Genomic DNA, 72,089 nt, shown 5'->3' with positions numbered 1-72,089 from the left:
TGTATTTCTCAAGAACTCTGTGACTGAGGTTCAACAGCTCTCTCACTGCTGCTCTTCTCAGAGTGTTTATAAGAGATGACATGTGGCACTGGCACTTGCACAGCACAATCTGGTCTTCAGGTCAGGCTAGACCACTGACCGGACATCCTTTCCTTTCCTCTGGGGGTGGCTTGGACCAGACATAACTTGAGGCTGTGGAAATACCTGGTGCTATACAGATGTCATGTAGGGAACATTCATGCATTAAAGATCTGGGTATAAATGCTCCAGGTATTGTTAACCCCAAGAACTAAGAAAGCCAAGACTCTTCCCACAACTTTCATTCATCCTAGGAGCTTACACCTTTAGATGTCTCTTGACCACCAACATTTTTGTCAGTTTGGGTTGTCCATACTTAGCTAGGCATCAACTCATGCAGAGCTGAAAGCATCTGCTGATTTTTCATAAGGGATCTACATGTACCAAACAGCTTGGGCGCTTAATCCGGCCTCCAAAATCTGGGGAGGCCATGGAAAGGATTCACATTCTTCCTCATAAAATTTCTTACAGCTTCCTTCCTCCCTTCCCCGTTCGTTCCTCTCTTTGCCTACTCCACTGCCCCTGAGCTCCACCTTCTCTTCTCCCTCTGGCATTCTGAGCAATCCTGTTCTCCCATTCTTACTCATGAACCTGAATCCAACAAGAGATCCAAGCAGACCACAACTCTGAGAGAAAAAGTTGTCCAGTAAATGTCACTGACCCTCCTAATCTGGGTGATATAAAGTGACCTCTGGGTCATCCATATGAAGAACAAATAAAGAGCCTTGCACTCCTCTGTATACTTTCACCTCTGGGCAAGTGATTTTTGTTTAGGAAAGTGTAGCCAACCCTAGGCAGGCAGGGAGGACTGATCTCTGGTTAGCCTCTGGTGAGGAATAATGGAGTACAGAATATTCAATAGTGTCCATTTCTCCTGAAAGGCATGTTGGAGAATACTGAGATCAGAGGGAGCAAACCTGAAACCATCCATCCTTCATTGTCTGCAGACAAAGGGACAACATCCAGAGGCAGTGAAGTTCCAAAAATACCAACTCTGTAAAAATGGTGCTCCTTAAGTTGTACCTTACTAATGCTCTGCAGTCTCCAAGGCAGGAAAAATCAAATGACAGAGTTTTATTTCAGAGGTATTACTGTTACCAGGTCCAAGCTCTTAGTGCACACTGCGTGACAGGCCAGTAAATTGAGGGATGAGTTGTTGGAGCAAGGAATAGTGACTTTATTGAGAAAGCCAGCAAACTGAGAAATGGTGGGCTTGTGTGCCAAAGAACCATTTACCCCCATTGGAATTGAGGTTTCTTTTATACTAAAAAAGGAGGAGGTGTATTTGGTTGTTGCAAAGTTCTTGGTGTCAGAATTCTTTGTTCTTGCTGCTGACCATGTAGGTATAGTTACAATGTTGTTATAAACCTGTAACTAGACAAATGCTATTCTCTATTGTGCAACTTTTTATCTCTATTTGAGTGGCAAAATGTTATACCTTCAAATGTTAGAGCCTTGATAATGGGCTGTCCTGTATATCTCAGGCTATAGAAAACATTCTTTTACAAAAGGCGGAGAGCCAGCATGACCAAGCACAGGCAACAGAGCACAAAGGTTAGAGCTAAAGGAAAAGATTCAATATGGAGTTGGGTTTGTAATTTTCTGTTACATTACTTGTGGCCTAAAGGGTCTCATTCAGGACATCTGCAAAAGGCCCTTAATGTGCATGAGTCTGGATATCCTGCATCCCCTGTATTGGATTCCATTTTACAGATGCTTATGAAATCCTCTCCCATCCTCACTCCTTTTATTTAAGTCCCCATTAGACCCAGTGTCAGTATCCAGTTCCCCCTTTTTTGTTGTTGCATTGCTTTTATGCAGCCGTATTTTGTCTTTGTAATCTTTTTTCCTCCGATAGTACGAGAAGAAAATGAATGAACCTGTAATTGGCTCTATGTCTGTTTTCACTGCTGCCTCTGATTTCTATTGTTGTGCAACCCAGTTGTGGCCCCTAAAGGGGTTGGTAATTGTCATCTCTGGCAAGATCCCCAGAGATGGTGCATGGTACCTTCCTCAGAGGAGAGAAGAAGGGCAGGATGCCTGGCCGGGAGAGTGTAGCTATTAAATATGTTGTGCTCTTTCACTGCCAGAAAAGGGAGGCAATTAGCATGAAGGATATTTAGCATCAAAGAATAAATATCAGAGCATCATTTGTACACTTTTAAAGAACAAAACTGTCCTGACTTCAGGTAGCTCCATCTCAAGTCTTGGGTTCAGAGAAATGTCTGAAATCCCACTTTAGAAGCAACTGTCTGGGCCCAATTAAGTGTCTGTAAGGAAGTCACATCTTGGTTTTGGTTCATAAGCATCTGATTTTGGTATTTCCTGAGATTTGAAGCAGGAATAGCAAGTTAATATTGAAAATAAAATAAACGACACAAAATGATCATTTTAATTTTTATCACTGTTTCTAAAGGCAAGAGGTATGAAGCAGCATGATATGTTCTGGGAAAGAACAGCTGGCACAGTTAAAGGAGAGGTTTGCAGAGAGAAGAGAGAAGGAAGTATCAATTGATGACAAAAAAATCAGACCATGATGTCCTTGGAAACTGTGCTAAGAAACTTAGACATCAAAGATCAATTGGGATTCATACAGGTTTTCAATCAAGGATCAGATCTGTATTTTTAAAGGTGGATCTGGAGCAACATGGAGAATGCATTGCAATGTAGTAGGAAAAGGGGTAACTTAGAGATCAGATTGAGAAGGCTTTGGAGTGATTGAAGCAAAATATGATGAAGAAATCGACTAAGGGTTAAGGTTTGAGGCTGGTGAGAAGAGATTGTCTCTCTATAGGATGTCAAGTGAATGGGGTTTGATGAAATGTGGCTAAGAAGAGAAGAAGGGAAGAGGCTGCCTGAGACTTGGGAGGTTTGGGAATGTATTAGCTTGTAACAAAAAACAAAGTGCTGGACCACTAACAGCAAGCGTTTGGCTGAGCAAATGGCATACAGCCAAATGGGTACCACCAGCTGTCACTCTTTTGAAACCCGATAGAGTGAAGGGTCCCAAATTTTGAGCCACTTGTCCTTACTAGAAATATCACTCATTGACCAAAGAGGTAAACTACCAATCAGCTATCTGAGGGAAGGGTTTGACCATGAGTTGAAGAGTGTTCATTCCAGACTTGACAGTAGAAGATACGTCTATACCCTAAGTTTCCTGTAATTGTCTTCATGTGTTACTGAAATGCCCTTTCCAGTCTGTGTATTCACATGGACATTTTCCCTCCATTTCCATTCATTTATACTTTGGTGCATGTTTCCATTTTTGCTCCTCCTCTTCCTCTAATTTTAGGGCTAATTCCCATAAAAGGTACCAGAACTTTTTTTAATATACTAATGTTGTCAGAGCAGTGATCATGTGAGCTTCAGTTTTATTCACAGAACAATGTGAAGTCAGGGTAAAGTTACAGTGAGTGCATCCCTAAATGAATGGCACTGATACCTTAGAGTCTAATTCTTTCTTTCACTCACATTCCAGAGCCTGTCAAGTCAATGAAATTTATAATATCTCTCTTCTTAGTATGAACATGGGCTTTGGAACTAAAAGGATCTGTAAGTAATGCATTCCTCATTAGAGGTGACCTCTAGACTCAATGACCTGGGTTCACATTCTGCTTTACTGTGTAGTTATTAGGTGAGCTTAGGGAAATGCTGGAAAATGTAAAACCTCATTTTTCTCACTTGTTAAAAGAAGATGAAAATGCTAATCTGTTCTTAATAAGGTTTTTAGGAATATTAAATGGATATTTAATGTTAAATGAGATAAATAAAACACTTAGAAGAATGTCAATCACATACATAAATAGTTTCTTGGTATCTACCTGGAGTTAGTTCCAAGAGCCCCCATCTATACCAAAAAATCCGTGGATGCTCAAGTTGCATACTCAGTATGCATACCCCTGTATTTGCAGTTTTGCATCCACAGATTCAACCAACCACAGACCACGTGGCACCATAGAGATTTATTGAAAACAAAAAATCCATTGTAAGTGAATTCACACAATTAAAACCTGTGTTGTTCCAGGCTCAACTATATATAATACAGATATAATCATGCTTTATTACTTTAATATTATAGCTATTATATAGAGTTAGAATCTGTGGTAATTAATCTCATCTATGAATGAAAACTAATATACCCACTTCCCAGATTTGTTGTAAGAAGTACATAGACGTAGTGAATGAATTTAAAGTCTAGCTAGCTCATTCCATTAAAATGCAATATGTCTGAGGAAGAAGTTTTTTTTCATTGTTTTATAATTTGTCTAGAAAATTACCGACACATAGTATATATTCAATAAATATTCATTGAATGAATGTGTGATGGGCACAAAAGAACTTAATTTCCCTGTATTTCCCCTACCATTGGTCTAATTCAGATGTGAAACAACACAGTCTTCTCTCTTTAAATCAGTCAGTTGCTCTCACATACATTGTTAATATATATGCCTACCAGGTTTTACTGAAAATTTTAAAAAAGCAGAATAAAACCTGGTGTCAAGTGCCTTCATGGTTTGATTCTAGTCCCTCCTGCCCCGAAATTGCTTTCAGTCGTTTATCTTCATATCACTTGTATAAGATGCAATATTTACTCTTCTGCAGATATACTACCCAATATCTTATACTTGATTTTTTTTTCATGCTCTTGTACCTAAATCAGACCTGTTCAGTGGAACGTTCTGTGATAAAGAACATATTTTTTGTCTATATTTTGAAATAGGAGAGCCACAAGACACATACAGCAACTATCTGAGCACTAGACATGAGGCTAGTTCAGGTAAGGAACTGAATTTAAAATTTTCTATCATTTTAATTGTTTTAAATGCAAATATTTTCAAGTGGAAAAGGATATTGTATCAAACACTTTAGGAATAGACTGCCTCCCTTCATGTCCCAACCCTCCACAGCTCCATTCAAAGACACCATGTTCCCATGAGTTTGAATTCTATGAAATGGTCATAGGCCTTTACCTGTAAACAGCTTATGACAGAGACTTTTATATATTTAATTGCAGTTGCATACCTTATCTCCAATGTTAAATTATACATACTTGAAGAGGAGGGGACCCTGTGTTCTGTAGTTGAGTGCCTACTTCGTGCTCAGTATAGGGCACTTCCCCAGAGTTGGAGCTAATAAATATTGTTGATGGACTGACTCACTTATTGATTGACTAAATGAGTAGGTTATTCTGTTAATTAATTAATTCAGTGAAAGAGGCTTTGACTTCTAATACTGCTTCTGCAGGTTACCACTCTTTCAACTGTAAGGAAATTGACTCATCACTTAACAATCATTCATTTATCTTCATCAAGGTGGTGCCCATGTAATCTTCACTTTTTTAGTTTGTCAAAGTAAAAAGTGAAACCTCATTCTACCTTTACGAGATAATTCAAAAGTATGAGTAATACCTCAAAAAAATTCAGTGTTACTAAATTAAATTGGCGGAACAAAAAAAATCTTTGGAATTTATTTAATAAGAGATCATTTGAGTCTTTAAAAGCTACTTAATAAATAAACCATCTTGCTGATCATAAACTTTTTTTGAAAGAGAAGCTTATTATTTATCAACTACTCAATAGAATATGTATCCCCCAATACATATTTTAAAGATATATTTCCCACTAATAATTTTAGAGCTACGTAGCAGTCAAGGAAGTTCCTGATTTCCTTAATGATGAGTATTCTACCTGCAGAAGCACACTATAAAATATCAGTGATACTCAGTATCTCTAGGTGAGAGATTATAGGTTATTCAGAGGCCATAGTTCTTCACAGTTAGCCATTTCTTATCATACAATTTACTAATGTTCTTATAAACATATGTAAATAATTTATAAAATAACCCCTATTAATCCTTCAAAATTGGATGATCCTTAGAACATACTAGATATGCAAAAGTAAATTTTCACCTTAATGGTTTTTAAAATGAGAAGATATATTTCATATCCAAAATATGTTAGGAATGTTCCCCTACAAATCAGTAAGAAAATTTATATAACTCAATAGAAAACTGGGCAAAAGTCTTGAACAGACACTTCGCAAACAAGATACTCCAAGTGGCCAGTAGGCATGTAAAATGGAATTCAGAGACATCACTCATCAAGAAAATGAAAGTAAAAACCAAAACGAGATACCACTGTACACCCATTTCAATGGCTAACATTCAAAGATTAAACAATACATGGAACTAGAATTACAATGGTAAATAATAAAGTGCAATACCTGCACTCTTGATGCATAACGTACATAGGACGCTTCTGAAAATAAAAAGGCACTAAAATTACTGTGGGATCAGTTTTATGATAGGGAAGTAACAATTGCTTTGAAAGGCAGAGAGCAACATTATTTTTCTTCGCTACAAAACTGTGTAATAGACAATTAAGGACTGGGGTAGACAATTGCCAAAAGGGGATGGATCAAAGCAGAAAATTAAAAACTCTTTTTTTGCAAGAATGCCACCTTGGAATCCTCAAACCATGAAAATTCATATGCAATTCTCTAGTATTATTCCAGTAAGAGAGCCCTGGTAATTTTAGCCCTACACCATATTTTTTTTTTTTTTTTAACTCTGCTGCTGCAAAATGTGTTCAAGAAAAGTCAATGGTAGGCTAATTACAGCAGTCCCCATCATGGTAATTAGCTTGCATTCATGCTTCCCTGGTGCTTCCACCATATTCCTGGGGCTCCTTTGAATCCCAACTTGTTTTATATTCTTCTCAGAATCCTTCTTAGTATGAACTTTGATGTCATTTAGGTAATGAGCATTGTACAGAGAATGGAGAAAATTTCCTTTTGTACTTTTAGAATTTTTTAAATGAATTCTTTAATTGGATCAAGTTTGAATCCATTCTTTTTTGGGGGGTGGGGAGAGTGTCTGCATACCAAGAAATGTTTCTCAGAATTTATAAAAGCTAGAGGCCTAGCAAATGTCCTTCTCAGATCCAGGAATATTTGGTCATGAGACCTAGAAAGCAGCGTGCAAGTCACTCATCTGACCTGATCACCTGTATACCTTCCCACAGCCATTGGTCTCTTCTCCTATCCAACCTGGACAGATGGGGTTCTCCAAGTAAAGTTGCCACGTTAGAAATGAATCATTTTCCACCTTGCTCCTTTCTCCACAAGGTTCTAAAGGGAACTCCAAATTATTTATTGAGTGCCAGTCACCTGTGCTAGTTCATTTAATTGTCACATCCATCTTACAGTATGAGGGTATTAGCCTTAAGATGCAGATTAGCAAAAATGAAGCTCACAGGCTCAACTGCTGTGCCTAAGATCACAAGTGCTAGTTCATGGTAAAGCTGTCATTAGAAGCTGTCTGATCCCAGACTAATATAACCAGTACTACATGCCACTTCTAGAGAAAACACCCCTGGAAAATTGTTGGTCACTTTCTCCACAATTAGAAAGTCCCCTGAGATATTTTCCTCTAGCATAGATTTGAAGAACGTAACTAGGCAGAGATTGGACTTCAAGGCACACACAGGTGAGGTTATTTCTCTGTGAACTTTGACCCTAGATTATCATGGTATGCCACCCAAACCATACAGCTGGGATATTTAGGCTTCCTCAAAAAAGTATAAATGAATTATTGATTTATATCAGATTTGCATAGGGCATATCGAACATTACTTGATGAAGCATATTTTAGGCAATTAAATAATTACTTTTGAACAATGACCTCCATGCTCGGTTAAAAAAAAAAAAAGTAGCACAGCTTTGCTTTTCAAACAAAATGCTATGCAAATTCTCAATATTTAAAACAAATTAAAGCAGGGCCACTCTGAGGAACCAGGGTGCCCTCTCTGTCCCTAGCCATTCCCATCCTCAGCCCTAACTCTTTCTAATAGACTTTCTGAACCTTTAAGATCTCTTTGAACAGGGGTTTGAAAATGACCTGCTTCAATCAAGTATAGCCTAAATTAGAATGCCTTAGAGGGACCTTCAAAAAATATCCAGTGTATCAATGTGATTTTCAAAAACTCACTCTAAGGATTTATTGTTACATGAATATGATAGTAATCACAGAAACTTCTTTTATAACACCTCTCTTTCTCTCTCTGCATATGAGCATGTGTGTATGTGGGGAGGGCGGTTCATTTAAACTCGCTTTTCTCAGGCTCAGAACGCCAGAGTATGGAGAGGCTGATCGGTTGCTGAAATCTTTCACTCTCATATCGTCTTATTTCAGCTTTTAAGGCATTATGCAGTGAACATTCTCTTTTCTTGCACTCTGTATTTCTCTAACCTAAAACTAAGACTGAGAGAGTGTAACCCATACAGAGTCAGTCGACATTGCTCCCCGTAACTTCAGGCCAGTACCTTGGACATTCACCAGTGCTTGGTTGATGAATGCATGTTCTCACCCAAGCTGACAACCCAGACCCTCCAGCTCAGGATGAGGATATTCATAAACCAGGCTGCCCTTCTTTAAATCCTGCCAGACCTTTCTGATAAACTTTCTTTAACATGGTCATCTTAAGCAAATACAGCCAGCACATTTTTGATCAATCTGATAAATCTCATAAGAAAAGGCTGTAAAGAAACTACTCTTTTCCTAGGAAGAATACCTCTCAATATGCAGTTACTGAGTTTCTTAGGACAAGTCTTAATTGTTCTAGTCCTCAGTTTCCCTGTCATAATTGCACCTAGACTATCTTGTTTTTTTTTGTATATATATTTTTTTGTTTTTGTCTTTTTGTCTTTTTGTTGTTGTTGTAGTTGTTGTTGTTGTTGCTATTTCCTGGGCCGCTCCCGCGGCATATGGAGGTTCCCAGGCTAGGGGTCGAATCGGAGCTGTAGCCGCCGGCCTACGCCAGAGCCACAGCAACGGGGGATCCGAGCCGCGTCTGCAACCTACACCACAGCTCACGGCAACGCCAGATCGTCAACCCACTGAGCAAGGGCAGGGACCGAACCCGCAACCTCATGGTTCCTAGTCGGATTCGTTAACCACTGCGCCACGACGGGAACTCCTAGACTATCTTCTAAAGGCTGCAGGATGAGGGACTTTGTCCAGATGGAAAGTTGTTAATCTCATCTGCAGCCACCAAGGTATGCATAAATGGACTGTCGGAACTCTGAGTCCTCTGAAATGATATGTCAAGTTTAGATTTTATACATTCATGAGAGAGGATCCAAAACTTTCATCATTTTTCTAAAAAGTAATATGTATTGATAGAGAGTGGATCCTTAAATGAAACATGAGGATTGCCTATGAGGAAAAAAATAAAGTTCTGTGAGTCCCACTCCAGATTTAACTGATTCAAAATCTCTGGGAATAAATGTGGAACAGAAATCTGTAATTTTAATGCACTGCCCAAGAGATCCTGCTCTGTTTTCTCTAGTTCATAGACCAGTGATTTATGACCCATTGATCACAAACCACTGATTTCACACTTAACATACTAAGATTCAGAATCTGTGCTCAGCGGCTGAAGAAACTGGCATTGTATGTTTCTTGGTGAGTCTCAGATGAGGCAGTTTTTGATTCCTGAACACCAGGTGGAACAAAAGGGGGGAGGAGCACGAATCCTTAAAACACGTCTGAGTGTTCCATATCTTTATTCATGGTGTTTGAATCAAGTGCGTTAAATGTAATTGATGCTCAATAAATATTTATTCAATAAATGAATGAATGAGTGACATGTGAGGAGAAACAAAACCCAAATTATATTAATGCTGTGATTAAAATTAATAGTCTGTCCTTTAAAAGACCCTTCTAGAGGACAGATTTCCTATGCAGATGAATTAATGAATAAACAGCATAAGCATTTGTGGCTCACATCTGAGATAGTGAATGAATACTGGATATGAGATGTGGAACAGCAGTGATGAAAATCCTTTGTTGATGCCCCAAGCAAATAACAAATTCCTCAGTTTGGTCAAGATGTCCAGTCTTGGCTTCAGAAACTCAGTGGTATTTGTCTCCCTCTTATATCAAAAAGAAGCAGCATGTTGGCATAGGGTCACAATACTATAATTAAATCACATGTTTACCATTTGTTGCTATTTTTTTCTCCTCCTGTGGAGTTATTCTGTGCCATTGGTTAATATAACTTAGGTTATCACAGAGAAGGAAAATATCTTATCAACAAGTTTATGGCCTTGGGCAAGTTATTTAAACAACTCAAGCATCAGTTTCCTCAACGTCAAAGTGGGGAATGTTTCAACCACCTCTTCGTGTGGCACAGAGGATCATATATATAAATTAAGCAAGCTCAGTGCCCTGAGTAGGAATATTTATATTATCATTGTAGATAAATTTGTTACAAATGATAGTATTGTAGGTTAAAATATAAATATATACTTTCATAAAAAACACTGTTTACAGAGAGAAACATTTGTTACCGGTTTTGTCTTCACTAAAAAGCTATGATAATGAGCAGATATGCTGATCCACTTTATACTAATAAACCATAGCTCAGAGCATTAAACTGATTTCTCAAGTGGTTTTTACACACAGACAATAGACCTAACATGGTCTTTAACCTCGTTCAGGCCAGTATGTTTAATGTTCTGCCCAGTAACAGTCTAGGGGACCACATATCTGTCTGGGAACAAAATTGAAAATAATATAATGCAATTGTTATTCAGGAGGGATTCAGAAAAACAGAGAACCATGCTGAACTGAAGATAAGAAGGCAGGTGAACAGATTATTTTATGTTAAGATGACGGTATGGCCACTTAACCTAGATACAGGGGACAAAGAATACAAAGCATGTGCTTTGCCACTAGATAGACCTGTGTTCAAATGCAAGTTTACAGCATCCATTGTCTGATTTTAAGCAAATCTCTTCACTTTCTCAGGTTTAGTTTCTTTCATCAAAGGAAAAGCATTATTTACTTGATTGGCTTGTTAGGCAGTTTTAAATTAAGTAATATATGTAGCATATATTGGAGGACCAATAACTGTTAGCAATCGTTTTCATTATTTGACTGAATCATTAATTTCACTTAGAAGAAATAAACCTGAGTTTAAGATCATGCTGTACCTTTTTACACTTTTGTGATTTTGGATAATTAAAGTTTTTGACACCTTGAGTCCTGAAAAAAATAATAATAACAAGGCAACCATAATAATGCCTGCCCTAACTATACTAAATGATAATGGTATATTTAATGCAAGTTAATACATGTAAAATTGCTTTTGAACAGATAAATTATGGTACATACATAAGTAGTTATAAAATGCACCCTAGCATAGAAATCTTTTGCATTTTTATTTTTCAGTTCTTCCTGGCTCTGGGCATGTAGCCTGCTAAAAATCAGAGTGTGACTAATCTGACGTGTGTTAAATGGTAACCTCTTGCCTTTCACATAGATCCATGTAACATATAAATGAAAGTGTCCTTTGGAGAAACAATTATCCTTATCAAGCCTGAACACACCGGGCCACTGAAATGGGAGCACAAATCACCTGTGCTGGGAAAAGCTTCGCTAATTATTTTCACTAATACTTAGAGTTTCTTTATGATTGCAAAAATAATACATGTTCTGTTTAGAAAACTAGAGGAAAAAATGTATATAGTATAAAAACACCTGCCCCCCAAAACCTAGAGAATATCTGTTTTGCTCTAAATCTCACCAGTCATTATGAGAACAGTTGGGCTTAGATAATTTAAAAGATTTACCTTAGTTCCCAAGGGAAAATGAACAGTGAAGTTGCTTCTTGATGGAGTATATAGCATTTTGCAGTTTGCACACCACATGTCCCTAATAATCCCAGCTGTAGAGCAGTTGGGCCTCTCAACAACCCTAACATCATTGAGAAATCCTATATGTTACTTCCGTGGCACAGAAGAGAACAAATCTCAAACTGGTTCAGTGGCTTATCTGAAATCATACAGCCAGTAGTGGAATGATCTGAATACACATCTAGATCATTTGACTTCCACTTTCCAGGCCTCTCTACAAGGTCATCTTTTAGAACTAGCATGAGGGATCAAATACAGAAACAATTTTTTTTCTTTTATGTATTTATTATTTTTTTTGGATGTCCTGTGGCATATAGAGTTCCCAGACCAGGGATCAGATCTAAGCCACACTTGTCACCTATGCCACAACCACATCAATGCCAGATCCTTTAACCCACTGTGCCAGCCCAGGAGTTGAAACCACGACCTGGTGCTTCAGAGACACCACTGATCCTGTTGCACCACAGTGGAAACTCCTGGAAGTGATTTTAATTATGGCCAGGTTCAGAATTTGAGAGTCACATCTGAGGAAAACCTATTTCCGTTTATTCAGCTAGCGAACTCTACCTGATACTGAGCTAACGTATTTGTAGGCTTAATTCCAACTCTGTAACCTTAGGGATTTCCCAGAAAAGGGCCTCTTTAAACATCTGGAAGATGGACATAAACTAAATGAATCCCCTGTCATTTTGTATGTCTTTGGCTACACACACGAATAAACCATGACTGCAATAATTCAACCAGTAAAACCTTTGCTTGTCCCATTATCACATTAGGTTAGATGTAGGGTAGTTCCAAGGCTTAACCATGTCCTCCAAGACCCTCAGCTTTATGCTGTGTCCAACCAGGATAATGCTTCTCACAATCTCACAGTAGCTGCCTGGGAATCACTTCAAAACAGTCCAGACACTGTCAGATGTGCCAGTTGCCTCTCTGTAAGTCCCTTCTTAAATGGAATTATTTCTAGATCCTTTCCAACAGGTTTTTCTCTCAGGCCTTGTTGACTAGGATTCAATCTCATCCTATTCCAAAAGTAATCACTGGTATGGCAAATAGTTGTCTTGGAGTAAGTGCACATTCAATTTCCAAAAGTTGTGTGATTTTTCTCTCTAAAATGCCTGCATCTTTTCCTAGCAGATTGTACTTTTTCTCTCAGAATATAAGAGCATTTTTTCTCATATTTATATCATACAATTTTGTAATTCTTACCCACCTAATGACTTTATACTGGTAACTTTATAGTGGTAACTAGTAGTTCTGTTTTTATGCGTATGTGTTATATACATATGTGGGTCTATTTGTACATATTTGTAAATTTTCTGTATATATATTTTATACATATTTTCTAATGGCATCACAAAACTATTGAAATTAAAGCACCATGTGAGCAAAGTTATAAGGAAAGAACCGTCTAATAATTGCTGGTGGTAGTTAAGACAACCTACATGGAAGCAGTTGGGTAATAACCTTCAAAACTCCAGTTCTAGACCCAGCCATTCGAATTGCAGAATTCATTCTCCAGATAAACTTGTACATTGTGAATTGTGGTCAGTATAGGAATATTTATTTAAAAATATGTTTTAAAGAGTCTATCATTTCCATGTCATTGTGGAGATATTAAGAAAATGGAAAAATATTTATTCCCTATGGAGCTTATGGATCCTAGCCGTGTTTGCGACCTACACCACACCTCACAGCAATGCCAGATCCTTAACCCACTGCGTGACGCCAAGGATCAAACCCGCAACCTCATAGTTCCTAGTTGGATTCGTTTCTGCTGCAGCACGACAGGAACACCTAAAGTTTTACATTTTAAAATAAGCCAAAAAAAGGGGGGGGGGGTTCCAATTTGATTCTTCCTAACACATTATAACAAACAACTGATTATGAATTCACTAATGTGTAATGCCTGTTCTTGGTCTTGTGTGAGCCCCAGGATGGTGAATTCATGGCTAACCCATTACTGTCATCATTAAGCCCCAGAAAGGTCTAGTTTTCCTTGGTGGTTCTTTCCCAGCCTTCTGTAGTTTCCATATAGGCATTTTATCACCAAAACTCAGCTGAAAACTCCAGGGGACCCTCTGCAGATACCTACTGGAAGCTCTCTCCTTTCAGGGAGTGTGTACTGAAAGCTCTTTCACTTGGGTACCCCAGAATCTTAGCTTTGGCTTCTTGACTCAGGGATCCACCTGGGTTCTCCTTCCCAGTGCAGTGGTCTGCAAACTCTCTACAGGTGGAAGGAGGAGGCAAACACTGGACTAACTTTTTTTTTTTTTTTTTCCCAAACTGCCAGAGATCCTGGTTCTGTACTGCCTGATGGCCAAAGTCTGAAAACTCTCACCTGATATTTTCCGTTTCTCTTTGGTCACTGGTTTCACTCAGGATAATAAGGCCAATCCCTGATATTTTGTCTTGGTTGGAAGCATAAACATCCTATACTATTTCTTAATATGTGACCACTCCCCCGTTCTATCCTGTTTTTTAGTATCATCTTAAAATTTGCTGTACTTTTAAGACATTTTCCATGGCCCTTCAAAAAAAGCCCTGGTGTTTTGAACAAAATTGCCTTGAAATAATACATTAAATTGGTGAGGTTACATCTTCACAAGGTTAAGTATATCCTCACATACAGTAAAAATGTTTACTTACTTAGGTTTTATTTATTAGAAATAAATCATAAATATATGTTTGTTTTCTTCTTAAAGTGATTATCTATGCCATGCTACTTTAATCCTTAGATACTTTAACATATTTTTTTGTCGTATAAATTGTCTTATTGTCTTTTGCATTTTATGGTTGATTATGGATATAGAGGGTTACTATTGATTGCATGCACAATCATGCTTAGCAACATTGTAGGTTCGGTTACAGACCACCACAACCAAGTGAATACACAATCAAGACAGTGACACAATTTTTTTTTTGGTTTCCCATTGTATATTCATTTATGTTTATACTGTACTATAATCTATTAAGTATATGATAGTATTATATTAAAAAAACAATGCACATACCTTAATTATAAAACATTTTATTGATAAAAAGTGGTAACCATTTTCTGGGCCTTCAGTAAGTCATCATGTTTTGCTGGTAGAGGGTCCTCCCTCAATGCTGATGGCTGCTGACTGATCAAGTCAATGGTTGCTGAAGGTTGGGGTGGCTCTGGTAATTTCTAAATAAGACAATAATGAGGTTTGTAGCATCACTTGACTCTTTCATGAATGATTTGTCTGTAGTGTACAATGCTGTTGGATAGCATTTTACCCATTGTAGAACTTAAAAATTGAAGTCAGTCCTCTCAAATCCTGCCACCACTTAATCAACTAATTTTATGTTACCACATAAATCCTTTGTTTTCATTTTGACAATCTTCGCAGCATCTTTACCAGGAGTAGATTTCATATTAAGAAAGCATTTTCTTTTTTCGTCCATAAGAAGTAACTCTGCGTATTTAAAATTTGATCATGAAATTGCAGCAATTCAGTCACCTCTTCGGGCTCTACTTCTAATTCTACTTCTCTTGCTCTTTCCACCACAGTTGCAGTTCTTTCCTCCACTGATGTCAGCCCCCTCAAAGTCATCTGTAAGGGCTAGAATCAGCTTCTTCCAAATTTCTGTTTGTGTTGCTATTTTGACAATTTTCCCACTAATCGTTAATGTTTTTAGTGACATCTAGAATGGTGAATCCTTTCTAGAAGATTTTCAATTTACTTTGTCCAGATCCATCAGAGGAATCACTATCTATGGCAGCTATAGCTTTATGAAATATATTTCTTTTTTTTTTTTGTCTTTTTGCTATTTCTTTGGGCCGCTCCCAAGGCATATGGAGGTTCCCAGGCTAGGGGTCTAATCAGAGCTGTAGCCACCGGCCTACGCCAGAGCCACAGCAACGCGGGATCCGAGCCGCGTCTGCAACCTACACCACAGCTCAGGGCCACGCTGGATCCTTAACCCACTGAGCAAGGGCAGGGACCGAACCCGCAACCTCATGGTTCCTAGTCGGATTCGTTAACCACTGCGCCACGACGGGAACTCCTGAAATATATTTCTTAAATAATAAGACCGGAAAGCTGAAATTGTTCCTTTGTCCGTGGACTGCTGAATGGATGTTGTGTTAACAGGTGCGTAAACAACATTCATGTTATTGTACATCTCCGTCAGAGCCCTTGAGTGACCAGGTGCATTGTCGGTGAGCAGACGTGTTTTGAAATATTTTTTTTTCTTGGCAATAGTTCTCAGGAATGGGCTTAAACCATATTGTGATTTGTTGTCTGGGGTCTGCTGTTCCCCTTACAAAGGATGAGCAGAGTAGATTTAGCATAATCCTTCAGGGCCCTAGTATTTTTGGAATGGTAAATGAGAGCATTGGCTTCAACTTCAAGTCACCAGCTGCATTAGCCCCTAATAAGAGAGTCAGCCTGTCCTTTGATATTTTGAAGCCAAACATTAACTTCTTACTTGCTGTGAAAGTCTTATATGCTAACCACTAATGGTTATATGCTAAACATTGGCATCTTTTATCAATATAAGTCTGTTTGATATACATTAAAAATCTGTTGTTTAGTGTAGCCACCTTAATTGATTATCTCAGCTAGATCTTCTGGAAAACTTGCTGCACATTCTCCATCAGCACTTGCTGTTTCATCTTGCACTTTTATGTTATGGAGATGGCTTCTTTCCTTAAACCTTATGGGGCAGCCTCTGCTAACTTCCAACTTTTCTTCTACAACTTCCTCACCTCTCTCAGTCCTCATAGAATTAAAGAAAGCTAGAGTATAGCTCTAGATTAGGCTTTGGCTTAAGGATGTGTTGTAGCTGGTCTGATCTTCTATTCAGAGTGCTCAAACTTTCTCCCTAACAACAGTAGACTGTTTCCTCTTCTTACCAAGTGTATGTCCACTAAGTAGCACTTTCCTTTTCCTTCAATAAATTTTTCTTTGCTTTCTAACTTAGTTATCTCTTTAGCACAAGAAGGCTCCCTTTTTATCTAACTTGGCTTTCAACATGGCTTTCTTACTAAATGTAATCATTTCTAGCTTTTGATTTCAAGTGAGAGATGTGCAACTTTTCATTTGAATGCTTACTGGTCACTGTAGGGTTATTGATTAGCCTAATTTAAATATTGATTAGCTTAATTTCAATATCATTGTATCTCTGGGAATAGGAAGTCCCAAGAAAAGGGATATATATATATGGGGAGGGGGAGTGAATATCTGGTTGGTAGAGCAGTCAGAGCACCACAATCTTTATTATTAAGTTTGGTGTCTTACACTGTTGAAAGAAATCAAAGATGATACAAATTGAAAGATATACCATGTTATTGGATTGGAAGAATCAATACTGTCAAAATGACTCTACTATCCAAGGCAATGTACAGATTCATTACAATCTATATCAAATCACCAATGGCATTTTTCACAGAATTAGAACAATTTTTTTTTTAATTTTATGGAAACACAGAAGACCCCAAATAGCCAAAGCAATCTTGAGAAAGGAAAATGGAGCTGGAAGAATCAGGCTTCCTGACTTCAGGCTATACCACAAAGCTACATTCATCAAAAGAGTATGTTACTGATACAAAAAAAAAAGACATATAGATCAGTCGAACAGGATAGAAAGCCCAGAAATAAATCCATGAACTTATGGTCAATTAATATATGAAAAAGGAAGCAAGGCTATACAATGGAGAAAAGACAGTCTCATCAGTAAATGGTTCTAAGAATATTGGACAGCTACACATAAAAGAATGAAATTAGAACACTCATTAACACCATGAACAAAAATAAACTTAAAATGGATTTAAAGACCTAAATGTTAAACCAGTTAGTATAAAACTCCTAGAAGAAAACATAGAACACTCTTTAACATAAATCACACATCTTTTTTGATTCATATCCTAGCATAATGACAATAAAAAATAAACAAATGGAACTTAATTTAAACTTTAAAAGCTTTTGCATTGCAAAAGAAACCATTATAAACTAATACAAACCACAGAATTGGAAAAAAAATCTTTCCAAATGAAGAAACTGACAAGGGATTAATTTCTAAAACATATAAACATCTCATACAGCTTTATATATATATAAAGAGGCAATGCAATTAAAACATGGTCAGAAGATCTAAATAGTCATTTCTCTAAAGAATACAGATGGCCAAAAAACACATGAAAGATGCTCAAAATCACTAATTATTATAGAAATGCAGATCACACCCACAATGTGAAACTGCCTCACACAAGTCAGAATGGCCATCTTCAGAAAGTCTACTAATAATAAGCACTGGAGAGGGTGGGAGGAGAGGAAATCCTCCCACACTGTTCATGGGAATGTAAGCTGCTACAACCACTGTGGAGAACGGTGGAGGTTCCTCAGAAAACTAAATGCAGAACCACAGTATGATCCAGCAGTCCCACTCTTGGGCATATATCCAGACAAAACTTGCATTCAAAAAGATACATACACCCCATGTTCATTGCAACACCATTCAAAACAGTTAAGACATGGAAACAACCTAAATGTCCATTGACAGATGAATGGATTCAGAAAATTTTGTGCATATATGCAATTGTAATACTACTCTTCCATAAAAAGAACAAGTCAATGCCATTTGCAGCAACATGGATGGAACTAGAGATTCTCATACTAAGTGAAGTAAGTCAAAGAAAGAAAAATATCCTATGAGATCACTAATATGTGGAATCTAATAGAGACACTACAGTAGAACTTACAAAAGAGAAACAGACTCAAAGATTTTGAAACCAAACTTATGTTTACCAATGGGAAAATGTAGGGGAGCGGAGGGATAAAGTAGGGGTTTGGGGTTGATATATATACATTACGCATATGATATGGGTAGGTAAAGTGGACCTACTGTATAGCACAGGCAAATTTATTCAGTACTGTGTGGTAAGCCACACCGGAAAAAAAATCTGAAAAGGAATGGATATATGTGTACATATAGCTGATTTACTTTGCTGTTCGCCTGAGATTAACACAAAATTGTAAATCAACCATATTCTGATATATTTTTTTTAATTTGCTGTCTTGTATGAATATGATTCATGGTTCCCCAAAACCATTGTAATATTAACAAGATGACTAATCACAGAACACCATAACAAACATCATAATAATGAAAAGTTTTAATATTCCCAAAATTATCGAAATGTGACACAGAGACAGGGAGTGGACATATGCTGTTGAAAAAATTATGCCAGTAGACTTACTTTATGCAGGGTTGCCACAAACCTTCAGGTTGTAAATAATATAATATCTGCACAACACAATAAAGCAAAATGCCATAAATAGGGATAGGCCTGTATTAAATATGTAGCCAGAAATTTTGTTTCCATTTTCAAATTGGCTTCAATAGTTGTTCTGATGCTTCTTTTTTGATATCCTGCATACATCATTCAATCATTCGCATCTAATTATACTTTTGACTCTTTTTCAATCTTTAATTTTCTCATTTATTTTGTGTTTGTTAATGCATCGTGCATTGTTCAAAGAACACTGAACAATATTAGTGACAGAATATGTATCATGTTTCTAACTTTATATTAAATGTCCTACATCTTCATATTTAAGTACAATGTTTTATTTTCATTATTAGTAGGTATCTGTCAGAAAGTAAAGGAAGTTCCCTACTTTACTTTTCTGGAGATGTTTTATTATTTAATCAGAGGGGGATGTTGAATGTTGTCATTTTTTAAAAATCTACTGAGGTACTCATTCTTTAATGTAGTGAATTACAGTCACACATTTTTGACTTTAAATAGTCTTACTAAACATTGTGTGGTCATTTTATTTTTTATTTTATTAGTATTTACAACATGTAATTTGAGAAGCCATATATATTTTTCTTTTTAATTTCCATCAAAAGGGGAAGAAGGATATCATGATAGAGTGGATTTAATCATCTGTCACTCAAATGTATGCTGCTCATCCTCAGCAACAGCAACCACACACCTGAGTGAGTGGTTTAAGATCTTTGGACATTTTCCACTCTATAAAAATTAAGATAGTGATGAGAGGAATAAAATTCTTTGATGTCTTGTCAGCTCTTGAGAAGGTTACATAAGATATTCAATCAGAATTTTTCTTCTGGTCTTTCCATCTTTTTTTCCCAGTAAATTCTCTTCCTACGTCCTCACCTCCTTTCTCAAACCTCATCCTCCAGATACACTTTGAGGTTCTTTCATGCCTCCAGGGTTTTGCATGTATGTACCTTCTGTGTTGTACAACCTTCATGTTTCAGTTAGTTATTTGACTAACAGTGACTGATTTTACTTCTTGCTAGCTTGAAAATAATTGAAATTTATTGGAAAGGTATTGCAATAGCTATACCTCATAGTATAGATAAAACTGGAGCAGTGCTGTAAGTATGGACAGAAAGAAACTCTTGACTATCTTTCTGTCTTATCTAGTTTACACATAAAAAATCTACCCCAGGGCCCACTTCAGCATCACATATATTAAAGTTGAAACAATACAAATAATATTAACATGATCCCTGGCAAAGATGATATACAAAGATGTGGTGTCCCCTATTTTTCTGTACTGTATATTTCAAAATGTCTAAGAAACTAGATCTTTAATATTCTCACCACAAAAGAAAGTAATTATTTGATATGATAGATGTGTTAGCTAACATTTTGTGGTAGTACTCATATTGCAATATATAAATGTATCAGATCAGCACATTGTACACTTTAAATTTATATAATGCTATGTATCAATTATGTCTCAGTATAATTTTTTAGTTAAAAAAAATCTACCCCAAATGATTCATCCATCACTTTGTTACTCTGCATATGATTCAAATTCCCTACAGAGGGATTGCAGTTGGCCTTGCTTATATCAGGTCCTTCACTACCCCTTAGGAGCATCTGGTCACCGTGACGTGTCATCCCACCAAGATTATTCCATTTTCTAAAGAACAACGTTTCATTGTCACAGAAGGAATGAGTTCTGGCAACTCTCCTCACCTGTTAGTAATTTCCACTGCATTTTCCCTCATCGTTGTTTGATTAAGCCATATTTTTGGGGAAACGAGTAGGTATAGCCTCACAGAAGAATGGATTGAATGTCCTATTTCTGTATTCCCACAGCATCTTGTTTCTTCTCTGTGTCAACAGGTACACATTCCAGTATTGTATTTTCTGTTATCACCACAAAAGGTAAGATACTTGAGAGCAGAAACTTAAACCTGAATCCTGATCTTAAGGATGACTACCTAGACTTTAGTACATGACACTGGGCATACTTATTAATTTTGTAAATAAAGATAGGACAACAAGGAAGGACAGAGGAGGGAAGGAGAATAAAATGGAAAGGAGATAAAGAAAAGAGATGATGAAGGAAGAGAGGAGAAAGGAGTCTAGAAGTGAACAAATGACAAATCTGTATGATAGAGAATGCTCTGAGTGACCTCCTGCAGAACTGGGCTTCCCTGAAGGTGATAAATTCCTAATCATGGAAGGTTCTTAGTGACCAGCTAGATGAACATATGACCCAAAGTCTATAGAAGGAATTGAAGCTCTGAAAGAAGATTATATGACTTTTAGGTCCTCTTTCAGCCATGAGTCTCTATGATGCCTTGATACAAGATTCTAAAGGATGAGTACTTGGGGGGCGGGGGCTCAGGGATTCCCAGAACAAGATGCAAGAGAGCAACGAGATCCTTATATAGTTGAGAACTGTGGCTAAAGCAAATGTATCCCCAGGCTTTTTTGAGCCCTACCTGATTTGGTCAATACCTCTGAGGGAACAACCATACTTCCTTCCAGTGATTGTCTTGAAAGCAATTTTTCTCTTATTTCTATTCATCAATGTACTAAAGACATTAGGAAACTTCTGCAATAATATAGCCTTGTGGTTTTTGCTGGTGTAGCTCAAGCCTTAAGAAGATAAGAGAATATGTATGTCTAACTCAAAGTCCCTCAGACCTCCTGGGATCTTTGTTTTCAACATCATCAAAGCTTTAATATTTCAGTTTGTTTTGCCATTGGCAAAACATAACTTTTATTTCTAAAGGGAGACTGGGAACTTCAGATGGCCTTTCTCAAAGCAAGATTTTTAAAACATTTTTTTGTTTATTTTTTAATGTAAATAACTTAAGACTTTGCAGATTTGTTATTTTCTTTTGAAGCAGACATGAATACAATACTCACTGGATAGATCTATTTCAAATAGCATTTTAGTTTGCTTTAAACGCAAAACTTTTAAAATCAAGAATTGAAGTCTTTCTTCAAATACCAAATTGCTGGAACTTGCCATCCTTTGGCTTGTTCTTATATATAAAAATCTTGTCGTATATGACAGACATATTATCAAGTATTTTATTTAAAAAAGCTGTTCACCCATTGTAAAGTAAGAGAATTACTACAAAATGACTGTGTGAATTTGCAAAGATTAAGAACAAAATCCCACAGGATGCCAGGATACAAATTATAATTTTAACCATTTCTCTTTGTTAGGTAATACATCTTAGTTAACATTCACACTTACTTGGAATGTAATCAGTGTTCTAAGCGTGAGTATTTCAGTTGTGTCTATATTTCCAAAAGACAGGCAAATAGTCAAAAATTGAGATGTAGAGATGTGAAGCCACAGCTTAGAGCAGGGATGGAGAATGGAATTTCTAATTAGGAAGAACATTGAAAGGCACAGAGCTTTAAATTAACACTTTCTTTGGTGTGGCTTGAAGAGGGAATGGCAGGATTCTGGCAAAGGCTAAAGCCATGGTCCCCACTCCCAGATCACTTCTTGGTTAGCTATTGTCAGAAATACTAAATACATTTCTCCAAGTTACAAAGTGAGTTAGTGTTCAAGTGTCTGTGTGCGTAGTATAGGAATGATTATATCTACTTAGCATTCTTACAAAGTCATTCCGTGCTTATTCTCTTATCTCATCGTGAAAGTTACCCTGGGAAGTCGGGAGGACCTATTTGATAGATAAAAAGAAATATTTTGGATGTGGTGAAGAGACATATCCAAGGTTGATCTACCTAGTTTTTAGCACAGATCAAACTGAAAACCACATTCTCTGTCCACAAACTTATTACTGAACCTCATGTCTATATTAATTTACAGAACTGCTAAAAGATTAAATGAGAACACATATAAATACATGACACTTTAAAAAAATTATTTTATTGAAGTACAGTTGATTTACAATGTTGTATTTCTTCCGTACAGCAAAATGAATCAATTATATATTTACATATATTTTTTCATATCCTTTTCCATTATGGTTTATCACAATATATTGAATATGGTTCCCTGTGCTATAGAGTAGGACCTTGTTGTTTACCCATGCCATGTACAATAGTTTACATCCGCTAATCCCAAATTATAAAGCTATCCATCCCCCTCTGCTTCCCCCTTGGCAACCACAAGACTGTTTTCTATGCCTGTGAGTCTCTTTCTGGTTCAGTAGATAAGTTCATTTGTGCCATATTTTAGATTCTACCTCTAAGTGATATCATATGGTATTTGTCTGTTTCTGACTTCACTTAGTGTGATGATCTTTAGGTCCACCCATGTTGCTACGAATGGCATTATTTCATTCTTTTCATAGTTGAGTAACATTCTTGTGTGTGTGCGTGTACGTGTACCACATCTTCACATCTTCTTTATCCACTCATTGGTTGGTGGACATTTAGGTTTTTTCTAAGTCTTGGCTATTGTAAATACTGTTGCAATGGATATTGGGTTGCACATATATTTTTGAATTCGTTTTCTCTGGCTATATGCCCAGGATGTGGATTGCCGGATCATATGGGTACAATCTACGTGCTCATAGAGACTCTCCAATATTCCAGGTTACATTTTCTAGAATGAATGAGGTTCTTGGGTTTTGTCATTTATTGGATCCCTGTAGACAGTTACTTTGAATGAAATAAACCTACTTTGTGCTTGACGAACTGGGTACCACATGCATTAAATCTTTGTCTAGGGTTGCCTTGTCCTGTTGCTACCATTGCCATAGTACACTGCTGAGACCAGCTCAGCAGGTGAGGGATGAAAAGCAGGTGCTGTGAAACTTAAGAAAAAGTTAACATAAGACAAGACACAGAGACATTTATCTTAATTAAAGGTGGGAACCGGGGGACTCAAGGTCACAGGGACCAAGAGCACTGCCTCAAGAAACCACAAGGTTTCTGCTCTTCAGGATGACATTAATTGAGGAGGGGGTTGTAGGTGCTGGATATAGTTCTTTTATTATTTTAAACAGTTCTTTTATTATTTTAAAAGTCACATAGCTGGTGGATGGTTAAGCTCTTATTCTGACCTTTAGGCATTTAACAGTCATTAGCATTGAGGAAGCTTGGCTTTAGCTACCAATGCATTGTATCTAGAGAATCATCTTCGTGCTTCTGCAGAGGGCATGCCTATCTGCAGCCACCCAGCATGCCTAGGTTTGCACCTAGTTCTGCTTGCTGATGCATATTGACCACTCATAAACCCCCTGGGGCCATGAGGTTCCTCTTTCTCTTATTTTAACAGGACATATTATGCTGTGCAAATGGCATGCCTATCTGCACAGATCAGCATTCCTAAACCAAGGAGTCTTGTCCTCATCAGCTGACCACATGAATAACTTAAGACTTTTGGTCTTAGGTCTTAAGCTTAAGTTGTTTACCAGCACTGCGACTGTTTTTTAAGCAGGAATGTGAGGTAAAGCAGGACAAGATGGAGTTTTCAGCATAGAAAATAGAGACAGAGAGGCTAAGAAAAGAGTGTAGAGACATGTCTCTCTATAGTACAGTTCACCCATTCTGTTTGCAGAGGGAAAAATACGACCACAAATACATTCTGCCTATGAACAAACTATGGAGAAGGAGTGAGGAAGGAAGAGCACCCAAAGGTGAACAATCACTGTCCTTTTGTCATTTTTCACTGACCAGGGTGGGATAGGTTTGACCACTGAGTGATTGTGGCTAGTTCTTTTAGAAGTGAACAAAGGCACAAGGTTGGGAAGGAGAGTCAAATGTCTACTGCAGATTTGCATGATTAGTTAGGTTTGGTATTTCACCTGCTGCTGAATCTACTTCTCACCAGAATGACCACACATCCTGGTTTTTCAGTGCTGAGGGGGTTCCATGGATATGATATTTTCAATGATAAAAATAGAAAAGTCCCAGACACACTGAGACCAGTGGTCGTCCTATGCCTATCCCAGTGTGTTGAATCCTAAAACCTGATGCTTCAGGCCCCATTAGGAAGCTCTTCATCTGTATCTACTGGCCAGCCTCAGGCCAGCCTTCCAGAAGCGCCACACAGGGCTCATCTACATAAGATGATTGGCTCCCCAAGTTATAGTCTTCTTACACCCCCACATAATTTGCAAGAAAAAAAGGAGTTAATGAGTAGATATTTATAATCCCGCTTAAATTTTTCTCCCATATTTTCCCTTAAACTTTGGCACCTGCTACCACTTGTCTTCTAGCAGAAAACAAAAGGAATCAAAAGGAGCAAACAAATGTTAATGAGAAAACTCAGAAACAGCTGAGATGCTTAGTTTTCAATAGCTTTCTTTTCCACAAGTATGTGGACAGAGAGTTTTGATTTTCTCCTGCATATTTATAACATGGTTTTCTTTTTCTGATAGTAAACCTGTTCACACTCCTTAAGGTAGACTGAAAAGTAAAAGCTGAAGATAATGCTAAGAGTGCTAAGATTGATTGAGGACCTACTATGTGCTAGGCATTAGCCTGTGTATTTTAATCAGATTAATTTGTTTATTCTTTCACAGGAACTTTATGAAGTAGATATTACATTTTATTACTTGAGCAAAATGAAGCCCAGAGAGGTGATATAACTTACTCAAGGTTAATCAAATAGCTGGTAAAAAAGAAAGAGCTGTGCTTGATCCTAGGGACCTCTGTGGTCTACCTTGAGAGCCCAGGCTGCAGTATATTTCCTAGATGGTCACTTTAGCTTCCTCATCTTCATGGCCTTAGCATCCTGCACAATCATGGGGACTCATGGCTTGGAAAACACTGTCTCTAACCTTTCCAGATCTTCAGCTTTCGAAAACTGTGAGCATTTTTCCCTGTGTGCCTAAAAACTCTCAAAAGAGATGTCATATGAAAAAGATAAAGGTCCTCTATCATTTTAGTCTGCATATTTCTTGGAAAAATAAAAGTCTTAAGGAAGCCTAAAATATGCAATGAGGGTCAAATTATAAAATATATCTCTTCTGGGACATTGCCTGTACCCCTGCTGAAGGGTCCAATATAAAAGGAATATAGTCATCAGAATACACAGCGCTAGGCTTAAATCTTCAATGATGACTGTTTTCAGGCCATCTCAACCTAGAACCTAGAACTTTCTCTCTCTCTCTCTCTCTCTTTTTTTTTTTTTTTAATAGAGGACACAATATGTACCTCTGCCTCTCTCCTGATGATGGGGCCTCCATTTTTCATCTCCTGGTTTTGCACCCTAATTTATTACCACTCTGTTTATAATCAGGATTGGTGCAGATTATACCCTACTCCTGAACAAGGCTTCTGTTCTGAGTCTTTGTGTATGCACTCTATCCTTTGAAGAAAACGGAAGAGGGCCTGATATTTAGTGAGAGTATGATATACATATAATTTATACATATATATGTATATGTGTGTATGTTTGTATATATCAGATGCTACAACAACTCTATTATTTCATAAAGTCCTTCTGTCACAGCATGTGCTTGGTTTTATGTAACAGAGGTCCAACTACAGTGGTTTAACAGGTAGCAATTTTAATTGTCTCTTGTAATAGGGAGTATTCAGGGCTGGTATGTTGGCTTCATGCCTCACTGGAGTTGTGGTCCCTCAGTCTTCCTCACTGCCTCCGTGTTCCAGACAAGACGACAGAGAAGATCAAGGACAGAGGGTGAATGCTCATGAAGTCTATGTGCATTTGAAACGTTTCCTCCTGAGCTCCAAGGAGTGACTTTCATTTATATCTTATCATTAAAAATTGTGTCACAAACTGTGAAGGAGGCTGGGGAATTTGGTGGTTTAAGCTAGGCATACAACAACCCTAGACTTAATTAGGGATTTATCAGCGAGAAAGAGGATGAAAGTCTGTATTGAGGAAGCTACCAAAAATGTCTATAACCGTATGCCCCAAATTCAGTGAGCATGCAGGGATGGTAATTACCTATGTTTACCTCTTTCAGAGAGGTGAAAAAGCTAAGCCCAGGTAATGCATTCCCAGCTCATCTCTGTCTACCCCTTCTACTCTGTTACATCCTTCTTAAGGTTCTTTGCCCTAAGGAGGCTCAACCTTCCAGAGGAATTTGGCGTAGAGAAGCATCTTATACTTTTCTTGCCTGAAGATCATGGAGGATTTAGAAATATATATATTTTTGGTTGTGCCAACAGCAAATGAAAATTCCCAGGCCAGGGACCAAAACTGTGCCACAGTAGCCACCCAAACCATGGCAGTGACAATGCCAAATCTTTAACCTGTTGTGCCACAAAGGAACTCTGGGAAATAAAATTTTTATGTGTACCTCATGTGTTCTAGGCATCATTCTAGCTAGTTGTTTGTACTGCTGAGGATTCTGTGTTTAGAAGAGCTAAGCAGCCTCCCATGGCCCCACAGCTGATGAGCAAGAGAGCTTGTGTTCAATGGCAACTGGGTAAAGTCCCTTCTCTTTTCATCGCATAATGTAACCAACCACGAGTATTCAAAACTCAATAGGAAAAATCTGATAGATGGAACCACCCTCAAGATCTGCGAAAGAGGAATTTCAGACAGCAGTCTTGTATTCCCTCCAGGTGTGGTACTAAATCAGAGCAGAAATGTGAGATAGAGCAAAAGCGCTTCTCTTTTATTCCTTTCCTACTTTGTAGGGTTGAAGAAGCCCAATAATAAAAAATATTAATGCTAACATAGGCCTTAATGCATTTCAGGTATATTATCTCCTCTTGGTTCTTCCAACAACCGTGAACAGTGGGCTGAGCAGGGACTTAATACCTATGTCTGAATGAAGAAGTGGACATCAGAGTGTTTAACGCAAAAATAGCAATTGAAATAACAACCTTGAGCCTATGCTTTTAAATAGTAACTTTTGTGTTTCTTTTATAAACTTAGTCTTCCAGATCTTTTATAAAGGAAATTTTCAGGTGGAATATGAACTGAAGTTTCACTTTGTGAAATCATACTTTTATTAAGCAATATCTAAATTAATATCTAATTCCCTTGCCAATCTTGTATCAGGACTTATTCAAAACACTCCGCTTCCTCCCCCCTTTCCTTTTTTTGACAAATAAATTTAGTATTCAACTTATTTAGGAAAAAAACAATTATGTACGAATGAATCACTTGACATGTTTTTACATTAATCTTTTGCTAAAATGGGTGTTATTATATTAAAATAGATAATTAATAGCTCATTGGGATTCATATCAAATATTTCCTTAAATGTGCAACGTATTGAAAAAAAAGTCTAATGGCTCTATCATCAGCCTTGTCACTAGCATTACTGACAGATTTGTTGAACACTTACCATGTTCAAGACCTTGGAGCACATTCTAGATACAAAAAAAAAAAAAAAGATATATGTCTCCTAGATTACAGATCTCTTTGACAACTGTGTAGACCACAGTGCCTTATACAGAGAATGAGCTCAAATACTTATTGAACTGACCGAGGAAAGGAGGGAAGGAAGGAAGGAAGGAAAGGGAGTAAACGCCTTCATTTGGGGAAGAAGAAAGTCTTACTTTCCTGAGGTGTGTTGGTACAGTACACTGACAGAAAAGATGCCTAGCAAGAGATATGGAGACCTTATCCTTGTCCTCTGAGCCTAGAAGAGTGTACAACACTTGGGTTATACTCCCATTGTTGCTGAATGTATAAATGAAAGATAAACACATATTCCGGTACCACTAAACGTCATAATTAGTCTCCCTCCTGCTCAGGTCCCTTGCATTCAGAACACTTCCGTATCTTGTCATGTGTGATTGGTTAAAAGATTTTGAGATTAGCCTTCTGAAAGTGACTTCCTTTCAAAGCTTTAATCTTGCTTTCACCTGCTGTTTTTAGTCCAGCCAGCCCACCTGGAATTGTAAAGCAGATAGCATCATACAGAAGCACTGTGCTGTACTGTGTTGAAAGGACAGGCATCCCAGTCTTCTGCAGATGTTCTGATTGCTCTCTTTTCCTCAATTCACTTCTCTCCCCACCAGAGAGCTCTTTTGTCCCTCCCTAATTGGTTGTGGATAAGAAGAGTAGATATGCCACTTTTGTGGTCTTCAATAAAGTAATCCCTTGTGAAATCTCTTACTGTGGGATTAAAAACAAAAGGGTGCAAGCTGATTACTATCTTCACTCTTAGAATCCAGAGATGGGGAATATGACTTCTTCTGGGATTCCTTTGACTTCTTTGTCCAGGCCGAAATTTCAGAGCAGGAGCCTGTTGGCAGTGTAATATATTTCAGTTCTAAAGGGCATAATGAACAATATCAAGTGATTAGAAAAGAAACTGCAGCTGATGAAAAGGAATTTAGTAGAAGTTTTGACTTCTCCTAACTCTTCAGAAAAATTGAACTGTCGTGGAACATTTCATGTAAAATCAAGAATTTCTTAGTCTGAACCTGAAAGCCCACAGAATCTTTAAATCACTGTGAATAAAGGCATGGTGGGTTATCCAGTGAAGAATTATCAGAGCAAAAGTAAAAGGAATCTTAGGAACCCCTGTGTCAGTTCCCCCAGAGACCCATTAGGAGCCACGCACAGCTAAAATGCATACACACAGGCACACCCATGTGTATACTTTGTACATGTGTGCATGTATTTATATATGTGATTGTATATATTGTAAGGTGAGTGTGGAGAAAAAGAGAATGAGCTGGGTGTTCAGGCAAAGAGAAAAAAAATTATTAGAGGGGAAAGGGAGAGGGTGACTGACCCTTGAGAAGAGCCAGCCCCCGCCCTTCTCGGGGGAACTTCTTATACACTTCCAATGGGAAATTGGATTCCCTGAAGTGGCGGGGGCAGTTTAATTTATCTTTTGCCTGCAGCTGAACTCTGGTGGTCATATAGGCATGAGAAAGTCATGACTTATGGTAGGGTGGTCTCCTAATTCTGAGAAAGCTGGAGGTGCATGGTGTCCCATGGTGAAGGGGGAAGGGTCTCATAGTCTTGGGAAAGCAGGTACCAGCGGCAAAAACAGGATGTCACTTGAGCAAGGGGGTCAGTCTCGTAGGTCAGCATAAAGAGCCCTTTTAACAATGAGCCCCCATGTAGCCCCTAACATATATGTGTGTATGTGTGCATATATATATACACAGGTATATAGATATATATATCTGTGTTTTTGAATTTGGAATGTACCTTAAAATATATTAAAATCTCTCTGGGCTGCTCTTAAAGTTCTTCCAGAGAAATCTGCTTCCACTAGTCACATGGGAGGCACTGTTGCCAGAAATTGGCCTCTGCTCACAGGTGCTGAACAGAAATGCAGAGATAGAGTTTGGGGCGAGAGAAAAAAAAAAAAAACAGCTTTATTGCTTTGCCAGGAAAGGAGGGTCAAAGCAGGCTAATGCCTCAAATACTGTGGCCCCCTTAGGAGAGATGGGAAGGTAGTTTTATAATTTGGGGAGTGAAAAAGAGGGTCACAGATAAGGATCAGGGTAGAGGCAAGCCTGCATTGCTTTCAAAGCTGGTGTTCATGGTCTGACAGTGGGTCTTCTTCCTGGAAGAAAGAATGCTTCATTCTTCCTTTTGTTGGGGTTTTAGTTCTATAGAGAAACTCAAAGATATTGTTATCTATATACCCTTGGGCCAGGACCTTGCCCCAAAGCTGCACTATTGTTTTTTGATTGCTCCTCTCAGGTCTCTGCATCCCCTCCCTTCCTTGATTAGCAACTCTTTAAACATGCCCTTTGGAACTCAGGGAAGGTCTTGGAGTAGGAAATGGGGGACACAGAAAGACTTGTGTGCCCAGGAGCCCACAGAGCTCTGTTCAGTTTCAGCATTGTCAAACTAAGCCACGTTTTTTTTGCTATTTTGTGGGTATGAGGGGTTATACTTGTATAAATCCAGAAGGCAGAATGGCCTTTACACTTGTGGTTTCAGTTCTTAAGAAAGATGCCCCCTCCACCAAGGCTAAGGCTTGCACACTTCCTGAATGTCACATTATTTCATTTACCTGAGTACCTCAGATTTATGTGAGGGCCTTCTGTCACACTTCTTATCTGGAACATTCTCCTGCCTTAGGAGAATGACCACATGCCAGAGATTAGGCAGAGTGCTATTAATACCCCCTCAATATTCATGAAAAAACTGGGCTTGGCACAGTTTTTGTCACATTATTGTCCCTTGATTCTTAGATGTCATTGATTGTAAGTTGTTTTTAACGTTAATATCAACTTTTTAGGCACTAAGACACATAGCAGAATATGCATATTGATGAAGTCATGGTAATAAGCATTCAAGACATGGAACTCTTGATCTTACAGTTGTTATTACTGCTGGCTCAATAACAGGCCTTGTCTTTTCGTGGAGACCTCATTCTCACTCTCTTGCACTGCTTTGGGATGAACACTGCCCACCCCTCATCTCATCACAGATCTCCTGTTTGACCATCCAAATTCACATGTTATGGACTGCTATTTCTTCTCCTAAGAACCTGTCCCCAAACTGCTTCAACATGTGGGAGCAGTTTCTCAAGAAATGGTCTAGTCTCTGAGACATCCCAGCATTGGGTTTGTTGGTGAGGCATTCCGTTTTCAGGGAAACTTTGTTTCCCCAGATCTGGCCTTTGCATGGAAAAAGTCCTTCCTCCTGTGCTCCACTGTGATGTCTCCACTGTCCGTAATGTGTTGGGTGGCTCTTTGGAAAGGGACTTTTTGCCTATTTGCACAGAATTGCAAATCCTGTGAACTAGGCTGAAAATCCATTAGGATTGTTCATTTTAACCCATGTGCTTAAAGGAATTCCAAATGATAAGCTCTTCAGGATATTTGTTCTCAAAAAGTATATTTTAAAATTCATAAAATCAACATAATCTATTTCAGAATGTTCACTAAATAGAAAAAAAGTGAAAAAAAACTCCCCTATATTGTAAAATTCATAATATAACCCTTCTTGTTATTTTATATATATATATATATATATATTTTTTTGGTCTTTTGTTGTTTTTGCTATTTCTTGGGCCGCTCCCTCGGCATATGGAGGTTCCCAGGCCAGGGGTTGAATCGGAGCTGTAGCCACCGGCCTACGCCAGAGCCACAGCAACGCGGGATCCGAGCCCCGTCTGCAACCTACGCCACAGCTCACGGCAACGCCGGATCGTTAACCCACTGAGCAAGGGCAGGGACCGAACCCGCAACCTCATGGTTCCTAGTCAGATTCGTTAACCACTGCGCCACGATGGGAACTCCTATTTTTTATATTTTAATGTCATTTTCCCTAAGTATAATTGTTATAATGTATACATACAGATTGTAAAATTTGTTTCTATTGTTTGTTAATATATTATGGGCATTTTTCTGCACTGTCAGGTAGAAGTTCTCTAATACAACACGTATAACCTTTATATTCAACTTCCCTCTCTTCTCACCTCTCTTGACCCACTGTCATACTCTAGTCCATTCATATTAAATGACACACGGTTATTGGACATTATCCTCTTCACAACCCACCTCTCACTCTGCCTCTTCCTGCTACATCAGCCAGCTTATGGGCAACAAACACAATCCCCCATAATTGTTGAAATCAAGAGGCTTTTTACATAAGAACCACTTACTGGGTATTATGCAGGTTTAAGGGAACAAGAAATGCATGGTGAAGAAGAGAATAGTGAGAGAAGTCCAACTAAGATCCATGAGGACTCGGGTTCAATCCCTGGCCTCGCTCAGTGGGTTAAGGATCCAGCATTGCCATGAGCTGTGGTGTAGGTTGCAGACCAAGCTCAGATCCCATGTTGCTGTGGCTATGGTATATAGACTGGGAGCTGTACTGTAGCTCTGATTCAACCCCTAGCCTGGGAACTTCCATATGTCATGGGTACAGCCCTAAAAAGAAAGAAACAAACAAACAAAACAAAGAATAGTGCAATGCTCAGAAACTAGCAATGGGAAAGTTCTCATCTCCTTAGGGCCTAGTAGTGTAGGGCCAGCTGAGGACCAGCACCTAGAACCCCAAAGAAGGAGCCATCTTTGAGTGCTGTTGTCTAGAGAGACACAGAAAACTGAGATGTGATATCTCAGTTGAGAGGGATTAAGAGAAACACCCCATTTCTCTCTCCAACAGGCCTCTTACTTCCTACTGGATAAACCCCAAGGAAGCACTGATGCAGCAGGTCAGAGAATGGCTAGGGAAGGAGAAGCCAAAGAGAGAATAACAGTTTTAATAACTAATCCTCCAGGGTTCAGTTTAGATATACTTTATCAAGGAAGTACGAATGAGTTTGTTTCCTCTCTATGTTCCCATTGCTTCCAGTGTTCACCTTAAGATATTATATTTCATACCTAATTAAAATTACTAATGAGGCCAAAAAAAAAAAAAAGGGACTAGCCAAGTTTTTCAAAACAAAACAGAAAATTCCTGTGTGAGCAGTAGGTTAAGTAGGTTAACTGCAGCAGTGGCGCAAGTTCCACCCCTGGCCTGGGAATTTCCACATGCCCTGGGTGAAGCCAAAAAAATAAATTTGTTAATTAAACATATATAAACAAAAGAAAAATTACTAATGAGGTAACAACATATCCTGTTTAATATTATTTGACCAATAGCAAGCAGAGTCTTGCATATAAAGAGCATCCAATAATTATTTTCATAATCACCATTTCTAAAGCCTTCGTAATATTTGTCCTAGAAGCTAGATGGTAGTGGATTTATTCTTTCTCATTCTATAACATTTTTAAGTTTTTTGTTTATTTATATATATAGTTATTAAATACATTGTTCATTATTTCAAAGTTAACGTGATTTCTCTCGTTTGATACTAAACTCTTTGAAGACAAGAGGCTACACACATCTCTCTGGATTTCTCTACTTCTAGTACACAAACACACAAACCACTTAAAATGGTCAGGTGTCTCCAGTTTCCCAAAAAGGTCTCCATGTTCTCCTCAAAGTTCTTAACCCCAATACCTGTGTTCTCGTGAACAGAGAAAATAGGATTCACTAGACCAATCATCCCAAAGCCTCATGCCAACAAAGCAACAAACCAACAAAAATGAATGTAGCACCACCTGGTGCTGGCTGCCTCTTTATGGCATTGGATAATAATATGTCTCTACCCTTGACCTCCTCCCACCCTTGCTAACTCTTCTCTTCAACTGGACCACAGTAATTCTTACTTCATGTGTTGCTCCAGAACATTTTGTGAGGCGGGATAGAAAGAAGGCGGCACTGGAAGTTGGTAGAACTGACTTCCTGCTGTTCTTCCTCCAGGGTCTCACTGAGAGGCCCTGGGGACACTCTGCCCCTCTCTGGGTTGCTCCCCTGCTGAGACACATGATTTCTGTGGGCTGGTCCAGTTCCTCCTGGAGGGTAAGGGCTGGGTTCAAATCCTACCTTGCTCACATGTAAACTGAATCTTCTTTCTCATCATATTTTCTCTCTTGACCTTCAGTGGGCTCACCTTTAAACTGAGATCATGAAACTGAGTTCACAGAATTTGTCCAGGTTACATAAAAGCAGATGATAAAGTAGGTGATCAAAAGAGGACAGTGGGATGTGGTCACAGACGTGGTTGAAATAGAAAGATGGCTCTGGAAGGATGTGGTGAGGATGGACCTGGGAAACAACAGACTAAGGAAAGGGGGTAAAGAGGGAGGAGGGATGAGAGTAGTGAAGAAAGGGAGGGAAAGAAAGAAGGAGAGAAGGAAGAAAGGAAGGAGGGGAAGGAGGGAAAGGAAAGAGGATGCCGGGGATGGATGGGCAGAGAGAGAACTTCGGAGACAGTTTATAGATATGTAAGAAAATATAATCTTAAGTCAGCGCTTCTCAATTAGTGTAGCCACACTCCAGTTTAGCTACTTAAACTTTGAGGTATGTGACTTCAGCATTTAGTGAAAGTGTGCATTATAAATAGGCATGTAAATGGCTCAGCATGGGGGCTGAACATTGGAGGCAGCTTTTGGCAGAGGTAATAATGAAGTGAATCTCATTAGTGATGGAAAGGCAATTAAGGAAAACCTCAATGAAGCTCCATATCTGAGCATTCAGCTCCAAGATTGGGATTTTGGAGGAAAAAAGGTTAAGCACCGGGAGGCTGTTTATAATGACTTTAATTAGGTTGAAAATGAATTGTTTTGCTCTTTTTTCCTCTCTCTCTTTCAGTTTGCCTTTCAGGTAACAGAGTCTCTGTAACAACACTGAGGTGCACTTGTCAATTGCAGAGACCATGTAGGTGCACGAGGTGTTCAGCGAATGACAGGGATTTCATGTTGTGGTTACGCTCCCTGCGAGAAAGGGAGGATTCCAGCCATTTCCATCACCACGCCACAGTGCATAGACTGAGGAGGATTTTCATTTGACTTGATCTTATTACCAGGGCCTTTCCTTCCTAGCAAGACTCCGGTGGAAAACTCTCTTTAACTTCGAGAAGCATGCAACATGTCATGGATTTAGGCAACCCAAGTTATTGTTAAACACTGTGATTTGAGGAAACAAGGGAGCATATGCTGGATATTGATATTTAGAAACCCGGTAGGATGAAGGAGAGATACTGTGTACATTACTTTTAAGCTTAAAATTCTATATTATCTTTATTGATATCAACAAAGGCGAAATGTCCATTATTATCACTGATATTGTTATTCTAGACACCATGTTACATGATAATTGGGATTTACCAAGTATTATGTCTCATCTTGTTCTATCTTCCAAAACAAATTTTGATTGAGGTATGAATATCCCTATTATACAGATAAGGAAAGTGAATCAGTATCAGGTTACGTGATCCGCCCATTGTCATAACAGCTAATAAAATGGCAGAGACAGTATGCAAACGGAAGCTTTCTATTGTCCATATCCCTCCCTGTGTAACATGCGGGTAAACCTTAGAGGTAGTTCTATCCAGCAAATGAGTAGCAAATGTCCAGTGGCTTTCTGGTGCTATTTAGTGTATAGCTAGGACCAGAGCCCAAATTAAAATCCCCTGAGTAGACCTGAATTGGGTCCATATGGAGGAAAAGTAGGTCCTACTGCACTTCCTTCAGTTTGGCAGCAGATCATAACAGAGTTTTATTATCCCAGTGATTTAAAAGTATCAGTTATTTTTAGATGGAAAGTAACCTAGAGGTTGGACAACCCTCGCCCAGCTGGTGGGTAAATTTCCATGGCAACCGATTACTAGGCAGAGATTGACTCCAGAGGAAGACGGTCTACAGAGCACTGATCTTCAGCCCTGGCCGCGCATTAGAATCACTGCGGAGTGTTTAAAAAATATCAAGGCCTGGGGTCTACCCTTAGAGGTTCTTAGGTAATTGATTGCAAATATAGTCATAGCATCAAGATTTTTTAGGTTACTCAAATGATTCTAATGCACCACTTCATTGAGAACTGCTGTGATAAAATGTGGTTTTTATATGCCACATACATGTGTAAAGATTACTCACTACCTGGGAGAATTACAAGGGATTTCAGCTGGATCAGCTTCCCCTTCTTTCCTTCCTTCTCTTCCTTTTATCCTCCTTCCCTCCCTCCTTCCCCCACCTCATCCCTCCCTTCCTCTTTCCTTCCCTTCTTTCCATAAATATTTGCTGAGCGCCCATTTTGATACATTGCCTAATGCCTCCCCTACAACCATCACTGTAGTTTAAATATCATCTTAACCTGGACTATTTGCTAGCTTTCTGCCTGACTGTCTTGCCTTCTTTTATGGTCCCTATAGCCCTGTCCCACTCAGTTATCTGAAAAAATAAACATATTTTTTCAAACATGTTTTGCTGTGTGTAAGTGATAATATAAAGTATTTGTCTGTTTCACTAAGCCTAATACTCTCTAGACCCCATCCAGACTTTTGTAAATGGCAGAATTCCATTCTTTGTTCATGGCTGAGTAGTAATCCATTCTATGTTTACTAGATACATGTGTATCCATTTATCTGTGGATGGACACTGAGGTTTCTTCCGTATCTTGGCTATGTAAATAATGACACTAGGAACATTGCATGTATCTTTGTGAATTTGTGCCTTTGTTTTTCCAGGAGTGGAAAACAATTCCTCAGGAGTGGAATTGCCTGATCATTTGGTGGTTCTGTTTTTAGTTTTTAGAGGAACCTCCATATGCTTGTACATAACAGAACAGACTAATGGTTAACAGTGGGGAGAGGGAAGAGGGAGGGGAAAGAAGAGAGTATGGGATTAAGAGATATAAATTCCTATTATACAATGAATAAGCAACAAGGATATATTGTACAACACAGAGAAACATAGTCATTATTTTGTAATAATTTTAAATGGAGTTCAATCTATAAAAATATTGTCACCATACCTGAAACTAATATAATACTGTAAATCAAGTATACTGCTTAAAACTTCTCAGTAAATCTCTTACAATCACAGAGAAGTTAAACATGAGACTTCGTAGTGTGGCATAAAAAGATCTTACAATCATGGCCCTGTTTATCTGTTGGTCTTTAATACCCCAAATAAACAAGTGACACTGAGTTTGAAGCCCAGCAGGAACAAAGGGCAAGATCTCTTAACATCCATGAAAGGACACACACCATTCTGCTGAGCATTTCATGAAACATCGGATTTGGTTTTGAAACTAACAGTACTAAGAAATAAGCCAATGATTAAAAATGCTTCCAATTGCCCTGAAACCCAGTCATTAGAGGCAAATAAGTAACAGCCATTAATCATCTTTTGGCAGAAGCTGTTTTTCTGAAGGAGTGAAGAATTGGTTGGGACATTTGATCTTTTCTTTCATTAAAAGGTAAGGGCAGTATTGCCAGTGACAATTCTTTGGGATCTGAAATTTTGGGTCATTTTTTATTTTAATTTCTCTCCATACCCTTTGTTAGAACATGTTATAATTGGCTTCCCATAAAGCACTGAGAAAACTTTCAGATTGTGTTGTATTCTGGTATTTTAAAAGGGAAAATGTCAAGAGAAGAAAATGAAATCTCTCTCTTTGGGCAACAGCACTGGTCAACGAATATTATGCTGTTTGTGCTGAGTCTTGGCCAGGCTTCAGAGAGAAGCCTGTGATGTGCTCAGTCATGGGGAGAGGGTCTATGTTTGACTTGATGGGTACAGGTTAAAGGACCACCAGTCTGCATCCAGAGGGATTTGGCAACTGGTGTTTGGTCTGGACAAGCTTTGAAGGTAAGGGAGTCTGATCTGAGGTGCAGACCATTTTTTTTAATGGCATTACCCTAAGTGGCAGCATCTGATCTTTAGTTGACAGTTTGAAGGTGAGGAATAGAAACTGTGAACTCCAGGGAAGCAGGTCAAGTGTAAGTGAAGGACTCTGATCCTGAAGAAAGAAATTAGAACAATCGTAGATCAAAAAACAAGCTCAGTCTTGTGTCTGGTGTGAACAACAAGGCAGGCACAGGAGGGATGCTTAGTAGATGAGCTCCCTAAACTCATCCCAGGGATGTGTATCGATCACAGGATAGAAAACTAATTCTAAATCCCATTTTCTTGGGAGCCCTGAAGCAACTAACACACTCCACTTAGTGATTTGTAGTGTTGAGCAAGTTAATTTTCTCAGTGTCCGATGTCTTTGTCTGTAAAACAGGATGGGTGAGAATAGCACCTAACTCACAGACCTGGGTGCTGGGCAAACAAGGCCAGGCAAGGCCATTACTCCTCTCAGTGGCCACACTGAATACCTTGGGCAAGATTGCTTTCATTTAGTCATGTGCATTTTGATTGCAAAATACTGCTTGGAAACAGTGCTATGGAATGACATACGGTATATAGAATCAATTAAATTGATCACTCATCACATCAGTTTTTTCTTTTCACACATACATTTCTGAAATGCCAAATCCACCATCAGTCCTCCAGGATAGTGGTATAATGGTATGGTTTTGTTTTCAAAGAGTTGCTTCTTATTTAGGTTGCGTGAGTGTCAAGTTTGAGCCTTACATTTTTGGTTTGCTGTAGGTTGGTTTAGGACCTCTTTACTCTCATCAGCAACTTCCATTCAGAAAAGAAATGCCATCAAGTGAATCTGGATCTGCCATCAATGAGCTACTATTTATGGGCGTGTGAAATTAATAGCCCAAGTGTATTTCTAAGTGTTTGTGCTAACTAACTATATGGCCAACTTGAACAAATATGTGAATACAGTTCTTTGAGCTTCTGTGTGTTCTGATCCTTAGAAAGTAGATAGGTATTCTCAAACCACGTTTGTGGGTGAAGAATAAGCTCCTAAAATTCACCAAGTTACATTGCTTCTCAAAAATATAGGAAAGCCCACAGGTGTCTAAATAATTCACTAAAATGGAGCTGAGCTGATTGGTTCTAGCATCTCGAGAGGTGGTGGTGAGTATGAAATGAGAAAGTCTACATGGGCGCATTACAATGTGTGCAATATATATACGTAAGTTTCAGAGTTGAGGGTGTTGGGAGGTTACGTTTCCCTAGGATGGGCGTGTAAGAATCTCCAGGTGAGCACGCGTTGTCAGGAACCAATGCAGTGTGATGGATTATTGCATTGATTTGCTCTATGGCACAACTTACGGCAAATTTATAAAACCCTAACGTGGGGGGAATGACATTCTTTAGGTTCATACAGAGGGTGCATTAGATGAGAAACTGTGGAGTAAACATTCCTGCAGAGTCTGCCTGCAGCCCTCTCTTCTAGGCTTCAGGCATGAGTCCAAGGGCATGGGTAAGAGAACTGAACTCAGAGACAGCACGGACATGTCTTCTTCATCTCAGTCTGCTTCTGGGACCATGGTGCGTACTCTTTGGTGTGTATCATAATCACACAGAGGGCTTGGCAGAGCCCTGGTGTGGCTCTTCACCCCTGGGAGACATAACTAGGTCTGGGGTGGGGCCTTAAATCGCATTCCTTACAGGCCCCCAGGAGATGCTGATGCTGGACCCTAGATGTGGGAAATGCATTTTTAATAGTCTTTCTCCTGCCCTTTATCCTAACAGGCTGGATATGGGGTAGACAAAGAAAACTTTCTCCTTACCAGTGAATGAAACAAACTCCTGGCAGACTTATGTAACTCCCATCGTTCACTTATAGAAACATTTCAGTTTTAGCTGAAAACCCCAAATGGCTAGAGATATTAAAAAAAGAGGCTTATAGAAATGAAGTGTATCATTGAAATTCACACTAGGTGGCAGAGGCAGGATTGAAACCCACATCTCTTGACACCAGATGCAGGATTGTTTGTAAATCACAACTTATGCTGGGGGGTTCTGGGTTGAGTGACTCCTTATGACCAAGATTATAATGAAAACAGGAATTTACACTATAACTCCATTCTAGTATAAACAGCAGGAAGTGAAATTAAGTTAAAGGATGCTCATGGCCTTTACTGTCAGTGAGAACACTGACAGATCTATTTCAGAGGCACTCAGTCCAAAGCTTGGACAGACTTACCTCTTCTTCTTGTCTTTATTTCACCTGGGCCATCTGGCTGCGTTCTGCTTTCCCAGAGACCTCTGAGTATTTTGAGTTCTTTTTCTCTCAAAAAAATAAATTAAGGAACCATAAAAGTAGATTTTATTGATGAAAGTACATTTGCAAAAATCATTGAAATCAGTCATGTTCAGATTTACATCTTTATAGCCATCAGTCTACTTGTGACCATATAAAATGCTTGTCTTTCCCCATGTACAGCAAATATCAATAGCCAAGAGGGATGAGTGGAAGCAAATATCCTTCTTCTTGGCTCTCTGTAAACTTCGCCTTGGTTCATGTTTTCCCACAGACTCTTCTTCAAGTTATTGTTATTTTTTTTAGGCAAGATATTTTTTACTCAAGATAATTTAATCACCAGAGGAATTCTGGTGCCAGCTGTTCCAATAACAACATTTATCTCACATCTACCATCTTGAACTTGGAACAGCAGTGGAGTGCAGTACAAGGGACTAAGACATAAAGACCTTGGTGTTGAGTTTGGGTCTTTCACTGACTAGTTTCTGCTAAGATGTCATTGCTTGCATCTTTGAACTTTTCATATTTATGTTAAACTAATTACCTTGACCCTGACCAGGGTTGGAAGTAGTTGCACTCACATAAAATGATTTGTGAATTATAAGTGCTGTATAAATGGAAGACATTATCAATAGTTTTCAGTAAGAAATGAATATTTTCCTTCTCATTAGCTCTTTCGTGCTTTCCATCTGGACACTATTGGCTTATTGTCTTTTCTTTCAAACAATCAGAAAAGGATCGCTAGTTTACTGCTCAGGAACAGTTAAGATTTCCTAGTGCAGGAAGCTGCTTGATATACATGAACAAGCAGGGCGGCACAGACCTCCCACACTGAGGTCCAGCCAGAGTGGTGACTCATCTCATTCTTCAGAATTCTCATGGAGAAAAACATAAACTCTTCCCTATTGACGGCAATTGAAGGAAAATGGGATGGGCTGTAGAGACTCTATGAGATTATCCATGTGAGGCTCTGTTACTTTAAATTATCAAGGCAAGTGCAAGTCTAGCACATGTCAGCTTCTCTGTTAATGCCATGCAACCCACTGGGCAAGGGGATGGAAACTTCATGTCCATGATTGATTCGAGTTATTGCTGCAACCCTGCAAATTACATATTGTTATTTTTACATCATAAGCGAAAACTAGATTTCGGAAACGTGAGATAGCCTACACAGAGTCACACAGGCAGTAAATAGCCAGGTCTGGCTTTTTCCACATCTCTGGGGCTCCACTGGTGAAAAAAACCAGTATATTGGAAAGGTTCAGAGTGCATACACTGGAGCTAATTGTGTGGCTTTCAGTCCCTACTTCACAACTTAAAAGCAGCTTATGCTTGAGTGTATTTGACTTATCTGTGCCTCAGTTCCCTTAGTTGCTGTAAAAAGAGATGGTGATATTTTGTGGGGGTGGTAAAGAAAAATTATTCAAAACCTGTAAAATGCGCAGTATACACAAACCCTAATTCTAATTAGCTATTATTTAGCCTCTATAGCAGTTCTGTCCCCTAAATCTGAGTTCTCATGAAGTTAGTCATTTATTCAAGAAAACTTTTCAGAACATCTTCTGTTTTGCCAGGTACTGTGCCAGGAAATAGAGGTCCTCCTTCTTAGAGGTGATGTGACTAGGACTAGGTGATATGATTTCACTTTCTATTTGTTCAGGGTTTTATGAGAGGTCAGAACATATTATCATGAGTTAAACTCTCCAACAGAGGCATGATGACCAAAGAGTGAGGAGAAAGAGGTAGAGATTAAATAGACTTAGAGGAAATCTGTCAAATCCCTATGGAATCGGTGCTGTTCTAAGTTGGAGCTTGAAATATTCATTCAATGAGACTGAAAGATGGAGAATGGATATCCCAAAGAGACAAATCACAGCAATGAAGCCACAAAAGCACACAACCACATGGCTTGTTCCGAGAATTTACAAAAGGAGAAAACAATGAACAGAAAAATAAATAGAGATGAAAGTAAAAATGTTAGCTGTGGCACATTGCAAACTGTGGTAAGGAATTAATCCCCAAAACCATGGGAAAACTCTGGATTGCTTTAAGCATAGAAGTGCCACCACCAGACTTCCATTTTCCTTTTTAGCTGTTCTTACTTTTTCCCTCTCTGCCACATCTCTTCCCCTCTTTCCATCACAAATAAGATTTAAGCATTGATTTATCACATGAGATGCTCATGTCAGGGTGGGTGACGTGGCTAGGGTGGCTGTGGGGAGAAATGGTATTTGAAATGAGTTTAGAAAATAGATGGTAGAACCAGCAGGTTTTTTACATTAATTGAATGAAGAATAGGGAAGAAAGTAAAAATAAATAACGCCAAGATTTTCATGTTATTATGCATGGTTAGGTAATTGGGGGTGTTAGTTACTAGAATATGAAGCATAGGAAAAGAAGTGAACTGGGGAAGGGAAGATCTCTTTTGGATGCGTTGAATTTAAGATACATTCAGGAAAACTATTAAGCTTTGGAAAATGCATTGTAAAGCATTTTACTTTAGCTGGAATGGCTAGGTCAGTGTTTTTGCACGTGTACAAGTAACTGAACAAACATTTGCAACAATGAATGGGAGAGTGAGTTAATACTTGAATGGATAAACATCTGCATAAGTGGATGATTGAGTGAGAATGAACAAATAAACATTTGAAAGAATTCATGGGCATGCTGTTGCTATTCCTACCAAAAATCCTGAAACAGATTTGAGAGCTGGTTTGTGTATTTGCAAACACCCATGTATTAGTGGAACAGCCTCAGCCTACTAGAAATAAAAACAAAACAAAAAATCCAAACCAAAAACCTTAAACCCAGTTATTTGTTAGACTTCAAATGACCTTTGTTGAACACGCCTTCACATGCTAATCACAGCAATCCTGTAGCCTGTCAATCAGAATAGACTTAGAAGACTCCAAAAAGATCCAGAACATTTTCCATCTCCATCAATCAAAATCAACAAGGAAACTATCAAAACAGAACCAGGCATATTCAGGGATGGCCTCTGCAGCTCTCTGATGACTTCTTTTGTGAAGCAGCCCCTCCTTTGTCTTTCCCTTCTGTAAGCCAATAAAAGTGTACCTGGACTTAAACTTTCCCAGCTCAGGGTCTGAGGACTGCAGGTTGTACTCTGCTCTGACATTTCCCTGAGCAAATCAAATCACCTCTACAATCCTCAGAGATCTTACCTTTAAGAAAAGACTGGTTAAGTAGCTACATCATAATCAACCCAGGGTTTTGCTAAAATATTAAAATTACATTGATTAATTCCTTTTTTTCTCATTTATTCATTCAAAGTTTTTGTTGAGCACCAATGCTAGGTTTAGGGAATACAGAAGCAAGCAAGTAAGCAAAATCAAGTCTGGTGCTTGTCAACTAAAAAAATGCACAATGTGAGTTGTGAGTTATGTTTTTGGGGGGCAAAATAAGGACTATAATCAGGAGGCAGAATTTCAGAGAGCTCTGAGAAACTACTCCAAAGAGGTAGGGGGGAAGGTCAGTATACATGTGATTTTGGTGAAGGGGAGGTACATGCAATCAAGCACACATTTTGCAGAAGGTTGCTACAATTCTCCTAAAAGTTACCTAGTCAAAAGGAACAGACATCACCATGAAGGATGCTAGTGCTTTTCTAGATATGAGCAGATGCAAGAAGAGGGCTCATAAAATCTTCTCCTAAAAATGTCTATCTGAAGACCTGTTCTGCCAGTTTTCCCAGAGCACAGAGTGCCTCACTCCTGATCTCCACCCCAAACTCCTTACAAGGGGTGTTGAAAGTCAGCAGCTGCAGCAGCTCATGCTTGAATCCTTGTAGAGGTGGGTGGCAAGTGCCAATCTCCACTTGGCATGCCTGTCCTCACATGGCTTATATAATTTCATGCGGAGTCCAAGTTCTTTGGGAGTATTTCTGACAGCTAGATGAATGCCATCCATTTAACTTTGCTATTCTCATTGACAGATTGCTTTGGGGCTAAAATTTAATCTACTCAGTAAATTCTACTCAATTAATCTTATGGTATCTGTAGTTTAAAACCTCTGGTTGCCTGCATGTATACGTGTGCGAGGATGAGAAGGAAACAAATGCACCCGTAGTGTACACTGGGTTTGGAGCCCCTGGATTATTTGTGTAGTTGCTAAGGCCATGGATTATGCCTAGTGTTTAGGGAAATTGGACTGCAGTATCAGGATAACCTGCCTGGGTTTGAAACCTGGCTCCTTTAATTACTAGTTATCTGGCTCTGAGCAAGTCACTTATCCTCAGCAAATAAGCGAATGTTCACGTACCGTTTGATGAGAACATCCTCCATAAGACTTTTTTTTTCTTTTTTTTATATAATGATTTTTTTTTTTCCATTATAGCTGGTTTAGTGTTCTGTCAATTTTCTGCTGTACAGCAAGGTGACCCAGTTACACATATATGTATACGTTCTTTTTTCTCACATTATCATGCTCCATCATAAGTGACTAGACAAAGTTCCCAGTGCTACACAGCAAGACATCATTGCCTATGCATTCCAAAGGCAATCGTCTGCATCTATTAACCCCAAGCTCCCAATCCATCCCACTCCCTCCCCCACCCCCTTGGCAACCAAAAGTCCATGATTTTCTCTTCTGCGGAAAGGTTCATTTGTGCCATCTATTATAAGACTTTCTTACTTGATTCTCCCAACCACTCTGGGGGAAGGCATTATTATTCCTTGGAACAGGTAAGGAATTGAGATCTAGAGAGGAGAATAGAAAAGACTCAGAGCTTGTAAATGGCACGGGAAGGATGCAATCATAGGACTTTGACTTCCAGCTTCTTCCTTATCATCACGCTATCTCTAGACCCTTTGGAAACTCATCTCCTCTGCCTTCCCTGCTGTGCCAAGTGCAATGTCAGGCACTGGGTTGTGCAGCTTCTTCCTGGGGAGGATAGGTCTGACCCCGTCTCACTCTATGCAGACCACTTTTCCTGCCGCAGGTGTACTTCTGCAACACCAATTACTCTTTCCTCCTCTGAATTTTGAAACTGCCAAAGTTTCTCCTCACTGTCAGCAGATATCTTAGAAACCTCATTTTCAACCTGCTTTCCAAGAACAGCAGCAATTATTCTTAATCATTATTTATTATAATTTGATGCTTCAGAGAGATTATTATGTATTATGTGTGTTTCTTTCTTTCTTTTTTTTTAACTGTAAGTGAGAATCAATGTAAGGGATTGATATCAAGCTTTAGGTAGCTATTACCATGACTAGGGTTATCTAACCTTATTACATTGATTGTAGTTTCTCTTCTGTATCTTCCAGTGAACCCTCAAATTGATTTTAAAATGCTGCTATTGACCTAAAGATTCTTAGCAACAGGCGGTTTAAATGCTTTTCATTGTTATGCTTCCTGCCTATAATACCAGTTATACTTCAAAGTTTGCAGTAGGGAACTGCATCTCACTGTAGATTTTAACTCAGATCCCAGGGCTCCGTGTCTCCTAGAGATATAGATTGGTGAAAAGGGCCCCCATCACTCAGCTCCAACTCTCACACCCAGAAGAGATTCTCTTGCCCAGACTCCTGCCAGACATGCATTCAGCTTCCACTTGATTGATATCTGGGAGCTGCTAGAAGCAGGAGAATACCTAGAACCCAGGGCTCGAAGAACGGTTGAAGCCCTTATTTTGCTATCAGCTGATTTTGTGGGTTAGAGTATAATGCCCCATCTATTGAAGGTTCAGTCTCTCTATTTGCAAAATCAGAATATTGATATCTCAGGAAAAGTAGTGTCTATTTCAATAAGTCAGTGCTTCAAAAGGATTAAATGAAATGCCTACTTCACAGCTATGGATACGAATGTGTGCTTGTGTTTGTGAGCATGCTATATGAAAGTACATCTCCAAGATCCTAAGCTTATACTTCCACTTTACAAATTTTTTTTTTTCCCCAGGACCTCTAAGAAGTCATGTATCTCAAATCTTTACGCCTTCAAGCTGTGCCTGTCATATAGCCGGTCCCATTATAAGAGCTATGGCTCTTCATCCTCCCCTTCCTTCCTTTTATTCTTCTTCCTTTACTTACTTATTTATTTTGGCCTTGCCTGAAGCATGCAGAATTGTCCAGCAAGGGATCAAACCCACACCACAGCAGTGACCTGAGCCACAGCAGTGGCAACACCAGATCCTTAAACCGCTAGTCCACTATGGAACTCCATTCTTCCTTTGATCTTATAATAGAAGAATGCACTTAGAGTGACTAGAACCCTTTGGTAGACAGAGGAGTAAACCCAACTTAATCCAGCTTGAACAAAAAAGAAAAATATTCACAGTGCATACTCCCAGAGTGGAACTGCACTGCAGGAACTGGGATAGCGGCCTAATCAACCTCACCATTTTCTCACTTCAGAGTAATGGGGTCTATTATTTTCTTATGCTGCAGATTTGCTTTCTTCGCATGATAGAAAATATGTATTCCTAAATTTTGCACCTTTAAGACTCAATCCCAGGGATCTGCATCCATTTAAAATCAGTTCAAGGCACTCATTGTCCCCAAGAGGAACAGGTACCAATAAGCCACTGCATCAAATGACAACTGCTCTTGGAGTCACCATGTTTATGCAGGGGGACAGGGATGAGGAGACTATTTTCAAAAGAAAGATGAGTGACAAAAAACCCTGCAGAGGTTCACTCTATAACTAAACGGTTATTGAAAGTTCTTATACTGCATTTCAAGTTACCATCTCTTTCTACCAGTCTGATTTTGTTTTCCAATTATGTTATATACAAGTCAACATGATGGGCCTCTTAAAAATCTATTTCTTGGAGTTCCCTTTGTGGCTCAGTGGTTAACACATCCTACTAGGATCCATGAAGATGTGGTTCGATCCCTGGCCTCACTCACTGGGTTAAGGATCCAGTGTTGCTGTGAGCTGTGGTGTAAGTCGCAGATATGGCTCAGATCCCATGTGACTGTGGCAAAGGCCAGTAGCTGTAGCTCTGATTTGACCCCTAGCCTGGGAACCTACACAGGCCACAGATGCAGCCCTAAAAAGCAAAATAATAATACTACTAATAAATAAAATCTTTTTTTTTTCAGATTTTGATATATTTTAAAGCCTGAATACTGCATGCACTTTGATCATGCTACAGATTGAATTATTGAAATTTCACAGTGGTTTTTGTTTTTGTTTTTTAAATGATTCTGGCATTGGGCCTGTCTTTGTTGTCCTCTGCTCCAGTACCCTCTCTGGAGAGTATATGTAGCCCTGTGTTGCTCAGAGTTGCTCAGGCCCTTCTGTCTGCCTGCTGACTATGAAAATCCTGCTGTCATCCTGGGGTCATTCCATTCCACCCTTGTCTCTACATGGGGAGGTCAAGGAAAGGGTCAGAAGCCATGGCCCACAGAGAGCTGTGCAACTCCCTGCAAGTTAAATAACCTCTCTGTGGCTAATGCTCACATCTTCAAAATAAGAGAAGGAGACATGTGCTTGTCCCATTTTTGTTTTTCAGAAATGTTAAGTGCTCACTCTAATCCTTCAAAATAGATATTATGTGTTGTAAATGCATTGTACTTAGAAATGGAGGAATCACCAGCTACAGAGTGGAAAGAGTTCTAGACTTCAGTCAGAAGGTCTGGATTCATGTTTCAGTTCTGCTGCTTATCCCTGTAAACTGGAACCATTATTTTATCTCTCTAATTTCAGTTTTTCTGTAAAGTGAATATAAGCGTACCTTCCTGCATGGAAGGCTTGTGAGATTAAAAGATAAGATTTTAAGCAGCTGGCACAATAACTGTCATATAGTAGATGGTTAACAACTATAGTGTGTCTATGTGTGTGTGATTATTTATTAATGCAAAAGACTAACAGTTATTAAGGAAGAAGCCCTGGTTCCTCCTGACCTTGGCACAGCCCTGCAGAGTTGCCTATATGAGAAGTATTCAACTGCAAACCAACACGTCTGAATTCATAGCATTTGAATCTGTAACCTCTCACATGCAGCTTGTATTTGAAATGGCTGCTCTTTCCTTTATCCGTACGAGCCTAATGCGTATGACGCGTCTGACCAGATCCACACTAACAGTCTCTGTCCTGTATCTCTTTCTGCCAATGTGGAATATGCGTACTATGTACGGGAATTCCTTATACATCCTTTGATGGGGAGCAACTTGTCAACGAAGTCTTCATCTTGGAGGAATCCAAAGTGAACTTTGGGTATATCTTAGAACTGTCCTATAAGCCATCACAAACCCAAAGTATGGCCCAAATGTGATAAACATGTATTTAGGACTGTTCTCCTGATGCAATGACAGATAGGTGGTTGTTTTCTCAATTTATATAAACTTATAAAACTTATTATTTGTTAATTAGATGATGGATTTACTTATCAATGTTGACAGAGAGATTGGAAAAATGATATTTCAAGTTATCCAGTTGAATAATATTAATTGATCTGTCAATAATCTAGCATGCCACCCGAGTCCTTCCCTGGTACTTTACATGCATTTTTGTCTTTAATCACCACAATAGGATCTATGCTATAGAAAGTGTTTCCACTGATAAAGGGGAGAATGGTTAAATTTAGAATGCTTAGAAATGCTGGCCCAAGGTGAGAAAGACAGTGAGTGGCAGAGCCACTTTTTATGATCTGTCTGGATCCAGAACTCTTTCTTTTTTAAATTTTATTGGAGTGTAATTGACTTACAAAAATGTGTTCGTTTCAGGTACACAGCAAAGTAAATCAGTTATCCATACACGCACACACACACATACATATATAAATGCATTCCTTTCAGATTATTTTCCCATATAGGTATTTAGTATTGAGTAGATTTTCCAGTCACATAGAGTAAGTCCTTGTTACTTGTCTATTTTGTACATAGTATTGTGTGTATATGTCAATCCCAACCTACCTCTGAGGTTGGATCTAGAATTCTGAACCACCACATTAAACAGTATCACCTTCTATCTCTTGCATTATGATATGGCTTGAGGCTACACCACCTTAAAAAAAAGAATTATTATTTGAATGAGTTTAGAATTTAGAACTGTGCTATTCACGGTAGCATATTGAATAACTGAAATCTTTCCAATGCAAATTGAGACATGCTATAAGTGTAATGTCCACACTAGGCTTCAAAACTTTGTACAAAAAAAGCAATGTATCTCATTTTATATTGATGACATATTGAAACAATAGTATTAGCTGTATAAGATATATTACTAAAATTAATTCTACCTATTTTTCCTTTTAATGTGGCTATTGGAAAATTTAAAATTCCATATGTGCCTTGCACTGTTATCTCTGCATTTGACAGGGTCAGCTGTGAAGACAAAGTTAACAGGTAATTTTAATATAGTTTTATTAGCATTTCAAAAGTCATGAGCCCATAGGAAAACTCTGAAGAACCATGAAATTTTCCTGAGAGAGGTGTAAGCTCCAAATTTGTAGTTGTGACAGAGATAAAAAGAAGCAAAAGGTATTTCAGGAAGAGAAGATGAAATATTTCACTTGGGAAGTGAGAAATAGCCTAGCACATTCAGGGAACACGGATACATTCAGTAAAAGGCAAAGAGTAGGAAGAAGGAAGTGTCAAATGCCTCTGGGATCATACAAGGAGGGTTTTCATCATGAAAGACTTCAAGTTATTCAGAACTGGGAATTTTTACTATTTAAAAAACCCACTTGTGTCTGCATAAGAACACATTATCCTTTAAGTCAACGCTGGCCCTTTGGTCACTGCCAACCCTGACCTTAGTAAATAATAGGAAGCACAGCTCCTAGTGGTTGATTGATTAGAATTTTTAGTTTGCACAAATCATATCCTCTGCCTTTGGTCACAGACATATCTCAGGTCTAATTGTCTAAAAACAATATGCAAGTGACCCAAGCAAAAGTACCTTCTTAAATCAATCCCTCCAAACCCTATTACAATTGACATATGTATAAATGTTGGAATGACTATTGTATATAACGAATGACTCAATCAACCAATCAATCAATGCATTAAAATATATCTCTATCATGAACTTGTGAAGTGTCCTTGGGCAAGAAACTGATTTTGGAGGGACTTTTTATTTATTTAGAATCTATATGGCTTTAAAATTTCCTTCTAAGTCTTACTGTTCTGTGACCCCATGCATTTAGGTATATAAACTTCCAAGAATCTCTTTCCTCTCTTGTACAACTCAGTAATTTTAAAAAAGTCAAAGAATAGCAGTAGCAGCTATGCACCTATGTGTCAAATTCTAAATCTATTCAACAATACAATTATGCCAAGGGTTTTTCTTCTTTTATTTGATTCAGAATCCCGTCCTTTCATGAGCAAATAAACAATGCATCCACCTGGTTTTCAGTATGTAAGAATATAATTATATGTCCCTTGAAGACATTTAGATATTTAAAAATGAAGAGAGAGAATGGAGCCCTGAAGTCACAAAAAAATGATCAAGGCGTTCAATCACACTGTATTTCTAAGTGTCTCAAGGATTTTCACAAACTGCATAGGCATATGCCACCTCTTTTCATATGCCACCTCTTTTCATATGCCTGGAACATAAACATTCAGTGCATACTATCCTATCTGGTAATACGTGAAATGAAACAGGTACACTTGAAATTATGGGGAGAAATTTCCCTGGGCCATATGCAGCTTTCTAAATTGGTGTGTATTTGCAGAGTCCCCAAGTGAGAGTGTTTTCTATTTTCATTTCTCCTTTTCTAATGTTCCTTGGGATAATTCTAACTAGCATTTATTCAAGATCAATTTTAGAAAAAATAAGTTACTTACTATAAGATGCAGACTTGTGAAAAATATCTTGTCACTCTTTTTATATTGACTCCTTCACAAATCCAGAGCTAAAGTTATTTTATACACTGCAATTAAGTTGAAATGGTGATATAGTGGTTTAATACCTTTTATGAAATTGCCATACTTCTGACATATCACATATTTTCATGCTCTGAAAAACTCTAGCACGGTAAATTACTCCAAGAATCACACTGCAACTACTTTTTGTAAAGTGACAATTTTCATCAAATTTATGTATATATTCAGTGCACATTTACCGATCAACTAGGATGTGTCTATATGCTTTAATGTAAAGATGAATACCAGAGCTCACGCTCTTAAGGTTGCACAGTCTCATTGGGTACACACATACATACATACTATTAAAATATAGTTTACAGGAAAATTAAGGTAAATGTGTAGAAAGGTAAGACACAGCAATAGACAGACTGCTTAGAGAAACAGGGCATCAAGACATCATTAGACCTGGCAGAGATTTATTGGGGGAAGAGGCTGGAGAAAAGACTGGAATAAGCCTTTAGATCGGGATACAGATTGGACACCTATTGAAGGAAAAGGAGACTAGGGGTTGGAAGCATCTCAGACTGCATCATAATTCTTCAAAAGTTCAGCCGGAGTGATGGGGAATGCTCAAGCTGAAGTTACTTCATGGAGGAGCCCTGATTCTTCTCAGGATTGGTCCGTCTGGTACTCCAGATATGCCCTATCATTGTCTGGGAGCAGCCTTGACGGGAAGGCACTGGTAAATTCAAAGAAGGAGAAGCTTGGGTCATGAACCAAGCAAGTTCCCCAGGGCAGGACATATGAGTGACTCATTTTCATGGTTTCTCATGAAAATTAGACCATTAGAGTATATGAGGAATGTGTGCCTAAAGCAATGTAATGCCCAATCTAAGCCAACAGGAGATGGGTACAGAGATGGTTAGATGAAGGCTGATAAGGGACAAGCTGTCCCAGAAAACAGATACAGCTTGAGTGAAATCATCGAGGGGCACAAGAGCTGGTGATGGAGGCAGTTATTAGAAGTATAATATTTGTGGACCATAAAAAGTAAATAAAGTAGGAAGAGGTAAAATACAGGGCTGGTGAGGTCAGGCAAGCACCAAATAAACAAGGAATTTATGTTGCAATATATTTATCTAATGGAATATAGGGAGCCATTGAAAGGATTTAATCAATGAATGTCATAATAATAAATGAATTTTCTTAGCCACTATGGTACCTGCTGAGAAGAATAGACATGAATAGAAAAACTGGATCCATTTGTACACTGTTTTAGTAAGACAAGGACCTATATTAGAGCAAGTCATAGAGATGAAGAAGAGGAGGGGGGCATATGATATTTTTAGGATGTGAAGTAAGATGTGTTCGTGGGATATGAAAGAACTAAGAAGATTCAAGGATGATTGCAGCAGTGTGTCTCAGGTGGGTGGGTGATGGTAACCAAATTGAAATAGGAATACAGGAGTAGTATCAGAGAGCATGAGAAGAGGAATATGGGGAGAAAGTGCATTGACTGAATGCACAACTTTTGGTAATACCAATATCCTTAGATGGAAAGATGAGAAAGAGTTCACTGAGAACAGAAAAGCTGCCATTTAGTAGAATGAGGAGACTTCACACAAGGTAAACTACAGAACGTATGGAAGCAACAGATTTTAAGAAGCAGCAGGTGTGCGCATACTGGTGTGCAGGAGCTGCTACTGCTGGCTTGAAAGAACTGATTTTTACCTTTTCAGAACTTCATAAGACAGTTCTTAAGTGCTGCCATTATTAAAAATGCAGTGATCTAAACCTGAACATCCTTTAAAAACCAAGGTAAGTAATCAAATCTTATCAATTCGTAATTATTTTACTGCATTTTACTATTTTCTATGATTTTGAAGTTATTGAAATTTCATATCTGTATGGAAGAAATATTACAGTGCCTCATTCAATAGCATGATATTGAGAGCTTGAAATCAGCTGTGGAGGGAGTATTTTTCATCATGAGAATTAGCAAATATTACAAATAAAGATTTTTTGGGGGGTGTTTTGTTTATTTTCCTGGAAAACCACCCATTGATGGGATTCTGTTCATGGAGAACCTAGGAATCAGTTTCAATCTATATGCATAAGAGCTAAGTTAGTTCATTAGATGCAATGGATGCCTTAGGACTTTGGTCTTTGTTCTCTCAGGAAAGAAGTGAGACCAGCTATGATACTTGAGTTTGTTAGAGGCTCAGACAAGTTAGCCAATATGAAAGAAGAGGCTAACACTACCCTTGAGCTGGGGAATAATTGAAATATTGTGGTCCTGCCATAGAGAAGAAGAGGAAGCCCAGATGCATGAGCTATCTTTGAGTAGGAGAATATCTTCTTGCTGGGCTTGGAAGAGATTTCTCAAGGTATGGATGCAGATGGTGTGTTAGAAGTAAGAGTAGGAGTTAGAAGTAAATGGAAAACGAAGTGAAGTAAGAGGCTCAAGTCATTTTCTGGGACTGAGTTAAACTGGATTGTAATAAAAACAGGTGTTGGTAAGAATAAGGAAAAGGAGCAATGGACGACTCAAGGACTCAGCTGAGATTGGAGAACTTAGTCACACATCAGTTCTTGCCTGAATGGCTGGACTGAGATGTAAGGTCCTGTAGACATGGAGGAAGTAGATGACAGCACTCTCTAAGATTGGAATTTATGGGCGAGAAGTGGCAGAATGACAAGCCTGAAAGAGCTTTGAAGGTGCTGAAGTGCAAGTGTTTTAGATTTAGATGATCAACCACAAGACACAGATGGGTAGTAAAGGAAGAAAGGCCAGGAGGAGATAAAAGCCCCACAGGGTAGAGATGGTACTTGAAGACCTTGGTTGTAGCAGAGATCATGGTCATGGCCTGGATTGCAGACAACCATGGTGCATGTGGTTCTTAAGAGTGGTAAGGGCTCCAGTTACAAGAGAGGCACCCACTCTTCAGGGCCCTGGGCCAGTTGGGAGCCTGTGTCACAGAATGGATTAAAATATAGGCAAAAGAAGCCCTGGTGAAGGGAGGGGAAAATGGCTTTCCTGGGTCAGATCATCTCAGAGCTTGCTTTCTAATAGGTCAGATACTGGTCCAGGATTTAAAGGGAGCACTGTGGGTGGGTAAATGGTCCTGGTACTGTAAACATTGAGGACTAAATGTAATCTTTTGTGATCTGTAGAAATAATGTATAATACACAAATGCTTAAATAAAGTAGTTGAAAATGTAGGCACAACACACACTTTTCCCCAACCACTTGGTTACTAAGCATCAGAGTCTTTTATAGGTTCCTTTGATTCAGATGTGCATTCCTGGCCCCGGAACAAGGACTCAGGAAAATCAGCATCAGCAACCTCTTTCAAAGCTGATTGCTCCTTTGCTTAGAAATCCAACTTGTGGCATAGGAAATCTAGATCTGTATGCCTGGCCTGATTCTCTAATTAATTAGAGTTTATATAAATCATCTTTTCTAGGACTGTTTCCTTTCTGAAAATAAAATATTTGAATGACATGGCTGTCCCAGCCAGGGTTCCTGTGAGATGAAAAAAACCAAAAACCTACTGAAATAATCACAAGCAAAAGAGCCTTATTTGAAAAGTATGGGGGGGGGTGTTTGTAGACCCCAATAGCAGGATGGCTGGACCTCATATCCCACAACATTTTGTGAGCCCCACAGAACTTGTGTGTTTTGTGTCTCTGTGTGTTTGTGATCACACTGTCTCTCATCCCTGCCACGCTCTGCTCTGCTTTATTGTCACCTTCCCTCTGTAGACAGATTTTCTCCACTTAGTTACCAGTGACAGACAAGGGCTATGGCCATGGCCTCGCAGCTCCATTCTCAGAATCTTTTGCTCAGTTTTTGTCTTTTGATCCAAATACTGAGGAGGGTGAAAATCTACCTGGCTTAGCTTAGATCAAGTGCTTGCAAAGCTGTGAGATGATGGCCAAAAAAAATCACTGGACACAAACATGCCATAAATGGAACCATGGAGGCCCTTCCCCAAAAGAGGCATGAGGTGGGCATGCTTTTTAAACATTTCATCCAGTGATCTTTAAGACTACTTCACTTTCTGAATGTACATAATTCTTTGACTCCTAAAGCCTCTCCATAGTTTATATGTGTAGGAACTTTTGGATGCGTTAGTCTATAAATCTCTTTATTATATTATCTTTCCCCATCATGGCTTCTGTCTCAATAGCTTGTGTATTTCCTTTGTTGATGTCCTTTGTTGATGTCCTGTGTCTCGTGCAGGGTTTGTCGGGCACATAGTTTTTAGTGGGGATGTTGATTGCTGGCTCCCTGAGTCTTTCCTTCGCTTACAGTCTCTAGGGAGCCTGAGACCCCACAAAGACTTCCCCTGCTCCAAACTCCTCGACTTCAAAATATTCAGATAGGTAACTGTGTTCACTGCAAACACAACTAAAACCACATATAAATTGTATGTGAAGAGTGCACATGTGTCCCAGAATAGCCAAACATAACAAAACATGAGCTAAGAGAAAGCTGATGAGAAAGCCATGGGGAGAAAGTACATGGCAGAGTTAGAGGCTTTGAATTGTATTCCAGCTTCTACCTCTGACCTTATAGAATATTACCTTTTCTGCTTCCTTTATCCTTTATCCCTTCAGACTTGCTGTGCACCAAGACTATAAACACCACTATTACAGAAGGAACCAGAGGGTGATCTGTAAAAGAAGAGCTCCCAAGCCTGCTTGGGGTAAATGGGGGTCCCCGAGGAAGCAACCCAGAGGAAGGGGGCAGAAATTTCTTTCTTTATCCTTACATATAAAATGAGCTCTCATTGCTAAAGCTGGGACAGGAATCATAGAAACTGGATGCGTTGTTTTGGACATGTTTTCCCTGTGCCAGATTTTATAGCACATGGAGTCCCCCTCTCCCCATCTTTCTACCTCCCCTGCCCACCCATCGGTCTGCTTTACCCCTGCAGGCTGCTTACATCAAGTCCTGGTCTAGATGAAGAGGGTGATCTCCCAATTACCCAGACTCCCCATGGGCAACTCCAGTGCAAGTTCAGGCTTGCCTCTTGTTCTTTACTTGATAAATTCTGACAGCATGTCAGCTCTGCCCTCTCTTCAATAGCCATCAAATATTGATGGGTGGAGCAGGTGTGCTTCCTGGGGTGCAAATGAAATGATGGTCTGAACTCCAAGTTCTTTTCAAGAGCATAATTCCACTATTATCTAGATGGAAACGTGGAGCTGTCGCTCTCATGTCATATTACGGTTCTGGTGTGACAGAGTGATGGGCTGATTCCTGACAGACCCCCTTGGCAAACTTAGCTGAAGCCAAAAATGGTGGCAAAATCTTCCTTTAAGACCTCTACAATTTATCTGCTGCAACAGGAGTGGAAATACATCCTCTAGTGTGTCTCGGCCAGGGAAAAGCTTGCTCTCCAAGGAGATACTTGGAAATGTGTAGGATACTTTGGGGTGTCTTGATGAGGAAAAGGAATTGCTACTGACATTTAGTGTCTGCAAGCCAGGAATGCATAGTCCTGTTTCTCACAGGGAAGGATTGCACTGGAGAAAATGCCAATGTGGCTTTGTAGCTGAGGCTTAATCTCCTGTGGGATGTGCACAGCAATGCCCAAGACCCCCTTTCTTGACCCCAGACCCCGAATAGGCCACCAGGCCCTCTGTGAATCTGTCATCTAAATCAGTGGTCTTCAAACCATTTGGTTCACTCACCCCACAGGAGAATTAAGAAAAATAGGTTTATGTCCCCTTGCACATTTTTTAGTTGACATCTACAATTTTTCATCATAAATGTAAATAGTTGCAGAGGATGTAATTTACAGCACATTGTAAAAACTAACATTTAGATGTAAAACTGTTACATCACTCTTCTAAATGTAGTCAATGGAATCTAAATACTATGGGTGATTTTAACACCCTCACATCACCCATTTTAAATATACTACATGAACGAGCTCTTCTTTCACAATAAGAAGACCTACTTTATTATTTCTTATCTCTTAAACCTTTATTTCCAATCCATTTCCCCACAGAATTTTATCCTAATGTAATATATTTGTTATGCTTGGAAGTCTTTTATTGATCAACCTATCAAATTTCCCTGAAACAAAAATATGTATGTAAATTAGATTATTTCTATTTCCTGGGACATAAAATTTTAACTGTTAATTTTTCCTCTAGATTAAGTTATTATTATAATTATTATTCATAGATTGATCAAAACCACATACGTATATTTTTAACATTTACAAATAATTATTTGAGGTAAAAGCAAAGTTTTACTGAAAATGCACCTCAATGAGAGTTGATTCTTTTTCAGTCAGTTCATGTATTCACCGATGCCTATTACTTATGGATAGAATGAAAGGGGATTTAACACCAATTATGGTCTTATTTTTCTTTTTGTGTTTTTTAAATGTAAACATTGAATTTTTTTGCCGTATATAAGTAAATGGGATTAAACAGATTGTTATAGCAACTTCCATGATTTTTTTATCTCCTCCTGAATAATATGCCAAAGATCACAGTAAGATCTTTTGTTAAAAATTACGTTTAAGAATTCCTATTGTGGCTCAGGAGTAACAAACTCAGCTAGTATCCATGAGGATGCGGGTTCGATCCCTGGCCCCTATCAGTGGGTTAAAAATCCGCTGTTGCCGTGAGTTGCGGTATTGGTTGCAGACATGGCTGGGATCTGGTGTTGGCTGCAACTGTGGCATTGGCCAGCACCTGCAGCTCCTATTTGATTCCATGTCATATGCCAAGAGTGCAGCCCTAAAAAATATATACGTATATGTGTTTAATGCTACATTGCTACATAGTTGTCACTTTTATCAGGTCTCTTTCAATGTCATTGAAAACAAAAACTAGGCCATCTCATTACCAAAGGAATAATTACCTGAGCACCTGCTTTTTACTTTGCAACTCTTTACAGGTCTTTTGAATCGTGCTTTGTTTGGTGGCCCTGAGGTTTTTCCTGATGGAGCACCGTGCCCTAGATAAGCCAGGGTAGAGAGGTCCACATTTTTTTTTTTGTAGAAAAAAAAAGGGGGGGTTTTCTCAAGGAAAGTTAAAATAAGAAAACTTACTTGATGTCTCCCTTAACTACAGAATTTTTCTTTGGCAGTGGGGTTTAGGAAAGGCCCACAGGAAAGTTGTGACAAAGACATTTTTTTTACCTTCCTTCCTTTTAAAAAAATTTTTGGTCACCTTAGTATATATAAATCCTAGTTTAATTTTCATTCTTGTAAATAAATGTCAAATAATCCACTCTCTCTACTCCACCCTCATGTCTTTTGCTCTTGTCTGTGCCTCAGTCATTTCTCATCTATACCAGGAGGTTTTGAAATATATTGTAAGAAATACAATACAGGCCATATATGCAATTTTTAATTTTCTAGTAGGTATAATTAAAAAAGCAAGAACAAAACCAACAAACTCAAAAATTATATTTAACCAACTATATGCAAAATAACACCCTTTATAAAATATCTCAAGGGAGTTCCATTGTGGCTCAGTAGTAACGGACCTGACTAGTATCCAGGAGGACGTGGGTTCAATCCCTGGATTCTCTCAGTGGGTTAAAGATTCATTGTTGCCATGAGCTGAGGTGTAGGTCACAGATGCAGCTTGGATCTGGCATTGCTGTGACTGTGGTGTAGGTTTGCAGCTACAGCTCCTATTCAACCCCTAGCCTGGGAACTTCCATATGCCTCAGGTGCGGCCTTAAAGTGCAAAATAATAAAATATGTAAAAGCTCACAGTGACCTCTTTTGTATTCCTTTGTATAATCTTCTGTATTTAAGTCTTTGAAATCCAGTGTATATTTCATATCGCCACAGGTTAAGTGCTTAATGAGCACATGGAATGTTTGGCTACCATTCTCCATGATGTGAGTCTCTAGTGCCATTAATCATGTAAAAACACCTCGCTTCATTCATTCATTAATTCGTTCAGCTTTGAATAACTCTCCATTTTCTTTAATGCAAATTGCATGATGATCAAACATCAGCTTATTTCTCTTGTCTCACTACTTCTTGCTCTCAAACTCCAGAGCGCCAGCCTAATTCCATGCTCTGCATGCACATTCCCTTTTCTTCTTTGGTGTCCTCTTCGCAAATCTTGTGCCAATACATTCCCTGCCTTCATCTCCATTCTTTGAGGTTTATGCATAGTACAAGGCCTGGCACAGGTGGTGGACTGAATAAATGTGTTATTTAGTAAATAAAGTACTTATTAAGTATATCTAATGAATAAATTTACCCTGCAAAGGTTGGGGGAACAATTCTATTTGCAGAAAGGGAATGCAAGAACTTGTAGAGAGACACACGTGATGTCTTGTTTTGCTTAGATACAAAGATGTCCCCTTGGCTGAGCGATTGTGTCTCCCCTTCCTATCAGAGCAGAAAGGGGTCTATGAAATGAAAATGAGAGGGGATGGGAGGATAGTACTGCATCTATCTGAGCCAAAAAACATGCCAAGCCCAGCTCTCACAGCAAGCTGCTCAAAGCAGTTGGCAGACTATCCTTAAAGCAAGTAGTTATCCCAAAGGGATAACCCAAAACATGCAAGTGCCTTTGACTGTGTGATATTTGCAGAGATGAAACATACCTCTCCCTCATGGCTTTTAAAATGGAAGACATAATCAGTAGCCCCATTACTGGAAATGCAGGATAGAAGTTGTGTGGCAGTCTCCCCTAGTCTCTCTATCTAAGGATTATCACAGAGAGCTTTGTCCAAAATTAAGAAATGTTATCACACTGGCCATATTAGGGTCCCAGCTCTCTGGATAATTAAAATTTCCTTTCTATGGCTCCAAACCTTTGCAGGAGGCCTAAGATTTCAGAAATATGCTTTTGCTGCCTGAACTTTCTTCTTATACTTTTGTTCTTGGCAATCAGCTTGAGGGCAAGGTAGTTGTGAAACTCATATTTGATACTCATAGTTGAGATATATAAATTAAGTTTAAATTACCTAATTTGGAGTTCCCATGGCTCAGATTAAGAGCCCAACATAGTCTCTGTGAGAATGCATATTTGATAGTTTGATAACTGGCCTTGCTCATTGGGGTAAGGATCCAGCATTGCCCCAAGCTGTGTTGTAGGTCACAGATGTGGCTCAAATCCAGTGTTGCCATGGCTGTGGCATAGGCCTACTTGCAACTGCAACTCTGATTCTTTCAACCTACAGCCTGGCAAATTCCATAAGCTGCAGGTGCAGTCACAAAAAAATAAATAAATAAATAAACTAATGATTACCTAATATAAAAGTGTTTAAAAATACATATCCTAAAGATAATAACAGATGAATGTTCATTTATTTAAACAAATTATTGAGTCTTTAATATGTTTAGCCACTGTGCTAGGAATTAGTGGTTGTAGTGGTAAATTAAACCACTTCCTTACTCTGAGGATTTTGAAACCGGGTGAGGGAGATATGGTCCAGGACCTGATGGCAGAGAAGCCCATGTAATGTTGGTTAAATTGCAATGTGGTTCAGAGATTTAGGAGCAGTAGTTCAGAATTATTATCTTCTCAACTGCCAGTGGATGATCAGTACAAACCAGGTATATGATAAATGTTAGATGAATGGATGATAAACCGTGCGATTTTTTCCCCCTTCTGTATATAACACCAGTCATAGTTCTCTCTTCTCAAAAGGCTCAAGAACAGAACAGGGAGAGATGCAGAGAGAGAAGAAAATTAGATTTTCTGCTTACTTATTTTAGGCTAGCAATCCAGCAAACCCCTCCCCCATATTGTTCCATTGCAAGTTGACTTAAATTCACCTTAGCAAACACCAAATACCTCCCAGTAGAATTATTCCTTGAGATCCTTTCTGATTTTAATGTGTTCCTTGGGGAGCTGGAAAATTTCCATTTCAGGAAACACTTCAGTAGAACTTCTACTACAGAGGGAACTAGAGGTTCATTGTGCCCAGCTGATGAGCTGGGAGGTGCTCAGGCACTGGGGAGGTCATAACGTTGTTGTTTTAGAAATGTTCCTCAGAAGTCATTTGCATGCACCTTTACATTTGTCTAGAAGACCGACCATGTCCACAGAAGGCAAACTAGGAAAATAGAATATTTTTCTAAATTGGTTAAGTGTAAGGGTGTTTGTTTCCCATCATTATTAACTGCCTTGGTGTTTGTGAGCAAACACGAGTTTTGTCTCTCTTATTTCATTGAAATTTCATGATAAGCAAATAGAAGTATTAGAAATGACCAGATATATATGCATGCACACGACTACAGGCTTTGAAATCACTGACTAATTTAAGAAAGGTGATTGTATGTCAAATGGAAAGCACTGTGATTGGTGCTGAGGAAAGAGAGTCTGCACAAGCTCTCGCTGAGGCCCTACTCTGCGTTGGACTGTATGCATCCACAATCCTCATCAATCTTTGTGGTTCTTAGTGGGTTTTATACTGTTATACACATTTAACAGGAAGGAATCAGGAGTTCCCACTGTGGCTCAGTGGTAGTGAACCTGACTAGGATCCGTGAGGATGAGGGTCCAATCCCTGGCCTCCCTCAGTGGGTTAGGACATAGCGTTGCCATGAGCTGTGGTGTGGGTCACAGACACGGTGTGAATCTGGTGTGGCTGTGGCTGTGGTGCAGGCCAGCAGCTGTGGCTCTAATTCCATCCCCTAGCCTGGGAACTTCCATATCCCATGGTTGTGGCCCTACAAGCAAAAATTACAAATAAAAAAAGTAAGGAATGAAAAAGACTCTGAGAGGCTAAAATGATTTACTTCCGGATCATGTAAGTAAATGGTAGAGCTAGAATTTAAACCTGTTTGCTCAACTTTAAAATGTGAATTTTAACCCAATGGTACTAGTCTTGGTGTAGCATTTTGCTCTGGCCAAAGTGACACACCAAGTTAGTAATATTCTTGTCCACTTCATCTTCCTCTTAATCTACATCAGTGATTCTCACAGGGGGTGATTGTGTCCCCCCAAAGGGACATTTGTCATTGTCTGGAGACTTTTGATTGTCATGAGTGGGGGTCACTCCTGGCATCTAGTGGGTAAAGGCCAGGGATTTGGCTAAACCTCCTGTAATGTTTAGGTCATGCCCCCCACACACACACAATAAAGAAAGGTCTATTATTTTTGCTCTTTTTTATGGCTGAGTAGTATTCCATTGTGAACAAAATAATGCCATTTGCAGCAATATGGATGGAACTAGAGAATCTCATAATAAGCGAAGTAAGAAAGAGAAAGACAAATGGCATATGATATCACTTATATCTGGAATCTAATATATAGCACAAATAAACCCTTCCACAGAAACGAAACTCATGGACTTGGAAAACAGACTTGTGCTCACCAAGGGAGAGGGGGAGAGAGTGGGATAGATTGGAAATCTGGGGTTAATAGATGCAAACTCCTGCCTTGAAATGAATACGAAATTAGATCCTGCTCTATAGCCCTGGGAACTATGTCTAGTCACTTATGATGGAGCATGATAATGTGAGAAAATAGAATGTATATATGTGTGTGTGACTGGGTCATTTTGCTGTAGAGCAGAAAATTGACAGAACACTGTAAACCAGCTATAATAAAAAAGCAAAAATCTTAAAAAATAAAAATGAAAGAAAGGTCGAAAATGTCAGAGTGCCAAAGTATGAATTCTGGTATAGATGAGACTAGAAGGTATCATATCAGTTAAAGTTCTTTAGTTCCTAGACCTCAACACAGTAGCTACTTAACATTTAAAAAAAAAAATGCTTTGGAGTTCCCATCGTGTCTCAATGGTTAACGAATCTAAGAACCATGAGGTTGTGGGTTTGATCCCTGGCCTTGCTCAGTAGTTTAAGGATCTGGCATTGCCATGAGCTGTGGTGTAGGTCACAGACGCGGCTCGGATCCCATGTTGCTGTGGCTCTGGTGTAGGGCCGGCGGCTACAGCTCCGATTCAACCCTAGCCTCGGAACCTCCATATGCCATGGGAGCGGCCCTAGAAAAAAGGCAAAAAGACAAAAAAAAAAAAAAAAACTTTATCGGGGAGTTCCCATTGTGGCTCAGTGGAAATGAATCCGACTAGTAACCATGAGGTTGTGTGTTCTGTCCCTGGCCTTGCTCAGGGGGTTAAGGATCCTGTGTTGCCTTGAGCTGTGGTGTAGTTCGCAGACATGGCTGGGATCTGACATTGCTGTGGCTGTGGCTTAGGTCAGCGGCTATTGACTCTGATTCAGTCCCCAGCCTGGAAAAAAAGCGCGCGCGCGCGCGGCGCGCACACACACACACACACACACACACACACACACAGAAACACCTTTATTGGAAGGATATTGAAATGTCTTGTGTCATTAAAAGAGGAGTTAAACAACCTAAAACTCAGAAGTTTGTTCTGAGGCTCAGTAACAGGAATTCTTGGACTTTCCTTTCTAAAACCTGCAAAAAACATGCCCCACTCAGCTTCTAGAGTGTTCTGTCTCTCTAGGGAAAAAAAAAATAAAAGAGGTCAGATTAACTTAGTTGGGGTTGGCTGACTTTCTCTGTATACTCTGGCACAGGGTGACCATCTGTTTGTAGTAGCGACCACTTCCCACAAAAGGCAGCCTCCCCAAGATAGGTCCATCACTAATATGTGTTCCTTTTCTCCTGGCATGAGTCAGTAAGCAATGTCCTTTGAAGATGCAGATAATATATGTTATGTGAGTTCAACGCGAGAGATCATATGAATCTTCTTTAGCTTCTCAGGGCCAAAAATTAAGTAACTGTTGTTATTTTTTTAAAACCCTTGGTGGTATTTTGGATTTTGAGTAGATGATCACTCAGGCTTTGCTGTAGTTGGGGTTTGACTTGATCTTTAGATCTCAAGTATAATTTAGCTTCCAAAGAGCATTCATCTGTTTAGCTTAGCTCCGCAAGAAATTGAGCTCTTGTCCATGGTTCTCATCTTGCCTGCAAAGCGGTTAACCCAGCTCTCCCATCCCAGAGCCGTGAGGCACTGCATTGTTTTCCCTCTTTTCTCCCTTCTTCCTTCCTTCCGTCCCTCTGTCCCTTCTTCCCTCTCTGTCTTTCTTTTTCTTCCTAACTGAAAGCTGGTGTTTTTATTACCTCTAATGATGGTAATACTACACTAAAAAACTTTCACACATGTGCACAGCAGTTTTAGTTCAGGTTTTTATTTGGCAAGTGTTTATGGAACTCCAGTTACGTTGTCATCACTTGATGTTAAGTCCTGTCATTTTGCAGTTACCCATTCTAGAGAGTAAGATTCAGGGAGGTGAATTGATTTGCCTCATTTACAGTTAGTGAGTAGGAAAAAGACTCAAATGCAGGTATGCTGGTTGTTCTCCAACCACCCTTCACCCATCAGTCTTCAGTCCTGTTCTACCTCTTTGACCTGGGCTGGCCCAGGATCTCCAAAGGGTCTTTGCTCTCTGGTCTCTGGTATGGTTAGGGTGAGGCAACCCAGAAGACTGGCTGGTAGAGGGAGAGAGGAGTGACAGCATTTCTTTCCCCTCTCTCTCTGTCTCTGAGACCTACTTTTTAGCATTAGCTTCACCCTCTTAGAATATAGTTGCTGGTAGGTGACCCCTCTCCCCATCCCCCACACACTTTAGCTCTGCCTCTTACAGGACCCAGGGACCCTCTTTCCTTCCTCTCAGAGGTAACTGGGAAGGTACTCTTGCTGTTGCTTGTCCCATTTAAACTTATCCCAATGCAAATTATCTTCATTCCTTTCCTTTGCCTTAAGCCCCTTTGAGTAGAATTCTTCTTCTTCTTCTTCTTTTTTTTTTTTTTTTTGACTAGAATTCTTGATGCTATATTCCACAGCTTTGTCTGGCATATGCTAGTCCCTCTGAAGCGGGGGGTAAATTTTTCCCTTGCGTGGACCACCTCTCCAGGCAGGAGGAATTTATTTTAAGAACATTTGCATTACCTTTTCACTACTTTTATTTATGGCCATTTCAGAGTACTGCATATTGTATGTGTGCTTTTTTTTTTTTTTTTTAAATTGTACACACCCGCAGCATATGGAAGTTCCCAGACCAGGGATTGAATCCAAGCTGCTGATGCCACCTTCAGCCATCACCTGTGGTGTAGGGCACAGCTGTGGCATCACCGGATCCTTTAATCCACTGCACTGGTCCAAGGATTGAACATGTACCTCTGCAGTGAACCACGCAGCTACAGTTGGATTCTTAACCCACTGTGTCACAGCAGGAACTCTCATTATATGTGCTTTTCAAGGAAAGATAGCTTATGTTCTATTATAATATAAAGGCAACTTGGTGTCAAGGAAAATGACTGGGATTAGATGAGAGACTTCCTTTCAACATGAAATTGCAGAGCCTCTTCAAAGTTAAATTTTCTCATCTGTGAAATAAGATTAATCTCTGCTTTATTGTAATTTGTATACCATCTCTTCAATTGGAAAGAGTCACAAGCGCAGGGTTTAAGTTATAGTTGTTATCACATGTCGAAAGATGCCAATGACGGTGATATTGTGGATGCGATTCATTCATCTCGTTAGACAGCAGATGCGGTGTGTTCTGGGACATAGAGGTCAAACCTTCCAACACTCCTTATATAACTGAAGGTGAACTAAAGGAAGTAAGCCCAGGAGCATCCACAGAAGCAGCACTTACATCATAAGTGCATCATAAGTGTGAACTGAATTACTGAATGACTAAATGACTAAAAAAACAGTAGAGACCCTTCTGTATTGACTTCTGAGAGAGGTTCCTGCTAGTTATTGTCACCATATCCAACGATTTTCATGCAACCAGAACTCAGAATTCAAGCAGATAGGTAGGCTCTGGGATTGAAAAGACTTCTTCATTCTGCTTCCTGGGTGACTGGGTTGCGGGGAAAGGAAGGCAAGGTATGGGGGAGTGAAGAGGGTAGAAGATCCAGCTGTTAACTTGGGATTCAAGCTTATAGTTCCTTCAATACTTATGGAGACTGGCAAGAACCAAAGATATCAGGCCAGGATAGGAGGATATATACCAGATGGTGTGCGTGTGTGTGTGTTTCTTACTGGCTTTTTTTGCACTAGACTCTGACCTTGGGGAGTCATATACCTTTCTAAGTGACAAATTTTTGTCTTTGTTTTGTTGTCTAATCTGAAAATGGAGGTAACGATGACATTTATAGAGTTGGTGTGAGGATTACTCTTGAAAATGACTGCAATGTGCTTACTGATCGAAAATCTCCTATCGTCATGGCTCTTCTCAGTAAGAATATAGTTCCAAAGGCAATAGTTTGTATCTATTAACTCCAGGCTATCACCTTTGGAATGGATTAGCAATGAGATCCTGCTGTGTAGCCCTGGGAACCACGTCTAGTCACTTATGGTGGAGCATGACAATGTGAGAAAATAGAATATGTGCATATATGTGTAACTGGATCACCATGCTGTACAGTAGGAAAAAAATTGTATTGGGTGGAGTTTCCGTCGTGGCACAGTGGTTAATGAATCCGACTGGGAACCATGAGGTTGCGGGTCTGATCCCTGGCCTCGCTCAGTGGGTTAAGGATCCGGCATTGCCGTGAGCTGTGGTGTAGGTCGCAGACGTGGCTGGGATCCCACTTTGCTGTGGCTCTGGTGTAGGCCAGCGGCTACAGCTCCGATTCGACCCCTAGCCTGGGAACCTCCATATGGCGCAGGAGCGGCCCTAGAAAAGGCGAAAAGACAAAAAAAGAAAAAAAAAAGAAAAAAAATTGAGTTGGGGAAATAACTATAAAAAAAAAAAAAGAAAGAAAGAATATAGTTCCAGGGCTGAGTTGTTTAAGACAGAAGTTTAACCTAATGCTGTGTCCAGACTTGCCTCTGACTTGAGGATCTCTAATAAACAGACATATAGGACAGTGTGGTTGTGACAAGACTGAGGCCGCCATGATGGAATGCAAACAGGTTAGGATGGAGGCAGATACTGAGGACTTCTCAGCTGACAAACTCTATTGCAAGAAGAGCAGCCAGAAGCCATTGGGACCAAAGCCACCATAAGGAGACTGTTTACACTGGAGAAAAGAGAGAGGCGCCAGGGCAGAAGGCTGCATCTGGAAGGCAGGTTTCAGAGTTCATAAAAAAGCAAAGTGACTTTCTTTGGTATTGAAAAAAATAATTGAAAATACTTTGTTTCTATTAAAATAAGCATGATTGCATTGTGAAATACAGCGTACATTTTTGATTATGTATTTAAACAATGCCCTAGACCAAAAAGGTATTTTGGAGATTGCCTCCTTGATCTCTGGTCCCAGACCATTGGTGTAGACCTCTGTGCCCCTCCAACATGGGAGTACTTTCAAGGACTCATTTGAGAAGTTCTGGTTCAAGACCATAGGTTCTCTTAACTTTGCAATAAAATATATTCAAGAGATTATCTTGAACACATCAAGATCTTGAACACTGCTTCCTTGGTGACTGGGTTGGGAGGGGAAGGAAGGCAAGGTGGGGGGAGAGTAAAGAGTGGTAGGAAAAGTCCAGCTATTAGCTTGGGACTCAAGGTTATAATTCCTTTGTTACTTATAGAGATTGAACACATCACTTAACCACTGAGAACACCTCTATTAAATGATAATCAAAATGTCAAACACACGTATGGGGAGGATGAAAGGATATACCTTTGGAAAGCTCCATGTACCTGATCCAGAGTAGGTGCTAAATTAATGTAAATTCTGCCACCTCCCCATCTCTTTGTAAGTTGTTATAAAACCAACTGGAAACCAGTGATACCTCCCCTGTGTGTTTCTTTTTCAGCAGCAAATCATTAGGTGAGCACGGGATAAAACAAAAAATTACGAAATGCAATCTGTCTCTTTAATAAAAACAGGGAAATTACAAACATAAACTTCATTCATAAAATACAGAAATAATTAGTTCATGGCACTCTTCGCCATATCCTGTTTCTGATGTGCCCTAAACCAGGATATTCTGCTAAGCCTTGTGACATTTATTGATCTAATTTATAGTTTTCTATTGTTTGCCCAAATGATAATTATCAAGACTAGGCAGTATTAGCCCAAGATATCTAATAGAAATAAAAATTCCGTTTGTTCTCCACATGCTATGCTTAAGCACCCAGGTTTCTTTCAAGTTCAAATCAAGCTATTGCAGAAATTTACAGGTTGGCATTTATAAATGCATGAAGTACATAGATGAGGTGAAAGCTACCTTGTTACTTCAAAAACAAATTGTAAATGAGTTCAAAAGAGGTGAATTGAGGGTAGCTAAACAAATATGGTACCTCACCTGGTAGGTAATAAAGTTAAGGAGCTCATTAACCCCAGCAGTGTTATTCAGTAAAAAAAAATATATATGAAAGAGGAAACAACATGATATGCTGCAAAGAATCAGGAAGAGCTGGGTTTCAATCACAGCTCCACCATGTAAATATTGTTCAATTCTACAATTCAGTTTCCTTGTTTACAAGGATGGACATAATAGTATTCATCTTACAGGATTGTTGTTAAGACAGAACAACAGATGCTTGCCAAGTACCAAGCACTGTACTTGCACACGAAATGTGTTCCATAGATGCTGCTTTCCTTTTTGCTGAATAGGTGTTAAGAAAATGAGTAATAGATCATCTATATATCATTGTTTTCCAACTTTTTTAATCCATAATGTTCCCCTCTCCCATTTTTTTTCCTAATGAAACTGAGTGAAGTAGCTTATCACATAAAAAATTCTGCTGGACAAAAATGTATATGTATGCGTGTGTGCATACACATGGATATTTGTTTAAACATTGTTGAATGATAAAGAGTGAAGATAAAGGAGCTGAAAATGGTAGTATCTTTAATGCAAAGTAGCTTTCTGAGATGGGGAAATGTAAGAGCATCAGGATCATTTCAGGCTGTCCTGGGAGTGGAGTGATGGGGTACAGTCAGGTGGGAGAAATGGGGGGGGGGTTGCAAATCCTGTCTCCCAACTCAGGGAAGACTTAACTGCTCTGAGCCTCAGTTTAATCACATCAGAATTAAATACCCTGTGAGTCCGGCTTGCCTATGCTGTTGGGTAAAGGAAGGTGGATTTGCATGAGCTATCAAAGCCTCATGCTTTTAGTGTATAAGACTATCTTAAACTGCTTCTCTCCATTGTTTTGTTTCTAGACTAGTGAAATTCTTAAATGTGGTCTTTTCTTAAGGTTCTGATGCTGCTCGCAAGTGCAAGTACCCAGGACTGAATAAAATTATTGTCAGAGACATTGTATTTATTTGAGTTCATTAGAATTTTATGTGATGACCTTTACCAGGAATGTGAGAGTTCAGCCATTTAATATCTCACCAGCCTAAGAAATACACTCTTTTTATCCCCTGAAGTATTCCACATTTGGATTTGAGGGTCTTTTACTGCCCTGCCACATGTCATCTTACATGGGTAAGGCAACAAGAGTGATGTACTGATAAGATTTGGGGGAAAGGTCAGGCACTTGGAAATAAGCCTCCCTTTCTCTCTCGTTCCTCTCTGTCTAATCTCTTTTACTCTCACTTCATTCTTCTTTGTTTTTAAGATAATAATAATTTATTGAGAACTGTATATAAAATGTAGTTGGTTTGAAACCTAAAGAACCTTAATTCCTCCAGCAATCCTAGAGGAATTCCTTAATTCCTCCAGCAATCCTAGAGGAATTTATTGCTTATTTTTAAGCACAGTTGATTTATAATATTAGTTTCAGGTGTACAGCATAGAGATGCAGTATATTCACAGTTTACGTTCTATTAAAAGTTATTACAATATAACGGCTACAATTCCCTATGCTATATAATATATCCTTGTTAATTGTCTACTTTATACATAGTAGTTTGTATTCTCTTAATCCTATACCCTTAATATATGCCTCACCCCTTCCCTCTCCTTGTTGGTAACCACTAGTTTGTTTTCTATACATGTGAGTTACTGTTTGCTATGTAGATTGTGTTATTACTATTTAAATGATACATATAAGTGATACCATATAGAATTTGCCTTTCTCTGACTTAGGTCACGAAGGATAATATTCTCTAGGACGATCCACGTTGCTGTGAATGGCAGAATTCCATTATTTCCTATGGCTAACATTCCATTATGCATTTTTCTTTATCCATTTCTCCATCAGTGGACACTTAGGTTGCTTCCATATCTTGTCTATTGTATATAGTGCTTCTATGAACATTGTGGTCCATGTATCTTCTTGAATTAGTGTTTTCATCATTTTTCCCAGACGTACAGCCAGGAGTGAAATTGGTTAATCATATGGTAGCTCTGTTTTTACTTTGTTGAGCCAGGAGTGAAATTGGTTAGTCATATGGTAGCTCTGTTTTTACTTTGTTGAGCCAGGAGTGAAATTGGTTAGTCATATGGTAGCTCTGTTTTTACTTTGTTGAGCCAGGAGTGAAATTGGTTAGTCATATGGTAGCTCTGTTTTTACTTTGTTGAAAACAGCTCTGTGCTGTTTTCCATCAGGGCTACACCAATATACATTCCCAACAACTCTGTACTAGGGCGCCCTTTTCTCCACATCCTTACCACCATTTGTTACTTGTAGACTTTTTGATGATAGTCATTCTGACAGGTATGAGGTGATATCTCATTATTATTTTATTTGCATTTCTCTGATGATTAGGGATGTTGAGCATCTTTTCATGTGCCTGTTGGCTATTTATACATCTTCTTTAGAAAAATCTCTATTCAAGTCTTCTGCCCATAATTTGATTGGGCTGTTTGGGGTTTTTTTGATGTTTGTTCATTTATATATTTTTGATATTAACCTTTTTTTGGTCATATCATTTGCAAATATTTTCTCCCACTCAGTAGGCTATCTTTTAGATTTGTCTATGGTTTCCTTAGCTGTGTAAAGCTTTCAAATTCCATTCGTTTACTTTTGCTTTTATTTCTTTTGCCTTAGAAGACAGATCCAAAAAACACTGATACAGTTTATGTCAAAGAATGCTCTAGATATGTTCTTTTCTAAGAGTTTTATGATTTTGGGTTTTACATATAAATCTTTAATCCATTTTGCATTTCTTTTCATCTATGGTGTGAAATGTTCTAATCTCATTGTTATACATGTAGCTGTCCAGTTTTCCCAGAATTACTTATTCAAGAGACTATTTTTCTCCATTGTATATTCATACCTCCTTTGTCATACATTAATTGGACAAAGATTTCTGGATTTATTTCTGGATTCTAAATTCTGTACCATTGATTGATTTTTCTGTTTTTGTACCAGTACATCTTTTTTTTTTTTTTTTTTTGCTATGCCCATGCCATGTGGAAGTTCCCAGGTCAGGGATAAAACCTGCACCAGAGCAGTAACCTGAGCTGCTGCAGTGACAATGCCATATCCTTAAGCCGCTGTACCAAATGGAACTCCCAATTTTTTTTTCTCATTTTTAAAATTATCATTATTATTAATTTATTTTTTTATCATTATTTCCCCCAACACACTTTTTTTTCCCACTGTACAGCATGGGGAGCCAGTTACACATACATGTATACATAATTTTTTCTCCCATTGTTGTGCTGTGGTGTAAGTATCTAGACATAGTTCTCAGTGCTACACAGCAGGATCTCATTGTTAATCCATTCCAAAGGCAATAGTTTGCATCCATTATCCCCATGCTCCCAATCCCTCCCACTTCCTCCCTCTCCCCCCAGGCAACCACAAGTCTATTCTCCAAGTCCATGATTTTCTTTTCTGTGGAAAGGCTCATTTGTGCCATATATTAGATTCCAGATATAAGTGATATCCTGTGGTATTTGTCTTTCTCTTTCTGACTTACTTCACTCAGGATGAGAGTCTCTAGTTGCATCCATGTTGCTACAAATGGAATTATTTTGTTCCTTTTTATGGCCAAGTAGTATTCTGTTGTGTATATATACCATTTCTTCCTAATCCAATCATCTGTTAATGGACATTTGGGTTGTTTCCATGTCTTGGCTATTGTGAATAGTGCTGCCGTGAACATGGGGGTGCATGTGTCTTTTTTTAAGGAAAGTTTTGTCTGTATACAT

The 72,089-nt window shown here is 38.9% G+C and overlaps 1 non-coding gene across 1 annotated transcript; it reads left to right on the top strand.

Moving 5' to 3' along the window:
• Window positions 1–20,230: 20,230 nt before the first annotated feature.
• On the top strand, window positions 20,231–20,334 carry LOC125112247 (U6 spliceosomal RNA). Its single transcript, XR_007131049.1, has one exon. It is a non-coding gene; the product is annotated as a U6 spliceosomal RNA (small nuclear RNA).
• The last annotated feature ends 51,755 nt before the right edge of the window (window positions 20,335–72,089 follow it).

This window comes from Phacochoerus africanus, chromosome 11 (genome assembly GCF_016906955.1).
Source record: "Phacochoerus africanus isolate WHEZ1 chromosome 11, ROS_Pafr_v1, whole genome shotgun sequence".
NCBI lineage: Eukaryota > Metazoa > Chordata > Mammalia > Artiodactyla > Suidae > Phacochoerus > Phacochoerus africanus.
Note: the sequence above shows the minus strand (reverse complement) of the source record. Positions and strands in the feature narration are given on the sequence as shown.